We start from the raw sequence: 72,089 nt of genomic DNA, 5'->3' as shown, positions 1-72,089 counted from the left end.
TATAGGCAATTCCTGTAGAATACCAAACGGACGGAACCCACGGCCATCAAAGGCCTTAAGGATGGTCGGGGATTGGTTCAGCGAAGGAGAACCAAGCGATCTCCAACACTGAATCGACATAATACACGTGGAAGCTCCCTCTTCAATTACAGTCCGATGAATAGGCCTGTTTTTTACTATCACTGGAATCTGGAAAGCCATTTGATGAGGTAGACGCGGTGTACTATTTTCTAGATCGAAGATTATCAGATTCGGGTCCTGAACATCAATAGCTCCGATAGCCGACAAAAGTAATTTTCGCTGTGCTGGGCATGATTGCAGCACTTCTAAAGCCGACATTGCTGAGGGTGAAACAGCTAAGTCCTCAACAATGTTGTAATTCTGGGCCGCTCTCGCATGTGGATTGAAAGCAGACCTTCGAAGTACACCCTTGGCGGGCGGTTTGATTACTAAGTCCGGGTTAGGTTTTTCGATCTGTAGTGGATCGGAACCAGGAGCTGAGGTTGATGGATTAGAATGAGAAGATTCTGCTTCCTTACCATCAACAGGATTCTTACTACCATAATCTTGCGACCGAGTCGCAATCCTCACATGAGACATCATCAAAATGGGTTCTTCACTGGCAGTCGAGGAAGAACCTATCATCTTACTCTCCTGCTTTGGAAATGGATCTTTTAACACAGCAGGAGTGGGAGAACCTTTGACTATTTTCACAACCTTGGCCCGATGAGGGCAATCTCTTGTGAAATGATCCTCTTCACAAATAAGACAAGGATATCGAGGTTTGCGCTTTTCGTCATTGGTTTCCGACTTTTCTGTTTTCTCCTTCGGAGCCTTGTCTGCTTTAGCCTTCTTCTTTCCTTTCTTCTTTCCACCGTTTTTGGATTTGGCCGTAGATGACTCTACAGCGTGAATATCGGCGGAAAGTTCAGGAGAAGACTCTCCTGTTGGGGAATCAGGCAAGGTGATTATAGGAGTAGTAGAATTCTTGGAAGATTTCTTCTTGCTCTTTGTGTTCACCGTACCAATCATACCATCAGCGGCATGAGATCCCGAAAGAGCAGCAGCGATTTGATTCGATTTTGGAAGATCTGGGATCTTCTCGTGTAACGTACCTGACTGAGTATAAACTAAGTCAAGGTATTGCGCCTGAGCAATGACTTGCTCCTCAGTAACTACTCCGGCCTTAGCTACATCTTCAGTAATCTTCGGTAATAATGATTTAACAAACCATTTAGCTAAGATTTGGTCTGGAATAAAAACTTTCACTAACATTCTTCGACGTCTCCACTCATGAATGTGATCAGAAATATACGTGGACGTCGATTGCTTTAGTGAAGTTAATAACCCCGTGTCGTTATCGTATCTGACCGGCAACTGAAAGTGAGTTAAGAACGAGGTAGCTAACTGGCTAAAATTGTAAAAAGAGGCCCGTGGTAACTCAATGTACCACTTGGCCGCGAGACCAATGAGTGTACGTTGGAAAAGACTTAAGCGGATCGAATCATCCGAGATAGAATTTGAAGCACACCAGAGGTGGTAAGTCATCACATGATTGGACGGATCCTCTCCAGACTTACCTTCGAACTTGGGTATATCACTGGGAAACTTATTTGGCATTGGCGGCCAGAACGGAAGATATTGAATTGGATCGTTCGTTAGGCGCGTCAAGTCTGGTAAATCCAAAGCTGCGATAAACGGTAATTGCCGGTTAGGATCTCTAAAACTCTGGGTCACAAGACCAGTCCCAGGAGGAGGATATCCAGGATAACTAGGAAAAGGAATCGCATTAGGGATATTATATCCTCCTGGAAAACCAGGATTAACCGGACCGTACTGGGGTTGTTGAGGTTGTTGATAAGTGTACCCAGGATACGGTTGATACTGGTAAACCGGCTGCTGGACAACTTGCCCATATTGGTACTGTCCCTGGTACGGTTGATGAACAAATTGAGGCTGAGTAGTGACAACCGTACGTATACCAGGCTGACCTATAGGCATCTGGACCGTGGTTTGAATTGTAGATCCAGACAACGGTAAAGATGTCTGAGGAGTGGTTGCAGAGACAGTAGAAACCGGAGCTGTCGATACTCCAGAAGTAAGTGCGACAGATGTGGCGGTAGTTGCAGCAGCCGTTTGAGATGGAGTACTAGGTGCAATTGGCGGCTGAGTAACTACCGAAGTTACAGAAGTTTGAACATTTGACTGGACAGGTTGCGGTTGCTGGGGTGGACCAGAAACTACAGGTTGTCCAGCTTGAGGTACCAACTGGATACTTGGCTGCAACACCTGTTGACCTTGTGATGAATCCCACACTATCATTCCAGGGTATTGACCCGTAACAGGTTGAGGATACTGAGATCCATAACCGGATTGAGGATAGGATTGATAACTGAAAGGTACAGTTCCCATACCTTGAACATATGACTGACCTTGAGGTGGTTGATAACCTTGACTCGAGTATTGACCTTGAGGTTGATAACCTTGGGGTAAATACTGATACTGGGGTTGACCTTGACCTTGAGGTTGATACCCTTGAGGTTGATACCCTTGGGGTTGATACCCTTGAGGTAAATATTGATACTAAGGTTGACCCTGGGGTACATATTGAGGCTGGGGTTGACCTTGAGGCATGTATTGCACCATAGGTACATACTGACCTTGAGGCTGCCCCCCAGACACAATTTGTGTACCTTGAGGTTGCCCCCCAGACACAATTTGTGTACCTTGAGGTTGCCCCCCAGGCGTTAATTGAGGCTACCCCCAGGCGGTAATTGGCCACCTTGAGGTTGAGAAACGGGAACTGAACCTGACATCATGTAAATGTCTCCTACACCCAACGGTTTATTACCATTGTTTCCAGCTAATAACCCATGATCAATGGGTTGAGGAGATGCCCCTGCAAAGGTACCAGAAAGTGACTGATACCCGGTGGGAACAGAAGGACCGCCGTGTAAGAAAGATTCAGGAGATTGAGTGAACACGGACGACTGACCAGACATATTTACAGAAGTATAAATACCTCCAGGTGGAAAAGGAGTACGAGGTGTAGAAAAACCTATCCCTGAGTTGTCTAAATAATTTGTTAACGAAAGGTACCAAGTAGTACTTCTAGGAGGACTGTAAAAGATAGATTCACGCTCCCTGAGCTCAATAGTAGGTTGATCTTCAAGGTTAGAGACGCCTATTTCTTCCTCTGGAGCAAGTTCTTCAATAGCAATCAAACCAGTAGGAAGATTTTCGGTGATAACTCGTTCGACTCTTGGTGAATCTGGAACACTAGAAGTTGGAGTAACAGGTTCAGATATTTCAGGTTCTTCGCCTATATCACTAGTAGATGAAAAGCTACCAGCAAGCTCGAAAACTGTAACAGCGTCGGGATTATAACCTGTCTCTAGACTTTGGTAAACTGGATGGACTACCAAGGAAGACTCTCCTTCTTCAGATGAACCTACTCTACTGCCACTAGGAGGAGTTACAAGGACCTTCAATCCTTCGTACTGACCCGGGACATCTTCAGGAGGTCCACCCCGTGATCTATGGAGTTTCCTCAACAAATCAGTTCCGGTAACAATCTCAGGTGACTTGCCCCGAAGTCTACGGGACTGTCTCGGTAATTCCGCCACAGCTAAAAACTTTTAACTACTACACACGAAAACAAAGTAAAATCTCAAATCAAACCACCTAAAGTCTCTAAAGAACCAAACAAATTTGAATCACACGCCTAAAGAATCTAGGGCGTCAAACCAAGCACAAACAGTAGCCTTCCAGACCGAAAACGCTAGTTGGAGATGAAACCCAACATCGCTGGATTTAGTACAGAAGTGGCGGGTGGAACAGTTACCCCGGCAACCTGCTTAATGAATAGACCGGCACAAGTTCCTCCACTTTAACCGTCTCGAGTGAAGTGAACCCCCCAGAAAATCCAAGTGAGTCTATCCGACGTCTGCTCCAGGTACAGTGGGATCTTCCCTCCACGTCACCTCGGTAGAATCCTAAAGATAATGGTCACTAAGGTTACCAACCGCAACAAATGCACCTGGGGGAACAGTCTACACTCCGACAGCACGCAAGGGCAGAGTATCAAGCTCAATCCCCTTGCCGGTTCCTTGAAAATAATCTAAGGTTTACCGACAAGTGACCCCTAGCTCCTCGACAATGGTTAATCCGAGGTTTACCGTTTGTAATACGTGCGTGTCTGGCGTTGTTCCCAACGAGGGAGGATTGATCCCCTCACTGGTTCGGACACGAGCTCGTGCTTCTCGTTTAAGAGGAGCTTTCCTAGAGTACAAATGAGACAATTGGATTTATTCTATCACAAGATAAGCTACTTGTTTGGTTTTGTTGTCTTGGAGAGTTAATTACTCTCCTACTCCAAGACACTAGCTTGACCTAAATTGGTGTTTCAGAGCCCTAGTAAATAAAAGTTACTAAGTTGATTTTACTTTAAGCGTTAATTTTATGGTTTTTCTTAAAGACAAAAGGTAGCGGAAATGAAACCAATGGTGTGTAGACTCGACTCAAACCACTACAAAGATGCACCTAAGATGATTTACGCTACTTTTCTCTTTCAATGAAACTCCTAACTAAGAGAGTTGGAAAATGCGAATTTTATAGAAAACAACTTTCTTAGTAAAGACAATCAAAGAAACAATTCTCTTTATCTTTCCAAGCATACAAACATGACCACTCCTTACGTGCACGAAAAATTCTTTTTCTTTCAAAATACCTCAAAGCTACTTGAAACAAAACTTTTCAAAGGAGATGTTTTTGTATTTTTTCTTATTTAATAAAGCATATAAATCTATTTTGACGAAAATCAATCTCAAAATCTATAAAATCTATGAAAAATTGACTCACAAGCAAATCAAAAAGAAATTTACTCTAAAGCAAACCTAACGAGGCAAAAGCCTACAAAGATGATTCTAGGTTGTTTTACTTGACTACAATCAAGCCAAGGACCAGCTAATGCAGAATCAAAAGACCAGTCAAAACAAACTCAAATCTTTTTGTTCTTTTTGTAAAATGGAATTCAATACTTAATCAACAAGCACTTCGAAATTCGCCAAAGAGACAACTCAAAGGTAAGTTGCTCTCACAGGTAGACTTTATGACAGGTCCGACTCCTAAGAAGGCTGACAAAACCAGAGAGATCTAAGGCTTGACAACTTCTACCGCCAAAGTCACTACAGGACCTACTCAAAAATCAAACGCTAGGGCTTAAACTTCTATGAAATCCACTAAAACACTCAATGCTATCGAAACAAGTTTAGGTGAAGATCTTTGACAGGAGACTAATGGATCTGGGCAGTAAAAACTAAGAAAAAGCAAAATCTAAGAGGAAAAATGTAAAAAATGGAAATTTCTTAATTTTTAGCAGGGTACGCAGGCAACCTGTTAAGACAGGTGCAGGCCCGCTCTGTGCACACAGCAACAGTGTGTACAGGTACGCACTGTGCAATACTCAGAGGGTGCGTACTATTGGAAAAACCAAGAAAAACTAAATTCAATCTAACCCTAAGCTAGGCCACCCAAATACAAAGTCACAGAGCCAAAAACCAGAAAATAAATGACTTTTCTCATATCAAAGTTGCATACAAAGGAAAAAAATTTCACATCAATGGAGTCCCCAGTGGAGTCGCCATTTTGTCAGGCGGAAAGAGTCGATAGTGCGGACACAACCAACCTCCCTAGGAGCCTAAGACTCTCTAGTGACAAACAAGACAAACAAGAGCAATCCTTCTCTAAACATGCATTTACTATACAAGAAATCAAGTGTTTAGATCCTACCTATAGTCCAACGTTGTTGTAGCAGTCCAGCCTCGCTGATCCGGATGAGCTCCTCCTTCACTTCGAAACCTGCATTCACTAACAATCAAACGATTAAATAGCACTTGATAATCTCATAAAATAAAACATATTTAACACATAGACCAAGGAGTACATGAAACAACTCATAAATAACAAGTTATTGAGAAGAATGGACTCATTTGCATTAATAGGAAACAAAAGGAACAATTACAACCTGAGCCTTGGTGTTGTGCAAGTCCCTCCCAGGGGCCATCAAGAGTTCTTCTTTACTTTGACAAAGCTCACCCACTTCCAAATAGAACAAGCAAAGATGGTAATCTCTCCTCACAAGCTTCTAAATGGGAGTCCTAATTCTAGCAGCATCTACCCTTAGAAATGTTTAGCTTTCAACCTCTCCTCCTTCTGGCCCAATGCCTGTATTTATAGTGCTCAAGAGGAAGTTAATCAGGTCCACCATCAATGGGATAATCCCCTCTTTGGATGGGATAGCTCCTCTCTTGATGGGATAAGTTCCTCTTTCATAGGGGTACATGAACCATCTGGAGGCGCTCAATACACGTCGAACAACCTTCTAGAATGCTCTAGAAGTGACCACAAGTAACTTTTTAAAGATGAAACTCGCACCTTTTGACCTTTACAGGGGTACGCACCTGCCCCTTTACATACAGAGCGTACAAGTACGCAGTTTTTGTGAACATTAGGTGCGTATACGCAGGTAAGGCCGAGAGAATCTGCGTACCCAGAGATAAACACATTTACAAAGACTTTCTCTCTTTTTGGAGTTTGACATGGAGAGTAGAGGCATAAGACTTGCCCAGGAGGATAGCATGACTGTTGATAGAGCCATACTAACTGTAAATAGCCATGGTGACATTTTTTAGTGTAACAGTTACAATTCCCATAATATAGCATTACTAGGTGAAGATCCCAAGGTAATGCACCATAGTGGTGATCAATGAGAGGACACAACAGCTACAAAAAGTTCTGGAGAGAACTAGCCAGTTGTGGAGCAAATCAGGGAGTAAATCATGCAGAAGAACTAGCCAGTTGTGGAGTTAAAGAAGGAGAAAATCAAGGAGTAAATCATGCAGAAGAACTAGCCAGTTGCAGAGTTAAAGCAAATCAGGTAGTAAATCATGCAAAAGGAATCTTGCATGTAGTCCCATGCTCTAACTAAGTGTCCGCATGTAGGTGTGTAATTGTACTCCAACAGATTGAACTGGCGACGCATTGGGAGCTGCTGCAATAGGTGATGGTACTAGTGCCCGTGCAGGAGAGGCTGAGATCACCAAATCCAGCATGAAAACGAAGCCAAGAAGTGTATTGAATCCATCCATATTATGTAAAAATAACAGTTTCGAAAGGATACTAGTGCAAATTTGTGTCACCAAAAGTGTATAGAGTCGATATTTTCACTTCGTCAGAAATGAATTATGTCAAAGAAGATAACTGAGTGAGAATGGTCTTGAAGGATGGGGGAGAGCACGATATATAGGTATTGTCGTGAGGTTGGCTTCCAGGAATGAGGGATTCATTTTTGACATGGTATTTCATGTAATGAGAGGAAGGCCACTTCAAACCTCTTCATTTTGGTGAAGTAATGCCGACCATTTCCCTACTGAACAACCTTCAGTAATTAGCACCAACACTTTCACCTGAGCGTTCAACTCTAAATTGGGAGCGTCATTTGGTCCTGATGTTTTGCCAAAAATCGTAAATCACGAAGTGATCCATGCCACTACGTATTTATTGAAAGTGATGTCCGCTATATTGTCCACTATGATTCACAAGTTACTATGTTGTGTTTGATTGAGGATGTAAATACATGAATAATTTTGTTTTTAATTAGACATGAAAAAATGGAAAAATGTCTGACCCCTATAATACCATAAATGACTTAAATGTGTAAATATCATAATTTCACAATACATTTTTATATATGGGGAGAAAACTACATTGAGAGAGATACGAAAAATAATATATTAATACTATAACATTGTGAAAGAAAACATGTTTTTTTAACCATTTTAATATGTTAAAGGTGATGCTAAGTTAATTTAGAATAAAAAAAATGATATAATATACAAGTAAAATATAATATTTTGAAACATAATAATATAAATTCAAAATATCATAAAAGATTTCAATTTAAGTGTTAACTAATCATTATTATCACAATCATAAATATTGGATGTCAAGTTTGGGGTTGCAATATTTGTAGAGTCTTGGAGGAATCTACAACAAATCCAAACCCAATTTATAACATGCAAATTTAAAATTACAGGAAATAATCTCTATATCTTTCTTGAAGTAAGGCATTCCCCCATTGAAAGTATGCCTATGACTAGGTATCTTGTGTACATGAGGAGGTTAAACAACATAGAATCTAGGAGGTTTTCTAAAAGTGCTTTTAACTCTAGTAAAAAATTCCTTCTTGAATTCAAATTGGAATGCTTAGTATTAGGTGGTGTGTTGGGGATAAATGATGATATTATTCTATAGAATAAGGATAATATAAAAATTATTATTACTTCAAAATTCTAGGAGAAATTCTTAGGTGATAAAGAGTAAGAGGGAAAAAGGAAACTAAGATATTCTTAAGAGACAATCAATCACAATTTTGAAAATCAAAGAAATAAAAATTATCTATCTGTCTTGTTCAATGTTAAGAAGAAAATTAAAGTTGTTAAAATATGAACAAAATTTTATACATCTCAAAATTGAAATTGAACATTGGTCAATTCTCAAAGCAACAAGAGATGTCACATTTGTGAGAAAGAGAGTTGATGATGAAAAGTGCATTATGTTAGATTGTTAAGCCTATACTCAAACTCATCTAAATTTGGAAATACTACAAACCTTCTCAATCTTTTCACTAATCAAACCATATTGATATTGGAACAAGTTTTATAATGTTTTTCCACCATATAAATAATTTTATAAAGAATTCCACATAATGACATACATTCTTAAACTCTAATAAACTATATTTAGTCTCAAAAGGTTTTGATTATCATTATTATCATTATAATTATAATTCTATATATAAATAAAGAATATTTCTAATTAATCTAATTTGAATGATTATGATTCTTTTATATAAATTTTATTTTTCTAAAACAAAAATTAGAAAGATAATTCCTTTAAATATAGTTTTCAACAAAAATATGATATAAGAATGCCAAGAGATATACTTAAATGCATTACTAAATAAGATAAACACTTCAAGATATATTTTTATTTATTTTAATAAAACTAAATTTAAAAAAACTAAAACTAAAAATAAGAATATATTAATTATAGGATAATGTAAAAGGAAACACTTGTTTTTAATGAGCCTGTGTCATGATAAATTGTTTTAAATATATAATAAAATGTAAATAAAAATATTAAGAGTATCATATATGTATAAAATATATATAATAATATAATTTAGAATATACAAAATATAGTTTTTTATAAATATAATAATATAAATAATAAATAATATGAGATATTTTGATTTTGGTGGACATTAATCATATTATCATCCATATAAATATTAGATTTATGATTTAAAGTTTTAATAAGAGAGATCAAAATTAATTTATAACTTGTATTTTTAAGATTAAGGGAAATAATCCATATTTTACTTTTCTGATTGAGGCAGACCATTCCCAGAGTTGTAATAAGAGAGCATCACTATGACTAGGTATCTTATTCAGGTGAGACTGCACTCTACATCCAAGTAATTAAAAGAATTCTAAAATATTGATATTTCCACTCACACTAACTCAGTTGATTGTTGAAAATGAGAATCAATACAAAAAGGATGTGGTAAAATATTTTGACCTTGGCAAAATATTTTCATTTCCATGTTAAGTGACATAATTTTATATCAAAAATTTAAGAAAAATAAATTAATTACAAAATCTTAAAAAATATATTATATTTTCACTTTTGAACGTGAGGAAGATGTATAATTCTTATTCTTTTTAAAAATATTTCAATATAATACTTCAATAAACTATCTAAATATCTATGCTAATTAATTTATTTTAATATGAAACTTCATAGAGAGAAATTGTTATAAAAAATTACTCTAATTTTTCCTATAATAAAAATAATTAGTTACTCTTTAATACAAAAGAAATGTGTAATTCATTCAATTGTGAATCTAAAAAACTCAATATGTGTGATAAATAAAATATTTTAATATATATGGCTAAATAACATTGACATATATTTCAAAATATATCTTAATAAAAAAATAAATCTTTTAATGGAATAATGTACTTAATAAAAAAAAAAAATCAATGTTTGCCATAAAATAGAATATTTTAAATTCTTATTCTTTTGCATTTTCCATTCTTTTGGAAATGTTTTCGTATTTTTTTTTTCAAAACAATCAAATATTTGATGTAATTTATAAAATTTAAGTGTTAATGAATATTTTGAGGGCAATGAATCCCTTTATATACTTAAAAATTCAAATTAAAATTTTAAGTCATTTGCACAATCGTTTATGCAATTTTTCTCTCTCACACACACACATATATATACACCAAGAGGTATCAAATCTCTGTAAGTGTAAATCATTTTTCAAATTTTACACTCTAAAATAAGTTCTAATCTTAAAATAATTGATCTTTTTGGGTACTTGGTAGATTTTTGGTCAAGATGGATCTATATTGGTGTATATGAAGAATTCAAACAACATAGGAGGCAAGAGATTTCCAAAATTTGATTCCAACTTATCCAAAAACTAGCCTTCGATTTAAGCAAAAATGCCCAATATTATGTGGTTCATTAGAGGATAAAAGAGGAGATTTTTCTACATAATAAGGATGATATGAAAAAATGTAATTGCTTCAAAATTCTAGGGGAAATTGTTAAGTGACAAGGACTTAGAAAGAAAAATGAAACTAAGATATTATTAGGAGGTTATCAATTCCAATAGTGAAAAAAAAAAAAAAAAAGTTATCTATCTTGTTCAATGTCAAGAAGAAAGTGAACATTGTTAAAATAAAAACAAATTCTATGGTGATGCAGGGTTACCCCTGTTTACACCCACAGTGTGCATGTACAATGCATAATCATATTTGCCCCAGGAATGTTAACTCACTATTGAGTCAAAATCTTCAACCAACAATGGTTTAGGCCCCCTTTATTAAACACTACGAAGTCATTCATTACAATAGCCCAGTCTTTACTAAACCACCTTTCTATCAGACTTAATCACCCCTAATAAACCTTGTTTAATTCTTATTCCCGCATATATAACCAAACCCCACACTTTCCTTTGGTTAATTCATACTTAACCCATAAAACCTTCATATCGCGCTTTATTCTATTATAAACCCTTTAAAATAGAATTCCATTGCAAACATACCTTTTTCACACTTTTTAAAGCCCTTGCACAGTTTTCGAAGTTTCCCTTTATCGTTTATCGCAATCGCCATAGTCTGCGGTTCACATTGACACAGGACTCTTTTCATCTTCGATATGCAATTAACCTTTCTTTCGGATTTCCAATCATATAAACACACTTAATAACTTTTCGGGTCCGCTCCTATCGCATGCCTTAATACTCCTCCATCGATAAAGCACCATTAAATGTTGTGATGTGATCACTCTGATGATCGCATCGGCGATCGCAATCGCTTAAAGCTTGAAGTCGGGGTTTATTACTTCTGCGAAGTGTGATTAACTCTCCGTCATCGATCAGAGTATATGATCCAACGGTTCACGCTTCGATCGCATATCGCAATCGCTCAAGGCTTGAGGCCAAATTCATTTCTCTTGTTACTTCCTCTAATGCAATATTAGAACTTTTCCCATTCTTTGCAATTTAACCCTGGCTGTTGATCATAAAGATTCAACAGTTCCTGTGCACTGATACTTCATCTCTTCATTCCTCTCTTCACTTGGTTTTTATGTCATTTCTTGAGTTCTTCTGTGGTTTTGAGTTTTCTTCACGGTTTCGGCCTTTTGCTCTTCCACTGCTCAACTCCCTCTCTCAAGCTTGACTTCGTGAATTCTCACTTCGCTGCCTCTCTTAGTGCTTCACTCTGATCTTTCAGTTGGATTCGATGATCCATTATGATTCCTCTGAAACATTCTTCTCCTCTGCGTATTCTACGTAACTCTGCCTGCACACAACTATTACAGAATTCCAATTCACTATAATTCAACACTCAAAACACACTTATACTGGTTTCAAACTAACCTCTGTATTTATGAATATAAACAATGAATGATTACATACTAAGGCTCTATATTTCTAGCCCGATTCTTCTAATTAGTGACCTCTGCTTCACACTCTGCCCGTAGGCTTTAAATCCCACACTCTCGCTAACCAGCTAACCTCTAACTTTCTACTTCCTAACTTTCTAGCCCCTGTCTTTGCATTTTAGTCTTACATTTATATAAAAGGACTCTAAAACCAATTCCTGGTTTAGATCCATAAATTCCTCAACAAAATCCTCAAATCTCTTCCTCATCCCTAAGGATCCTCTCTAATCCATAAAATCATGAACTAAATCCTAATATGAGTTTTACAATTAATTCTAAAAACATCTAATCTCTCAATTACCCTAAATCCCTCATGTTCTCCTACATTCGAGAACATTTACAAATATGCCTCACTATATTCAATTAAATCCTATTCTCACTAAAACCACTCAAAATCCTAAATAATTACATTAATTCACACTTAGGAGATCAACTCCCTTGAAAACACAATACCCCTATGTCTACTAAAATATAATGACATTATTGGGTTGAATGCTCCTCCCAAAGTAGAAAATTTTCATGATCTCCTGATCATGTGTCTTCATAAGTTGATAGAAAACCTCCAGGGTCCTAAAATTTAGTTTGTAACTGTCTGAAAGCATTGCACCTTTGTTGTTGCTATATGTCTGCTCTTTTCTATTTCATATTCCTCTCCTTGTCAATCAAGTTCAAATTCTGACTGATCATGCTTCCTGTTTTTATCATTTTCCTCCATATGGACTGATTCATCATTAACTGCCACATTTCTTCAATCTCTGTGTCCAATATATTGTTGGTTTGGTCCATACTTTTCCACTTACTGCTATTTCCTTCTCTCTGCTTCAGGTTGTTGTTGTTGTCCACTAACTCATCAAACTGTTGTTGGTTACTTTCAATTTGTAGTTTCTCATTTGCTTTTTCTTCTACTTTTGCTCTTGCTCTTGCTCCAACTTTTTCTTTAACTTCTATGCTTATTGCCTCCCTTTCATCCTTACCCTCGTTCATGATCATTTATGTTTGCACTAAATCATTACTTTCCAACATTCTCTCGAGCAGCTTAACATCTATGTTCCATGGATTAAATTCTTTCGTAGAATATTCTTCTTCCATTTTTATTTGGCTGCTCATATGTGCCAAAATTCCTCCAGCATCTGCAACTAAACCTGCACTCACAAAACAATTGTTAAAATAAAAAACATAAGGCTTCTATGCCTTTTCCTCCTTTGGCAACAATTAAGTTTGCTACTGTGTTTTCTCCTCCTCTCTCAACACATCAGTATGCTGATTTGAATTCTCAAAAGAATTCATGAGATTGTCAACTAATCTCTCCTCCACACCATCTGTTCTAATGATGTTTTTCTATCCCTATCCATTGTAGTGAACTTCTTCATTCTCGTTCAATTCTAATTTTACAACCCGAACACTTACTTCTTGGTTTTCTAGCCTTTTCTCCAGAAGACTTAACTCCTGCCACAAATTTTCCATCTCTCTTGGAATTTATTCCAAAAGTTTTGTACAATCCTCTGCGACAGCAAGTCCTCCCTGTTGCCACATACCTCACCAAGCTTTCCTTTGCACTTAGTCTTTTGGCAATCAATTGGTTCTCTATCTCTCGAACCTCCTTTGAGCACTTTTCTCTGCTCCTTCTAGGCTTTAACTCATCTGCACTTATCAAGAACACAAATGTCCTCTTGTATTTCAATCACCATGAAATACTTGGTTCTGACCACTTCTTCTTTCACTTAGAAAGTCTTACCAGCTTCCTTCATTACTTAGCAATTCTACCCACATCCTTTGTGGAATTAAATTTGTGATATGCAACAATACCTCTACAGTAACACGTCTCCTCCTTGCTACATATGCCTCACTAAGCTTCTCTCTTTTGATCTTAGTCTTTTAGCATCTCTCTGGTTCTTTCCTTTTAAACCAATTAAGCACTCCTTGCTCTAGGCTTGCTAAAATCTTCTCACCTCCTTATGCTATCACCTGTTCAACCATATAAAAACCACATATTCTCCAGTATTCAAATCAAAACAAAACATGTCATCTCACCTTCAATATCTCTGCATGATCTTGTTCCACCATTCCACCTGTACTTTAAAAGGATTGTCATATGTTCCTTGCATCTGCAAGTTCTTCTACACATCACCTCTGTGTGTTTACTGTTTGTCAGATTAGAATCTGATCCCCTCTACCTGCATAAACATCTTTACACATAGCTCTGTTCTAAATTCTTTTACATAGAATTTCTTTGTTATGTTTAACAGCAAATGTTTTAATTACAATTCTGCTTTGATACCAAATGATGCAGGGTTACCCCTACTTACACCCACAGTATGCATGTACAATGCATAATCATATTTTCCCTAGGAATTTTAACTCACTATCGAGTCAAAATCTTCAGCCGACAATGGTTTAGGCCCCCTTTATTAAACTCTACGGAATCATTCATTACAATAGCCCAGTCTTTACTAAACCGCCTTTCTATCGGACCTAATCACCGCACATAAACCTTGTTTAATTCTTATTCCTGCATATTTAACCAAACCCCACACTTTCCTTTGGTTAATTCGGACTTAAACCGTAAAACCTTCATATCGCACTTTATTCTATTATAAACCCTTTAAAATAAAATTCCATTGCAAACATACCTTTTCCGCACTTTTTAAAGCCCTTGCATAGTTTCCGAGGTTTCCCTTTATCGTTGATCGCAATCTCCATAGTCCACTATTCACATTAACACAAGACTCTTTTCACCTCCGATATGTGATTAACCTTTCTTTCGGATTTCAAATCATATAAACCGCACTTAATAACTTTTTGGGTCCACTCCTATCGCATGCCTCAATACTCCTCTACCGATAAAGCACCATTAAAAGTTGCGATAAAATCACTCCGATTATCACATCAGCGATCGCAATCGCTTAAATCTTGAAGCCAAGGTTTATGACTTTTGCGAAGTGCGATTAACTCTCCGCCATTGATCAGAGTATACGATCCAATGATTCACGCTTTGATCGCATATCGCAATCGCTCAAGGCTTGAGGCCGGATTCATTGCTCTTCTTACTTCCTCCGATGCAATATTAGAACTCCGCCCATTCTTTACGATTTAACCCTCGCAATTGATCATAAAGATCCAATGGTTCCTGTGCACCGATAATTCTTCCCTTCATTCCTCTCTTCACTTGCTTTTTATGTCATTTCTTGAGTTCTTCTTTGGTTTTGAGTTTTCTTCAAGGTTTCGGCCTTTCACTCTTCCACTGCTCAACTCTCTCTCGAGCTTGACTTTGCGAATTCTCACTTCGTTGCCTCTCTCAGAGCTTCACTCTGATCTTTTGATTAGATTCGATGATCCATTATGATTCCTCTGAATCATTCTTCTCCTCTGCATATTCTGTAGAACTCTGACTGCACACAACTATTATAGAATTCTAATTCACTATAATTCAACACTCGAAACACACTTATACATGTTTTAAATTAACCTCTATAATTATAAATATAGATAATGAATGATTACATATTAAGGCTCTGCCTTTCTGGCCTGATTCTTCTAATTAGTGGCCTCTGCTTCACACTCTGCCCGTAGGCTTTAAATCCCACACTCTAGCTAACCAACTAACCTCTAACTTTCTACTTCTTAACTTTCTAACCCCTGTCTTTTCCTTTTAGCTTACATTTATAGAAAAGGACTCTAAAAACAATTCCTCATTTAGATCCATAAATTCTTCAACAAAATCCTAGAATATCTTCCTCATCCCTAAGGATCCTCTCTAATCGATAAAATCATGAGCTAACTCCTAATAAGGATGATATGAAAAAATGTAATTACTTCAAAATTCTAGGAGAAATTTTTAGGTGACAAAGACTTAGAAAAAAAAATGAAACTAAGATATTATAAGGAGGTTATCAATTCCAACAACGAAAAAAATAAAAAAGATTATCTATCTTGTTCAATGTCAAGAAGAAAGTGAACATTGTTAAAATAAAAACAAATTCTATAGTGATGTAGGGTTACCCCTGCTTTCACCCACAGTATGCATGTACAATGCATAATCATATTTGCCCCAGGAATCTTAACTCACTATCGAGTCAAAATCTTCAACCAACAATGGTTTAGGCCCCCTTTATTAAACTCTACGGAATCATTCATTACAATAGCGCAGTCTTTACTAAACCACCTTTCTATCGGACTTAATCACCCCTCATAAACCTTGTTTAATTCTTATTCCCTCATATATAACCAAACCCCACACTTTCCTTTGTTTAATTCAGACTTAACCCATAAAACCTTCATATCGCGCTTTATTTTATTATAAACCCTTTAAAATATAATTCCATTGCAAACATACCTTTTCCGCACTTTTTAAAGCCCTTGCATAGTTTCCGAGGTTTCCCTTTATCGTTGATCGCAATCGCCATAGTCCACTATTCACATTAACACAAGACTCTTTTCACCTCCGATATGTGATTAACCTTTCTTTCGGATTTCAAATCATATAAACCGCACTTAATAACTTTTTGGGTCCACTCCTATCGCATGCCTCAATACTCCTCCATCGATAAAGCACCATTAAATGTTGCGATGCGATCACTCTGATGATTGCATCAACGATCGCAATCGCTTAAAGCTTGAAGTCGGGGTATATTACTTCTGCGAAGTGCGATTAACTCTCCGCCGTTGATCAAAGTATGCGATCCAATAATTCATGCTTCGATCGCATATCACAATCGCTCAAGGCTTGAGGCCAGATTCATTGCTCTTGTTACTTCCTCCGATGCGATATTAGAACTCTGCCCATTATTTATGATTTAACCTTGGTTGTTTATCATAAAGATCCAACAGTTCCTATGCGCCGATACTTCATCTCTTCATCCCTCTCTACACTTGGTTTTTACGTCATTTCTTGAGTTCTTCTGTGGTTTTGAGTTTTCTTGAAGATTTCAGCCTTTCGCTCTTCCACTGCTCAACTCTCTCTCGAACTTGACTTCGTGAATTCTCACTTCGCTACCTCTCTTAGAGTTTCACTCTGTTCTTTCAATTAGATCTGAAGATCCATTATGATTCCTCCGAATCATTCTTCTCCTCTTTGTATTCTACAGAACTCTGACTGCAAACAACTATTACAGAATTCCGATTCACTATAATTCAACACTCGAAACACACTTATACAGGTTTTAAATTAACCTCTATATTTATAAATATAAACAACGAATGATTACATATTAAGACTCTGTCTTTCTGTCTTGATTCTTCTAATTAGTGGTGTCTGCTTCACACGCTACCGATAGGATTTAAATCCCACACTCTAGCTAACCATCTAACCTCTAACTTTCTAACCCCTGTCTTTGCCTTTTAGGCTTACATTTATACAAAAGGACTCTAAAACCAATTCCTCGTTTAGATCCATAAATTCTCCAACAAAATCCTAAAATATCTTCCTCATCCCTAAGGATCCTCTCTAATCCACAAAATCATGAACTAACTCCCAATCTGAGTTTTAGAATTAATTCTCAAATCCTCTCATCTCTCAATTATCCTAAATCCCTCATGTTCTCCTACATTCGAGAACATTAACAAATATGCCTCACTCTATTCAATTAAATCCTATTCTCATTAAAATCACTCAAAAGCCTAAATAATTACATTAATTCACACTTAGGAGACCAACTCCCTTGAAAACACAATACCCCTATGTCTACTAAAATATAATGACACTACTGGCTAGCCCAAAGGTGTAAAGGCATGGTATATATTACAATGTTGGAGTTCAGTGTGTCGAAACCTCCGACTGACACTCCGACATTTTGATATGGATTGATATACATATATAGTAACATATATCCACATTAAACTTTGGGTGACATGTCTCTCTGTGCCTTGTTGGCTTATACATTGGATATATGGTAATATATACCATAAATGGTTGTCTGTTGTAATTAATGTGGGATAATTTTGTAACCAAATAAGGGGTTCAACGACCGTGGGGTTGACCCCGGCCGTCAGCCGTTTTTTCCGACACCTTCAATCCCGCAACAACAAATATAAAATCAAAAAATCCATTAACAAGCACCTAGGTAGCTCGTCCATGGAGGTTAGGGGTTTGACTCCCCTTGACCCTAAATTTTTTGGATTTCATTCCAACATTGGGCAAATCTAGGCTGACACGTGTCAGCACCGTATTGACCCATTTTGTCCAATCACGTGCCGCTACGTCACTGCTCTTGCTGACATCATCCAAGATGCATGGTGTGTTCCTGGGATGCCACGTCTTGCTAACATCACCCTGCGTTGATAGTTGACTTTGAATTTGACCTATTGACTTTGACTTTTTGACTTTTTTGCCATTTGCCCTAATTTTTCCCAAAAACTTCGACTGGCCATAACTTCTTCGTCTGAACTCGGATTTATGTGTAGTTCACACCGTTGGAATTGTATCGACGAGCACTTCGATTTGATTCAACTTTCAACTACATTTGAAGACTATGATCTGGAGGAAAAATTGAATCCATTTTGGATGAGTGCTACCTGTAGTGGAGTGTGATGCTGCCTAAAGTGCAGTGTGGTATTGCCTGAAGTACAATGTGGAATGTGGTGTTGTTGACTGTGATCAACTAGTAAACTGAAGATTGACTCATAATTAAATCATGCAAGTCAGATCAGAGAAAGTCTCAATTGAGATTAGAGTTCATGGATAGTGTATTATTAGTTGTATAATCATGTAAATTGTACAAATGGTGAATACAAACAGAGGAAGGCCCATGAGGATTGTGAAATTCATAATTGAGGGATTTCCCAATTAAATAGGGGTTAATTCCTTGAGGATACGTGAAAATAAATAAGGACTTGGAAAAGCAAAAAATTGGTTAAGTATTGACCAAGGCTTGCCTAGGAAGCAGAGACACAAATAGAGATAGTGCAGAGATTACTCGGGCTTGAGAAATCCATTGTAATCTTCTCATATTTTCTGACTAATTCAATGTACATATACTTGGGGTCCTTTGTTGTGGATTTCCCGAGGAAATCATTGTGTTATGTGTTGATTTCATTCTTTCTCTTGTATGCTTCATTATTTCACAATCATTTATTTGTTTTCGCCGATGAGTATAGTAAATTAAAGTCTATTGTTTTAGAATATTACAATTAGCAATTTCAATCTACAAGGAATTTCAATATGGTATCAGAGCTAAAATCACTATAGAAGAGGAGAATACGAGTTTTTCTTTTGTAGGTGAAATTGAATTTGCAGTATCATACTTCAGAGCTAGCAAGATGTTATTCCATAGATTAAGACTCGAATATGCCCTTGAGGGTAGTTCAAACTATATTTCTTGGAAGGACAGGATGGAGGCAGTGTTGGAAGACAACGAGCTTAAGGAGTTCATAGATAAATATATTCCTAAGCCTCCAGCATTTGATGCTCAAGATCCAGTAGAGTGGAGAAAATGTGTGGCAAAGGCGAGAAGGATTATCCTAGAAAGAGTTTGATATTATATTGTTTGACATCTCCACAATAAGGAGACTCCATATGTGATGTGGAATGCCTTGATAGGCCTACCTCAAACCAAAAGTGACCATAAGAAGTTGGCACTAAAGGACAAGCTCAAAAAAATCAAGATGGAGAAGGGTGACACAATATCGAAGTCCTTGACCAAGTTCACCCAATGTCGCGATGAGCTTGGAAGTGTCGGTGTTAAAGTTGTTGAAGACGATCTGGTGAGCCTAGCACTTCTAGGACTTCCCAAGAGCTGGAACAACTACCAGGACTCAGTTAATGTGAGGGAGAAGCTATCAGAGTGGGAGCATTTGTGGTCTGACTTGGTGCAAGAAGAGATTCAACGAAACACCAAAGGTAGATCCTCATCTAACATGATTATGAGGAGAATTGTGCCTTAGATGGAAATGAAAATAAAGGGAATGGGAATTCATCCCATACCAAATCAGATTCCATTGAGGGTAGAAAGAAGAAGGACATGTCGAATATTAAATGTTTTCACTATCACGAATTGGGAAACTATGCCACGAAGTGTCCGCACAAGAAGGCTGACTAGAAGCCCTCAAGAGGAGTGGTAGGTGAAGCTCTTGCTTCCCAATTCGAGATGGATTTCAGCCTCATCGCTTAAATGGTGACATCGATGATGGGTAGTGTGTGGTATGTGGATAATGGAGCCTCATTCCATATGACCAACAACAAATAGTTCTTTAGTGACTTGGACGAGAAGGACCTCCAGATGCACATCAAAATGGGAGATGATGGGAGCTATATCACGATTAAATTCGATACTATTACCTTTCATAGGTAGTCTGGTTCTCCTCTCACATTAAAATATGTCATGTATGTTCTAGGTTTGAAGAATAATTTGGTTTCAGTTGCCATGTTGGAGGACCTTCGCTACGATGTGATATTTAGCAAGGGAAAGAAGAAGAGATGGATAATGGAGCCTCATTCCATATGAGTGTCCATTTGTGGTCTAACTTTCTGTAAGAAGATATTCGAGGGAACACCATAGATGGGTCCTCATCCAAAAATGATTATGAGGAGTATTGTGGCTTAGCTGGAAAGGTGAAGAAAAGGAAAGGAAATTCATCCCATTCCAAATCAGATTCCAGTCAAGGTGGAAGGAAGAAGGATAGGTCGAATATTAAATGTTTTCACTGTCATGAGCTGGGACTCTATTCCACAAAGTGTCTACACATGAAGGTCGAGAATACTGCCATTGCTTACATGGTGACATCGGTGATGCGTAGTGTGTGGTACCTGGATAATGGAGTCTCATTCCATATGACGGACAACAAACAGTTCATTAGTGACTTGGAGGAGAAGGACCTCGAAATGCATATAAAAATTGGAGTTGATGAGAGGTATAGCACAATCAACATCGGTATTGTTACCTTTCATAGGGAGCCCTATTCTCCTCTCACATTAAAAGATGTCATGTATGTTATGGGTTTGAAGAAGAATTTGGTTTCAGTTACCATGTTGGAGGACCATGGCTACGATGTGATATTTAGCAAGGGAAAGGCTTTCCTTACTCACATAACCTTAGGAAAAGTGAAGCGGGTCAAGGTTCGGGTGAAGGAACTCTACCAATTGGATGTAAAAGAATGTCCTACTTTGAGCATAAAGGAAGAGAAGGTGCAGAGTCGAGACACTGGTGAGCTGTGGCTTAGAAGATTGGTCACTTTCACCACAGATTTTTGAAGATCATGAAGAAAATTTTTGCAAGACTTCCCAAGGGTACATTAGAGGAGAGAGACACTTGAAAATGGTGTACGTTGGGGAATTATACCAAAGCTACCTTTCATGATAAAGACAGTAGAGCATAAGTGATCCTTGAAACGGTTCACTCAGATGTGTGTGGACCGTTCTCGAAAAAATCCACGGAAAAGCATAGGTATTATGTATTAGTTGTAGATTATTTTTATCGTAATTGTTGTATTTTATTCATGTAGAAGAAAGATCATATGTTCCCTAAATTTTGTGAATGTAAAGCACCTGTGGAGAAAGATACTACCAGGAAAGTTAAGGCTATCAAGTGCAATAACGGTGGAGAATGTGTCGAATAAATTCAACAAATTATGTGCATCAGAAGGAATTAAATGGGATTTAATAGCAACTCATAATCCACAACATAATGGGGTGACTGAAAGGAAGAATAATGCCATCACTTACATGGTGACATCGGTGATGTGTAATGTGCAATACCTGGATAATGGAGTCTCATTCCATATGACTGACAACAAAGAGTTCGTCAGTGACTTGGAGGAGAAGGACCTCCAAATGCATATCAAAATGGGAGTTGATGAGAGGTATAACATGATCAACATCGGTATTGTTACATTTCATAGGGAGCCTAGTTCTCCTCTGACATTAAAATATGTCATGTATGTTATGGGTTTGAAGAAGAATTTGGTTTCAGTTGCCATGTTGGAGGACCATGGCTACGATGTGATATTTAGCAAGGGAAAGGCTTTCCTTACTCACATAGCCTTAAGAAAATTGAAGCGGGTCGGGGTTCAGGTGAAGGACGTCTACTAATTGGATGTAGAAGAATGTGCTACTCTGAGCATAAAGTAAGAGAATGTGCAAAGTCGAGACATTAGTGAGTTGTGGCTTAGAAGATTAGGTCACTTTCACCATAGATTTTTAAATATCATGAAGCAAATTTCTACAGGACTTCCCAAGGGTACATTAGAGGAGAGAGATACATGAAAATGGTGTACATTGGGGAATTATACCAAAGCTACCTTTAATGATAAAGATAGTAGAGCATACGTGATCCTTGAAAGGGTTCACTCAGATGTGCATGGACCGTGCTAGAAAAAATCCACAGAAAAGCATAGGTATTACGTATTATTTGTAGATTATTTTTATCGTAATTGTTTGATTTTATTCATGCAAAAGAAAGATCATACATTCCCTAAATTTTGTGAATTTAAAGCACTTGTGGAGAAAGATACTGGCAGGAAAGTTAAAGCTATCAGGTGCAATAACAATGGAGAAAGTGTCGAATAAATTCAACAAATTATGTGCATTAGAAGGAATTAAATGGGATTTAATAGCAACTCATAACCCACAACATAATGGTGTGACTGAAAGGAAGAAAATAAGTATTATGGGAGTTGCACATGTGATGTTACATGATCAGGGCCTATCGTTCCACTTGTGGGTTGAGGCATGCAACACAACTATTTATGTTCAGAACATAAGTCCTCATCGAATTATCAAGATGAGTACACCAGAAGAATCTTTTTCAGGTAAGAAACAAGATGTGGCACGCTTTAGGATATTTGGTTCATTAGTCGACTTTCCTGTTACCAAGGATGCACGAAAAAAGCTAGAGCCAATAGTTGAGTTGAGCATATTTGTGGGGTACACTGATACTCCTCACAACTATCGAATATACCTACCATCTCACTGGATGACAGTGGTTCGTAGAGATATGAAGTTCGATGAAGAGAAGGCCATGAGATGTTCCCTTGAGAGGGAGCTTCAATTGCATGGAGAAGAGGAATTTTATCTCCAAAAAAAGAACCTTAGAATGATGTGGGGAAGCCACATGCAGAGGAGCAGAGAGTGGAAGCACCTGCTCACGGGGAGACTTCCACGGATAGTGGGAAGTGCACCATAGAGGATGACAGATTGATGCATGATGATAGAGACAACGTGGGAGCACCCACATCACAACATAATCACGGGAGGGCACCAGACTAGTACATTGGCTACTTGGATCTAATGAGAGAGTGTGTAGAGGTTAAGCCATCCTCATTCGAGGAAGCACTGCAACAACCAGTATGGGTTGATGCCATGGTTGACGAGTATCACTCCATTATCAGAAACAATGTTTGGGAAGTGGTCGCAAGACCATCAAATAATTCAGTGGTGAGTTCCAAATGAGTTTACAAGGTAAAGCAAGAAACAAATGGGAGTGTGGAGAAACACAAGGTAAGATCTGTGGCCAGAGTGTTCTCTCAGGTGGAGGGAATTTATTACGAGGAGACATTTGCTCCAATATAAATATACTCTTCAATCAAATATATTCTAACACTTTCAGTGTAGATCGGATGGAAGATACATCATATGGAAGATTGAGAAAGAGGTGTATATTGAGCAGCTAGAATGATTTGAGACCTTCAACAGAGAGTCACATGTGCAGACTCAAGGGAATGTTGTATGGAATAAAAGAAGAACCCTGTGTTGGTACATGAGGTTTGACAACTATTTCATCATGTTGGGCTTCACCAAAAGTGAAGCAAATGAAAACACTTACAATCTTGTGGTTGAAGGTAAATTGTTGATTATAGTATTATATGTCAATGATTTAATTCTAACAGGTGATGAGAAGCTGATAAAATCTTGCAAGAGAATTTGAGATGAAGGACCTAGCGCTCATGCATTATTTCATTGCTATGGAATTATTACAAGGATAAGGGGATTTTTTTGTCTCTCAGGGCAAGTATGCCAACGAGGTATCAAAGAAGTTCCACATGGAGAAGATCAAACCCATGGAGACTCCTCTAGTAGGTAATTGGAAGAAGGAAGATGCTACTTTAGGTTAAGTAGTGAAGCCTACTATTTATAGGAAACTTGTGGGTTTACTTATGTATTTGGTAAACGCACAACTGGACATATGTTTTGCAGTTAACCAAATTATTCAAACAATGGTTAAGCCAAACAAACTCTATTAGAAGGCAGCTAAACATGCTTTGAGATACCTCAGAGTCACCACTCAGTTTGGTCTTTGGTACAAATAGACAGAGGGAGTGAAGCTTCAAGGCTTCACAAATTCAAATTGGGCAAGAATTCCATATGACAAGAAGAGCACATTAGGGGTAATCTTCAGTATTGGGTCAACAATGGTTTCTTGGTACAGCAGAAAGCAGAGATCAGTTTCACTCAGCTGAACAGAAGCACAATACATGGCTGCTAGTCAAGCAACTTGTGAGGCTATCTAGATGAGGAAGATCCTTGTTGGGTTATTTGGTCAGCAGATGGATCCTATAGTGATTTAATGTGACAATCAGATTTGTATCAAACTCTTTCAGAATTTTGTTTTTCATGATCGGTCCAAGCATATCAACATCTGGTATCATCATCTGCGAGATTGTGTGTAGAGGAGAATCATGTTGTTGGATTAAATTCCTATAAAGGAACAAGATGCATATATTTTGACAAAAGCCATTGTCAAGATGCAAATTTGAGTCTCACAGAGGTAGGATTGGGGTAGCAAATTATCCCTTTTTTATTGAGAGGGAGTGTTGAAAATGCAACAAGAAAATCCTAATTAAAATTTTTCCTTGAATTAAATTGGCAATAAATTGTAATTTCACGTCTCACTATAACTTGTACTAGTTAACTAAGTTAATTTGACTTAGTTGGCTCAGTTAATTTGAGTTGAGGGTCTAACTAGAATCATGTAGAGTGTCTCATACATTTAGGAGCACTAGTTCAGTTTATTTTGAGTTGTAATTAATTAATTCAGTCTAACTGAGTTAAAGTAAGTTAAAGTAGTTCTATTGGAGGAACTAATGTTGAAAATAGCAACAAGAAATGTTGAAAATAGAAGTGCTAAAAATATCATTCCTATAAATAGCATTTTGGGATACATTCAAATTTTAGTTAGTCCCTAAACTAAAATTGAGAATTAAAATTTGAATTTGATCTTAGAAGTTGTTTAGAAAATAATTAATTAATTCATCTTGAGTTAATTGGTTGGTGAAAATAAAACATGAATTCTTTGTGAAGACATGCAACAGTTATCCATTTGATTGAGGAAGTTATCCCTTAATTAAGGAGATAAGGATGAGTTGTATTTGATTTGAAATTAGTTAGCTCAGTTAACTGAGTTAAGTCGAGTTAGATTAGTCCCAACAGTTTGTGGAACTGATTGTGAGTTCAATTAGTTAATGCATGCATGCATGTAACTAGTGTACTTCAGATAATTGAATATTGTCTCATAAAAACTCATGCATGTCAGTTCAGTCAAAGACCCAGTTGAGATTAGAGGATGGGACAATGTACTATAAGTTGTAGGAATATTCTGTTGAGGATATCTCCTGCATCAAGAATGAATTCATTCCTTGAGGATTGTGCATTTATTTCTGAGTTTGGTGAGTTGTGTGAGAGGTGAATTCACACATGTGGTAGCCAGAGGACCCAGGAGAAACTGCGCAATGAAATAGGAGGCTTGGAGGACTGAAGGAAGGCATATGTTGTGTCTATTCAGTCTATGAGCAGCATTGAGGGATTGTACTGAGAGCTGGATAGCTTGTGAGCTAAAGCTTTGTGTAATCCGGAGAGATTTCCACTTGTATGATAATATAGATAGCGAGGTTTTTAGCTGAGGCTTTCCACAAAGTATTCTTCTGTGTTCATGTGTGATTGATTTCTGATTCTCTGTTATATGTATTCTATTTGATCTTGCTCAAAATTTATTAAGCTTTCGCAAGTTTGTTTGTAGAAGTAGATCAAGTATTTTGCTTTAGTATATTGCATTATCAAGTGATCTATAGTGAGAATTTCTACATGGTATCGGAGCGAAGGTGATCAAAGTGGAGAACAATATACAAAGAAGGGAGAAGTTCAAAGTTTGAAGTTCCTGATTATAGAAATTGAATTCTTATCACATCTCAAATTTCACCAATGGCGTTCAATGGTTTGAGACTCGAGTATGCCCTAGATGACAACTCGAATTATATAGTCTAGAAGGATCGCATGGAAGCAGTATTAGAGGACAACGGTTTGAAGGACTTCATTGATCAAGAAGTCCCCAAGCGAGTAGCTTCTAATGCCCAAGAATTGGTGGAATGGAAGAAATGTGTGGCTAAAGCAAGGAGGATTCTTCTGGAGGGAGTTCGAGACTGCATTGTCTCAAGTCTCCATGGGAAGGAAAATCAAGTGTGAAAATGGTGACAAGCTCACCGCCTGCAGGGATGAGCTTGGAAGTGTAGGAATCACGACAGCCGATGATGACATGGTGAGCCTTACTCTCCTTGGTCTTCCTGAGATCTGGCATAGCTACCAGGACTTAGTAAATGGAAGAGAGAAACTGCCAGATTGGGAACGACTGTGATCGGATCTGATGCAGGAGGAGATAAGGAGAAGCACCAGAGATGGTTCTTAATCAAAGCATGACAATGAAGAAAGTCCAGCCTTAGCGAGTAAGGTGAGGAAAGGGAAAGGGAAGGCCTCCCATTCCAAATCAAGTTCTTCTCATGGTGGGAAGAAGATTGACAAATCGAAAGTGCGATGCTTTCATTGTCATGTGGTGGGCCATTGTGCTACAAATTGTCCACAGAAGGAATCCAAGAAGGGATCCTTGAAAGGATTAGATGGTGAGGCACTAGCCTCACAGTTCAAATTGGATTTCACCCTCATCCATGCATGGTTTCATCGATGGTGTATTGTGTTTGGTACCTGGAGAGTGGAGCATCGTTCCACATGACCAGTGACAAGAGTCTATTCAGTACCTTGGAGGAGAAGGACCTCCAGATGCGCATAGATATGGGCGATGATGAAAAGTATTGTGTTTCAGGTGAAGGCACGATTGTGTTTCAGAGGGAGCATACAGCTCCTCTCACTCTGACTGATGTAAAGTATGTGCCTAGTCTAAAGAAGAACCTGGTATCCGTCACTATGTTGGAAGACAAAGGCTATGATTTAGTCTTTAGTAAAGGAAAGGCATTCCTGAGACACATCGACACTAGACAGACCAAGAGGATTGGGATTCGAGTAAAGAATCTCTACAAGCTGGAGGTAGATGATTGTGCTGCATTGAGCTCCAAAGCAGAGTTGGTGCAAAGCTAAGATATTGGCGAGCTATGGCATAGAAGATTGGGCCACTTGCACCATGGGACCTTGAAGATCATGCAACAGATTTCTACTGGACTTCCCAATAGTAAACTGGAGCAAGTGAATACATGCAAAGGTTGTACCTTGGCTAAGTATGCAAAATCTTCCTTTCAGGATCGAGATAGTTGAGCTAGAGAAATCCTGGAGCGAGTTCATACAGATGCGTGTGGACCATTCTCGACAGCCTCCATCGCTAAACAAAGGTACTATGTTATTTTCATTAATGATTTTTCTCGTAGATGTTGGATCTACTTCATGCAGAAGAAGGATCAAACCTTCTGAAGGTTTTGTGAGTTCAAAGCCTTGGTTGAGAAAGAATCTAGAAAGAAAATAAGGGCCTTGCGAAGCGATAATGGTGGAGAGTATGTCTCTCAACAGTTTAAGGACTTCTATGTAACAGAAGGAATTAAACGGGAGTTGATGGCACCCCATAACCCACAGCAGAATGGGGTGGCCAAAAGGAAGAATGAAACGATTGTGGGAGCAGCTTAGGCAATGGTGCATGATCAAGGCCTACCACTTCATTTGTGGGCTGAGGCATGCAATACAACAGTATACTTGCAAAATAGAAGCCCGCATCGTATACTAGGGATGAAGACACCAGAGGAGGATTTCTCTAGGAAGAGACCAGATGTGAGTCACTTCAGGTTCTTTGGCTCCTTGGTATATTTCCATGTGACCAAAGATGCCCGGAAGAAGCTAGAGCCAAAAAATGAGTTGGCGATACTTGTGGGGTACACTGATACACCCGAGAACTATTGGGTGTTCTTGCCTACCACTCAGAGGATAGTGGTACACAGAGATCTGAAGTTTGACGAGCAGAAGGCCATGCGAGTTTCCCTTGAGAGGGAGCTCAAGTTGCATGCAGAGGAGGAAATTTTGATTCCTAAGGAGGAGGAGCATCAGACTTATGCGGAGCAGCCGCATGTAGAGGATCCAGGAGTGGAGACATCCACTCATGCAGAGTCTTCTAGAGACGGGCAGAAACACTCAAGGGAAGCTGAAAGATTGATGATGGATGTGAGAGAGAATGTGGAACAACCATCTTCTCAGCACAGACAGAGGAGGTCACCTGAGTGGTACACTGCCTACATGGCCCTGGTTGGGGAATGTATAGAGACCAAACCATCTTCCTTCAAGGAAGCAGTGCAGTAGCCAGTTTGGGTTGATGCTATGGTGGAGGAGTATGACTCCATAGTTCGGAATAGTGTTTGGGATGTTGTTACAAGACCAAAGAACAAGTCAGTAGTGAGTTCCTGATGGCTTTACAAGGTAAAGCAAGTAGCTGATGTGAGTGTGGAGAAACATAAGGCAAGGTTTTTTGCCCGTGGTTTCTCACAAGTTGAGAGGATTGACTATGATGAGACTTTTGCTCATGTAGCAAGGTACTCATCTATCAGATCGATGTTGGCACTATTAGCATAGATGGGTTGGAAGATCCATCAGATGGATGTGAAGACTGCATTCCTCAATGGCAAGATTGAGGAAGAGGTGTACATTGAGCAGCCAGAAGGATTTTAGACCTCCGATGGTGAGTCGCATGTGTGCCGACTCAAGAGAGATTTGTGCAGGCTAAAGAAAGCACCTTGTTGGTACACTAGGATCGACAACTATTTCCCCGGGTTGGGCTTCACAAAGAGTGAAGCAGATGCAAACCTATACCACATCATGGTGGAAGGTAAGCCATTGATCATTGTTATTTATGTTGATGATTTGATATTGACATGTGATGATGAGTTGATCAAGTCTTGCAAGGAGGACCTTGCAAGAGAGTTTGAGATGAAAGACATGCGTCTCATGCACAACTTTCTAGACATGGAAGTGTGGCAGAAAGATGGGGAAGTGTTTGTGTCTCAAGGCAAGTATGCCAATGAGATACTCAGGAGATTCCACATGGAGAAGTGTAAGCCCATGCAGACTCCTCTAGCAAATAATTAGAGGAAGGAGGATGCTAATTCAGGTGAGGTAGTAGTTGCTACTGTTTATCAACAACTTGTGGGTTCATTGATGTATTTAGTGAACACACGACCATATTTGTGCTTTCCGATGAACCAGCTAAGTCAAGCTATGGTTCAGCCTACCAAGCTGTTTTGAAAGGCGACGAAGCATGTGCTGAGATACCTCAGAGACACATCTCAGTATGGATTATGGTACAAACGGATAGAGGGAGTGAAGCTTCAGGGCTTCACAGATGCAAATTGGGTAGGGAGTCCATCAGATTGAAAGAGCACTTCAGGAGGAATTTTCAACCTTGGTTCAGCTGCAATTTCTTGGTACAACGAGAAATAGAGGTTAGTTGCACTTAGCTCAGTAGAGGCTGAATACATGGCTTCCAATCAGGCAACATGTGAGGCCATTTGGATGCGGAAAATTCTAGTTGGATTGTTTGATTAGAGGCTGGATCCAACTGTGATCTATTGTGATAATCAAAGTTGTATCAAACTCTCTAAGAATCCATTATTTCATGACAAGTCCAAGCACATCGATATCCGGTATCATCATCTTCGAGACTGTGTGTTGAAGAGGATCATGTTGTTGTAGTATGTTTTGACCGAGGAGTAAGATGCAGATATTTTTACTAAGGCATTGTCAAAATGCAAATTTGAGTTCCACAGAGACAAGATTGGGGTGACAGATAATCCCTTTCTTGTTGAGAGGGAGTGTTGAAAATAGCAACAAGAAATGCTAAAAATAGAACTGTTAAAAATAACATTCCTATAAATAGCATTTTGGGATACATTCCAATTTTAGCTAGTCCCTGAACTAAAATTGAGAATTAAAATTAAAATTTGATCTTAGCAGTTGTTTGACAAATAATTAATTAATTCATCCTGAGTTAATTAGTTGGTGAAAATCAAACATGAAGTCTTTGTGAAGACATGGAACAATTATCCCTTTGATTGAGGAAGTTATCCCTTAATTAAGGAGATAATGATGAGTTGTATCTGAGTTGAAATTAGTTAGCTCAGTTAACTGAGTTAAGTCCAGTTAGATTAGTTCCAATAGTTTGTGGAACTAATTGTGAATTCAGTTAGTTAATGCATGCATGCATGTAACTAGTGTACTTCAGATAACTGAATATTTTCGCATAAATAACTCATGCATGTCAATTCAGTCAGAAACCCAGTTGAGATCAGAGGATGGGACAGTGTACTATCAGTTGCAAGAATATTCCCTTGAAGATATCTCTTGCATGTAGAAGGAATTTATTCCTTGAGGATTGTGTAGTTATTTCTGAGTTTGGTGAGTGGTGCGAGAGGTGAATTCACACAGGTGGCAGTCAGAGGACCCAAGAGAAACTGCGCAAGGAAATAGGAGGCTTTGAGGACTGAAGGAAGGCATATGTTATGTCTATTCAATCTATGAGCGACATTGAGGGATTGTACTGAGAGTTGGATAGCTTGTGAGCTAAATCTTTTGGTATTCCAAAGATATTTCCACTTGTATGATAATACAGATAACGGAGTTTTTAGCTGAGGCTTTCCCTAGAGTATTCTTCTGTGTTCATGTGTGATTGATTTCTCATTCTCTATTATATGTGCTCTATTTGATCTTGCCCAAAATCGATTAAGCTTTTGCAAATTTGTTTGTAGAAGTAGATCAAGTATTTTGCTTTAGTATATTGCATTATCAGGTGATCTACAATGAGAATTTCTACAACTAGTGGGAGGTTTAGTAGTGTGGTGCTGCCTGCAATTGAGTGGGGTGCTACCTATAGTCGAGTGTGGTGCTACCTGAAGTGCAATGTGGTATTGACTGAAGCATAAGGTGGTGCTGCCTAAAGTGCAGTGTTGTGCTACTCAAAGTGGTCAAACAATAAACTGAAGATTCACTCATAATTAACTCATGCATGTCAGATCAAAGAAAGGGCTAGTTAATATTGGAGTTCAGGGATAGTGTACTATCAGTTATATAATCATCTACATTATACAAATGGTGCATGTAGATAGACGAAGGCCTATGAGAATTGTGCAATTCATAATTGAGGAATTTCAGAATTAAATAGGGGCTATTCCTTGAGGAACATTGCAAAGGAATAATGACTCAGTAAAGAATAAAATTGGTTAAGTATTAGCCAAGGCTTGTCTAGGAGCAGGGAGATAGATAGAGATATTGCAGAGGTTGCTCAGGCTTAACCAAAGCATTCTATTCTTCTCATATTTTCTCACTAATGCAATATACATATAGCAGGGGTTTTGTAGCCGCGACTTTCCCTGGGAAATCATTGTGTTATTTGTTGATTGAACTATTTCTCTTGTATACTTTGAGATTTTGCGATCGTTTAATTGTTTCCACTCATGAGTAAAGTAGGTTCAAGTCTATTGTTTTAGCATATTACATTTAGTAGTTTGAATCTAAAAGGAATTTCTACAATAGTTTTTACTGATGAAAACATGGCTTTTTAGTATTCCATGTTTAAGAATGTAACTAGTGTTGGCCTTCATAATTTTACTTGAGTCATGATATAATATATTTGTCAAAATAATTTTTTATCATTATTAAGTTGACTTATTAAAGCATGGATTTCATGTTTGGGTCAATAGTCAATAGGTCAAAACACCCACAGAGTTCTCTAGAACTTTTGTTGAGTCAAATTCAAAAGTTATTTTTGCAAGAGACCCTTCTTTAGCTCCCAAAGGTCAAGAAAGAAAAATATTAGTCTTACATCTCCTCCATCAAGTCAGCCTTGGTCTCCTTGCAAGTCAACTTCTTCACTACATCACTTACTACATCTTAGCTTCTTCACTGCATCACTTACTACATCTTAGCGAAAGAGAGGTGATCATCCCTTCCCCCTTCAAGGGTGGTCTATCTATCCACTTATTGCAATGCTTTAAGCACTTGAGAATGATATTGGCAATGTCATTGTGCATGAGACATTCATCACACTCTATCACTAAAATTCAAGGTGAACAAAATCGCTGAGAAATGTCAAACACAAATTTTATTCCCCTAATTACTATTCTAATTAGACTTAGCAATTTCTTAAATCTTAAATTAATAATTAATGGCCTTATTTCTCCATGTGGAATGCAAGATGCCGAGGAGAGCTATCGTACACAAGTTCTTTTATTCCGCACGAGATATTAATTAATAAATAAATAACAATAATTATCGTGGGCCATAGAAGCTAAAGCTTTCTCTGCCGAATGAAAACACCTTCCTCCACACTGCAGCACAATTAAATTTTTAATCATCTTCACTTATTCCGGTTGTTGTTTAAACCTATTGCAGCGTTTTCAATTTCATTTGGTAGGTTATCACTATTGTTATCCTTCAAATATTTATCATCGATCAATTCCCCCTTTCCAACAAGTTAACGTGGCCTTTGCGTGTTTCCTTTTTAGTAAATTGTTATCATCCATCAAATCCCCCTTCCCAACATGTTAACGTGGCTTTTGGGGGTTTCCTTTTAGTAAATTCCAAAGAATTTAAAATTTGAAGATCGCACAAGATGCGTTAAATTAAGATAGAAAAATTGAGCAAATTAATTTACGCCGAGAGCTTCCTTGACACGACTTTTGTTCACAAACCCAAAATTATAAAAGGAAAATTGAACATTGCAATGATATTAGCAATGCCATTGTGCACCAGACATTCATCACTGTCAATGAAATTCAAGCTCAACGAAATAGTTGAGAAATGTTGAACAATGATTTTATTCAGCCAAATACGCGCAACTAAATCTTAAATTGACAAGCAATTTCTTAAATCTTAAATTGACAAGCAATTTTAATTAATCTGATTAATAGCGTTATTTCGTAGCGTGGAATGTGGGATGCAGAGGAAAGCGGTAATTGTACGGAGAGTTTTTATTGTGTCGAGATTTCATTGGGCAAAAAATTTTGTGCAGAGAGTTTTCATTATGCTGATTTAAATTGTTGTGCAGAGAGTTTTCATTATATTAATTTTTATTTTTATTTAAAAAAACTGATTTTTCTCCTTATTTAAAAAAAAATTGAAATAAAAAACCTTGAAATAAACATAAATTACGAGGTAAACTATTGTCCATATAACATGTCTATAAACAATATTTGTTACTAAATCCTAACCATTTATTTAATTAAAAAGCCCTACATAAATAAGGAACTACATTTGCAATTTTAATGGTAGCGATATGCCCATCTGTTATTTGTTATGGTTCCAATGGATGCACCTATCTTTGGAATTCAATGTTTGCATTTTTTTCTCATTCAGATGGACACGACCTTTTAATTAACACATAGCCCATCTTTGTTCATTTATACCTTATTGAATTTCACATTAACCATTAATTTACAGAGAAAATCTTCACACCGTAAAGATTTTACACAACACATTGACACAACAAAATCATTGACACAAGAAGGTAAAGAAAGTTTCGACGGCTGCGATGCACTAGTTTATGTGACTGTTCCTCATTCAAACTGAGAACAAAACCCTAAATCATAATCATGCAGAACCAAGCTTGAAGCTGAAGGAAATAAAGAATAATTAGTATATATTAAAAAAGTGTATCATATCCAGAAATTATACAATAACAAATGCCCAACGAATATGGGGTTTTTTACACTCTCAGGTGCCTATAAAAAAATATGAAACAGAAAAAAGAATATCCCACTCAAAAAATAAACAGCAGAAGCCGTAGCTCGAAATGACATGAATGAATCCCATCACCATAAATCTGTAACTAATCCACCACGCTTCATTTCCTCCTTGAACAATATTGAATGGCTGTTTCACATCGTTATAACAATGGGGATGGAGATGATAACGCATGAAGGAAGGCTTAAAGAAGGAATGCAGCTCCTCCAACCAAGGCGGTCCCAAAGACTGCCATCTTCCCTAAACTGGTGGTAGAGACAGCCCCGCTGCTAGGGTTCGGTGGGGAAGCGGTGTCTGGGCCTTGAGCCGAAGGGCCAGAAGCTAGAGTTTGAACTGTGGGAGAGGAGGATGAGCTTGGTGGGGTGGCCACTTTGGAAGGAGCGAAAGCGGGAGAAGAAACAGTTGGGGAAGTCGCGGGAGGAGGCGAAGCCGGTGATGGCGCTGCTGGAGATTGAACCGGCGACGCGTTGGGAGCTGTTGCAATGGGCGACGGTGCCGGTGCCCGTGCGGGAGAGGCTGAGCTCACCAATCCCAGCACGAAAACGAAGCAGAGAAGTGTATTGAATCCAGCCATATTATGTAGAAATAGCAGTTCTGAAAAGGATACTAGTACAAATTTGTGTCACCGAAAGTGTATAGAGTCGATCTTTTCGCTTCCACGGAAATGAAGTATGTCAAAGTAGATAACTGAGTGAGAATGGTTGTGAAGGACGGGGGAGAGGATGATATATAGGTGTTGTGGCGAGGTCGGCTTCCGGGAATTAGGGATTCGTTTTTGACACGCTATTTCATGTAATGAGAGGAGGGCCACTTCAAACCTGTTCATTTCGGTGAAGCAACGCCGACCATTTCCTCCGTTAGTCTTTGGATGCCGTTTTCTCCGCGTCCCTGCTGAACAGCCCCTTTAGTTGTTGGAACTTGGCACCTACCATTTCATCTGAGCGTACAGCTGTACACTAGGAGGGTACATTACCAAGGGATCCGTTCCACTACGTCTTCATTGAAAGTGACGTGAGACTTTTTCCAAAAGCAACCGTGTTATAATAGACGATCGATTAACGGCTATGGCGAGAATGTTTCTTGGTCGGCAGAATACTGATGCACATGCGGAAGGGCATAGTCGTAGTGATGAGGTGTCAACATCCAGGTAGCTTTCCTTTAAAGTCATCGCCATAAGTATCCACACGTTTAAAGCTAAAGTCATCGCCATAAGTATCCACACGTTTAAAGCTCCACCGGCATGAATGATCATGGAATACGTTTAAACTCCTCCGGTATTAATGGTGTTAGATTTTTTCTGCTCGAATGGGGAATTTTATTTATATAATAATTATTTAATAAAAATTTTATAACAAAGTTGTTTTTCTTTAAATAGTGGGAAAAGTTATTATAATTGAATGGGATAGCTATGAAGGGAATAGCCATTATTAGCGGCTATTTGTAAAGGTAGGAAGAACCATGCCACGTGCCACCTTTAATTATGGTTGGTAGTCCATAAAGGGGCATGCCCTTACTCCTCGCAGATGCGGCCCTCCGCCCTCCGGTTGAACCTCTTTCTTTAAGTTCCATCTCAAAATAAAAGTTATATTTACCCATTAACAGATAGGATTATTGACTTAAAATTTTATTTTTTAATTTAAACCTGATCCTAAAAGCTAAAGCTATTTATTTATTAACATTGTTCAGTAATTTAGTGGATCAAAAAAGCCATTAGTGATAAAAAAATTTTTAAATAACGTGGTTATTTCATTTATGGTTTATAAACTATTAAAATAATGGAAAAATGTGAAACATAAATTTATGATGTACATTGTTTTTGGAGTATGATGTAAAACTTTTTTTGTCTCCATAAGTACTCTTCTTTCTAGTGTTTAAGGAAACCCAAGACTCAAAAGCATTTTGCAAGAGTGAAAGCTTGCTCCTTTATGACCACTAATTGGTAATTTCATCATACATGATTTTCCTTGAATAGAGATGTGATGAATGACTTTGTATTCATGAATCATAGTAATTTGACACTAATTCATGATAAATTTTCCCGTCATTTAAAAAAAAAATCTTATTTCTGGTGTTTAAGTAAACGCAAGATGCAAAAGCATTTTGCAAGAGTGAAAGCTTGCTCCCTTATGACCACTAATTGGTAATTCCATCATACATGATTTTCCTTGAATAGAGAAATTTTGAGGTAAAAATTGGGCCTCAAACCAAAAATGTACAACAAAATAAACTTTATAAGAGCCAATAGGATTCAATATTTTTGGAGTAAAAAGGTTAAATGATTCAAGGTATTTCCACTGGACAGACACAGATTGTGAGGACTCAACTTGTCATCTGGCCCTCCTTCTAGCACCAAAATGTTGACGGTGTTGGACCTGCCAACATTAGGGGATCTCCTTGGTATGAAGTCCCAGCGCAACCTCACACCGTTTGGTGTACGAGTCCCATTCATTACGATGGCCCAGTTTCCTTTATCTTAAATATATGCTTTAGCTCTTTCTTGTCAGCACAGGAAAGTGGTATGCTTTGTCTTTGAACAGTGAGGTTCACGTGCCTCGTGAGTGCTAGTGTTACTTGTGTCAAGGTTCTTTCAACATAGACAAAAAGGGTGGGAGTGAGTCTCAAGTCATATGGGAGGAGGCCCCAACTCTATTAGAAACACACAACACAACAAGACGTGCATAGCTTCCAGAGGAGAAATCCACATGGATGTGGCAGTCACAACACACAAGGGAGGATAACACGTACAACACTCAGTAGGTCAATCCACACAAGTGTGATAGTCATTATAGCAAGTTTATGTGAAAGGTTCTATTTGATGTCTGGGGAGGTAACCAACATGGGCAGGACAACATTAACAACTTAAACAACACATTTCAATAATATATGTATTAGAATAGTTGAATGAATTCAGGTGTTAAACATGGGTTAAAGAAACATGTATTACAAGTGTTGAAGATTAATCTTATAAACAGTTACATCACATGTGTGAAAACGTGTTGGCCTGTTAACAGGATTCTAAATTAAGCAAAAGTTCCAAGACACGTTGATACACCATACATCACTAACCCTGTACGCGTGGCGTTGGAGCCATTACTCACTCCTCAAAGAAAATATTACAAACTCTCAAGGCTATGTGGGAGGAGCCAAGGTGAGAAATTCCTTTGCATGTACAAATGAGGGGGTATTTATAGCCAAGGGTGAAACTGGCCCTTGTGACAATTCGACTTCCCTCATGACTGTTTGACTTTCATGACTTTTCTCTTGGACTTCCACATTACAAGTGGGTCTCTTGGACCAAGTGCCTAGCCAACCAAGTGTGCGTGCCTGTCTCTCAATATCCAAGTGCCCAGCCCTGGCAGCCAAGTGGCTAGCCAAGCATGCCTTTAGCGTGCCGTCGCTAGTGAAGTCGCTTTACGGAGCGTAATTACATATATAATCGCCAGAAGGATATTATATATATATCTAATTTCTTCTGGCGATTTTGTCTGATCCCTTCATCCATCATATTTCACCCTCCAGCTTCCAAATCCAAACATTAAATATTGCAACTAAAACAACTCTAAAGCAATTTACGGAATCTCTATTTGTGATCCATCGGCCCAGTTCCGATAAAAAAGACTTTATGGACTCAAATTATACAAAATGTTTCATACTTGATAATTTTAATAATTTTAATAATTTTGATAATTTTAATAATTTTGATAATTTTAATAAATTTAATAAATTTAATAATTTTAATAGTGAATGGGGCTTATCGTTCTCTGATCGAAGTTATCTGTAAAAGACTCAAAAAAATATAAATGGGTTGGTTGGACAAAAGATCGATCTGTATGTTACAATCGGATCGTGGCGGGTATAGTTAAGCTCACTCATAGGCTCTATGTTACTTTACGCATGTTCTGTGGTTTCCAATCCACCTTAAGACCTAGACCTGTAAACCCTATTAATCTTACTTCATTAAGCACTTAGGAAGGTACGGGACAGCCAGCAGCTAGAGAATCGGGCAGAATAGCATGGGCATGGCATGAAACAACCCCTTATTTCCCTTATACCTTACTTCTGTGTTTACTAACCACTTGCCCTATACTACTTGGATGAATGAAGAAGCGCTTAGGCAAGTACGGGCTATAGACCCGAGCAGAGTTAATAACATGGCATGGCAGAGCATGATCACATTAGATTAAATTGATTGAAATTAGTATGGCCCACAGTAGTGATGTGTCCGACATGACTCATGACACAACTCGACATGACTATGCTGGTATGTTCATGCTGCTGCTGGTGTGCATGTCGAGGTGTAGTGTTGCTGAGTGATGGATGTCATCTTGGTGTATCACAACTTCACCTCTACATGACAAGGTGTGCAGAGTCCTTGATGGTCATTGGGTTCACTTGATGTTGCATATGCGCGTTGCTCCTTGCTTGTACTTTGGCATGCTTGACATGTCCGTCCTTTCACAATAATATCTCCTCACATGTTTGCTCGTCCCTCCATCTGCGAAAACATCATTGCGTGTTCGTCGATTCAGTCATCCACGAACACATCTTCGCATGGTCGTCTGTTCATGAACACATCTCCTCGCATGCATCGTTCATTCGTTTGTTCGCGAACACATCCTTTTGCATGTACTCTCCTTCCGTCGTTGCGTCATGTATGTTCATGTACCTTTATCTATAATCACTCATGACGAGACGACATCAAATCCATAAACCTCATAGTCTACCATGATGCATGATCAAATGCTTTCAGATGCAGGTGATCCATAGAGAGGACAAGGTTACGGAACTGCACAAGGCAAGTTTGAAGATGGGATGTGAGCTCCAGGCACTGCTGGTGACAATTGCATAGAGGTCACTGGGAGACTAATATGGACAATTCGAATCGGCTAGAGGGAATATTTGCGCAATTTCTAGAGGGAAGCAGTTCGGGCAGTAGAGGGCCTTGGTAGAAAAAACTGCACAATTCCTAGAGGGAGTTGGATGTGGACTTCAGGAGACATGGCAGCAAAAACTACGCAATTCCTGGAGGGAGTTGATAGTGGGTTGTGGGGTTGCTACAGACAAAAACTGTGTAATTTCTCGTAGGTTGACCTGTTGAAAACCTCTGCACAGTTTCTGAGCTGAGCTGCTGATAGGTTTGCTTAAAAGTCTGCACAATTTTATGGGTGAGCAGTTCGTCAGCTGACTGGGTGACTGGCTAGAAAAACTGCGTAATTCTGGAGGGGAGACAGGGATGGACACTTAGTGTCTATCTAGCCTATCTGCGTAGTTTTCTCAGTCGGCGGAGTGGGAAAGGTTTGCAGCTTCTGCGAAATATTTGAGGGGAGTGACTCCCGGGGTCACTACCTAGTCAAACTCTTTGGTTGATGAGCAGGAGGGTTGGTTGATTTACTTTCCGGTAGTGTAGATCGAGATGGATTGCTGAGGAACTTCTGCGTTATTCTGGATGACAGTCGATTTGGTCGATTTTAGGATTGCCTTGTGCAGGCTGCCTGCGTGATAGCCTCAAGATCTGCTCAATTGTGGGCAACCGTACATGTTCACTGAGGGATGAAACTGTGTAATGCAACTCACCGTAGGTCTGGTGGTTGTGTTGGCATTATGATACAGGTGTTGTCCTCGATGGAAACTCACTCAGATGAAAAATCGCAGTGGAGCAGGTTAACAACAAATAATTACATATCAGACTCCAAATAATGAAAAAAGAGGTATATGTAGGTTCACCTTGTCCAAGCTGCATATACACATAGGTTTACTGGAAAAAAGGAGCATATACATACACACGCATTTTCACAAAAGGAAAAGCGCGTATATCTTGGAAAACGAAATTTTTTTGGTCCAAGGTATTGATCCTAAGTAGTTTTGGTCCATGGTATTGAGAAAGGCCTAAAACTATATAAGGAGGAGAAGATCATTAGGCCAAGGGTGTGCAAGGATTTGAATATCTTATGAAGTGTTGGATCATATATGCAGGTTAATGAGCTTCTGATGGTTTGCTTGATCTGATCTAAGGATGCACCTATATGGCTGATGAAGGTTGATGGACCGAGATCATAAAGGCTTAAAAGTATTATCATTATGTGGTTTGATCTTGAATAGTCTAGATTTGAATACTGACACATGTTTTATTTTGTAAATGTGATGATCTGGGTATGACTGAAGTCTGGAATAGTTGTGATGTTTTAAGTTAGCATTTATAGATCTGTACACAGGTTCGCTTTAGTAAAAGAGCATATACACGTTGGTTCAGCATATCAAAGTAGCGTATACATCATAAATTTGAATTTGCAGATCTGTACGCTGGTTCCCTTTGGTAAAAGTGCATATACACGCTGGTTCGACACATGGAAGTAGCGTATACCTTATGAAGTATGATGTTTAAAGTTTCAGTTGTTTCTATTTGCTATTGCAGTGTTCTGGTAACTGTATTCTAGTGACAGTGTTCTGAATGATCAGGTTGATTGATTATGATTTGCTTCAGTGATGATGGGTTGTCAAGTGATTGATTAATTTATTTTTGGATTGAGTTTCAGTGATTGGTTGATGCAGATGTATTTGATGGTTGTATTGCAGTTATGATTTTCTGAGTTTCAATTTTGTTGATGGGTTAAGTGTGAAAATTGGATGAAACGTGGCATTCAGACTATGGTGTTGTGTTCGAGGAGTATCCAGTCTGAAAATTCATGAAATGTGGTCCCTAGTGGAAGAGTGGAGTTTTCTGTAGGCTGGCATCTACATACTAGTAAACATATTGGCTAGTACAAGAGCTAAGGGGTTGTAGCTCCCTTCTAGTAGTAGATGGAGAACGAGAGAAGGTTGTAGCCTTCTGCAGGTGGGTGCCTGTGTACTGGTATGAGTCTACACCAGTACAAGATTGTAAAGATATTTTCTTATTATTGAAAGAAAGACAGAGATGATAGTAGCAGGTGGTTTTTACCCACAATGGGTTTCCACCTCATATCTTGGTGTTCGTGTGTGTTGCTTATGTTTGATGCTTTATTCTGCATTGTCTAGTAAATCTCTGATATAGTGGTTTAAGCTCAATACATGGTAAATTGTCTAAATCAAAAGTTCTCTACATATACGCTAGTTGCTTTAAGTACAGTCGTGTGTACACACTAGTTCACTTCACTGAAGTAGCATATATAAATATGTTTGGGAAATAAAATTATAGATCTGATAATACCCCCCTCTCAGTATTATTTTCAACAATTGGTATCAGAGCAGGTCCTTTAGAAGAAGCTTGATCACTTGAAGGGAGATCCATCATCATGAGCAATCGAAAAAGCATGGGATCCATCAAACCGCCAATCTTTGATGGGAGAAATTTTGTTTATTGGAAAATAAGAACCACAACCTATCTACAATCACTTGGAATGGATGTCTGGGAAATTGTGGAAGGAGGATATACATTTCCAACAGTAATTCCTACAGATACGGCAGGTAGAAGCAATATGAAACCAATGCCAGAGCTGTCAATACTTTATTAGGAAGTTTGTCACAATCAGAATTTGTCAAAGTCATGCATCTCAAATCAGCCAAAGAAATATGGGACAAAATCGTTTTGAGCTACAAAGGAGACTCTCAAGTAAAACATGGTAAGCTTCAAACTCTTAGAATTAAGTATGAAACTCTTACGATGCACAGTTATGAAAGTATAGCTAGTTACTTCTTACGTATAGATGAGGTTGTTAATTGTATGAAGAATCTAGGTGAAGAAATAAAGGAAGTTACCTTAGTAGAGAAAGTTTTGAGATCCTTGCCTGCTAAATTTGAATCAAAAGTGTCCGCCAAAGAAGAAAAACAGGATCTGCAGACTATCACTATGACATAGTTTCACGAAATCTTAACTGTCTTTGAGATGAGAAAAGGAGGACCATCAAATATGAGAGAAGCCACATTTAAAGCTTCAGCAAAAGGAAAGGAAGAACACAATGAATCAGGACATATTTCAGAAGAAGAAGATGACGTAAAGTTTGTCAAGAAGCTTCAACGGGGTTCCGGAAGTTTTAGAGGTAAGCTACCCTTCAAATGCTTTGCCTGTGGCAGAGTCGGTCATTATTATACCAAATGTCCTCATAAATATAAATATGAAAAGGGGAAGGAATATGCAAAATGGAAGAGAAGAAAAGTTGTAAATAAAAGGAGTCACTATACTCATGAAGATAGTGATGGTTTATCAAATAGTGATGAAGATGAAAATAGTAATGATTATAGACTTGTAATGGCTTATGACGATGATAACTTTTGGGATTCTTTAGAAGAGGATGACCGTCATGAAGAAATCTCTAAACTCAAAATTTGTTTAGAAGAAAAGAATATGATTATAGATACCTTGACATACCAACTTGCTGAAAAAGAAAAACACAATGCAAAACTAGAATGTGAAATTGTGGGTCTATGAAAGGATCTTGAGAAAACGAAATCTCTCAATCTTAGATTTGCTAAAGGATCAAAAAATTTAAATTAAATTATCAAAGTACAACATTCTCCTATGATAAAGACGAGTCTTGGATATGCTGAAGAAGCATCTCCATCACAGAAGCCATTAACCTCCACTAAAAGCTATCTTGATGCAACAAAGACCAGTGAACAATATGACAATCGTTAGCAAAGGCATAAAGTTGATCATCAGTTAAATCATACTCACTTTAATCAAAGGATGAACAGAATCCACAACCAACTGGAGGAAAATCATACTCAATTTGCTCCAAAGATGAATATCAATAGAAACTACAATCACGAGGTCAATAGATTCAATAGTCGCAGGAACTTCTTTAATCGGCAATGTTTTTCATGTCATAATTTTGGGCACAAAGATGCTCAATGCGTTGCTTACAAAACCATCATGAATAGAGAAGCACGAAATGACAGGAATGTAACAGGGATCAAGGGAAGTTGCTATAATAAATTTTCTCCTCTTGAAAATGTAATAGAATGCTCAATCTGTAACAACTTTGGTCATGAAGAATCTGAATGCAGGAGAAAAATACGGCAAACATCTCAAAAGAAGAAAACGCCATTAAATCCCAAGATATGGAGAAGGAAAGAATCTCAAACAGAAAGATGTGGTATAGCCTTGTATGCAGAAGGACAAGAAAATTAGTGGTACATCGATAGTGGATGCTCCAAACACATGACAGGCGACAAAGAAAAACTTCACTCATATAATGCCTTAGAAAAAGAAAAGAATGTCTCATTTGGAAATGGCTCTCTTGTTGTCATAAAAGGTAAAATGTGTCAATGAAATGTGTGATCACCGAAATGAAGTGGTGTTTCGATCAAACAAATGTGTTGTTCGTGAACTTGATACAAGAGAGACCATGATCAAAGGTACAAGAACTCCAAACAATTTATACATACTCAAGGGAGGACAACAATAGTGCTATCTAGGCAAAAATGATCAAAGCAAGTTGTGGCATAGAAGATTGGGACATCTAAGCTTTTCTCAAATAAGAAAAGCATGCAGACTCAAGGTTGTTCATGATCTTCCAGATATCAACATCCCTGAAAATACAATACACAAATCATGTCAAAGCGGTAAGAAAACCAGAGCTCACTTCATTGAAAAAGAAGGATCAGCTAGTAAGCCTCTTGAACTTGTCCATACTGATTTATGTGGACCATCAAGGAAAAAGTGACCTCGTGGAGAAGAATAATTTATTTTGTTCATTGATGATTTTTCCAGAATGTGTTGGATAGGTCTTCTAAAGCATAAATATGAAGAATTTGAAAATTTCCAAGCCTTTAAAGCTTTGGTTGAAAATGGATCAGATCGAAAAATCAAATGCCTCAGATCTGATCGAGGAGGGGAATTTACCTCGAATGAATTCTTTGACTTTTGTGAACAACATGGAATAAAAAGACAATTCTCCACCACAAGGACTCCTCAGCAAAATGGATTGGTAGAAAGAATGAACAGAACTGTTCAAAAAATGGCTCGAGCTATGCTAGATGAATCTAGAACTCCTGCAACCTTCTGGGGTGAAGCTACATTTGCTGTCGTAACTATTCTCAACCACGCAAATGTTCAGGTAAACAGCACTCAAACTCCACATGAACTTTGGTATGGTAAGACTCCTACTGTAAAATACTTTAAATTTTTTGGAAGCAAATGTTATATCAAAAGGATTGATGAAAAACTTGGTAAGTTTGAGCCCAAAGCAGATGAAGGTATTCTTCTTGGTTACTCTTCTCGAAGTAAAGGATATAAATGTTATAATAAAAGATATGGGAAAATTGTTGAAAGTATTGATGTTGTAGTTGAGGAAGCATGCAGAAATCACAAGATATTGAAGAAGAAACCAATGAAGCACTAGAAGAAGAGATAACAGTAGAAGAAAAGACTCCGTCCAAGAATGTTTAGAAAAATCATCTAGAAACTCAAATTTTAGGGGAAAAAGAGGCAGGTGTACAGACAAGAAGAACTATTACAGAAACCTCAAGCTCTCTAGCATTACCATTCTACACTGAACCTCAAAATGTAAATGAAGCATGCAAAGATGAATGTTGGTTGAAGGCCATGAATGAAGAACTTGAGCAAATTGAAAAGAATAATACTTGGGAATTAGTTCCTAGACCTCATGATAAAAATATTATAGGAACTAAATGGATATTCAAAAACAAGCTGAATGAAAATGGAGAAGTCATTAGAAACAAGGCCAGACTTGTTTTTAAAGGGTATTCTCAACAAGAAGGTATAGATTTTGAAGAAACTTTTGCATCTGTTGCTAGACTTGAAGCGATAAGGATGTTTTTTGCCCTTTCTAGCTTTCAGAAACTCAAAGTATACCAAATGGATGTAAAATTTGCTTTCCTTAACGGAGATTTAGAAGAAGAAGTTTATATTGAACAACCAGAAGGATTCATTCTTGGAAATGATGCAAAACTTGTATGCAGACTCAAAAATGATCTCTATGGTCTGAAACAGGTTCCAAGGGCCTGGTATTACCGCCTTGACAAATATCTACACCAACAAGGTTTTACAAAAGGTTCAGCAGATAGCAATCTATATACAAAGATTGAAATTGATAAATTCCTAATTATTGTTGTTTATGTTGATGATATCATTTTTGGTAGCAATGAAGAATCCATGAGTTAGATTTTTTCTTCAGTAATGTAGCAAGAATTTGAAATGTCCTTGCTTGGTGAACTTACCTATTTTCTTGGTCTACAAGTTCAACAAAATAAAGATGGTATTTTTCTTTCACAAACCAAATATCTCAAACAGATCTTGAAAAGGTACGGCATGGAAGATTCTAAACCTGTATGTACCCCAATGGTAGCAGGATCTAATCTGCGCTCAAATGATGAATCAGTAGCAATACATCAACCAACTTATAGATCCATGATTGGCGGTCTACTTTATCTAATAGGTACCTGACCTGACATCACACATGCAGTAGGAATAGTTGGAAGATTCCAAGCAAATCCAAAGGAATCACACCTTCAGGCAGTCAAAATAATTTTCAAATATCTTCAACGAACTTAGAACTTTGGTTTATGGTATCCTATAGATACAGATCTTACTCTTCATGCATATACAGATGCAGATTGGGCAGGAAGTGTTGATGATAGAAAAGCACTAGTGGTGGTGCATTCTATATGGGTTCCAGGTTAGTGTCTTGGTTCATCAAGAAACAAAGTTAAATTTCTTTAGTTATAGATGAAGCAGAATATGTGGCTGCTGCATCTTGCTACACACAACTACTTTGGATGATGGAAACCTTGCAAGACATTCAGATCACATGTACTCCACCCATCTCCATTCTATGTGATAACACAAGTGCCATCAGTATTTCAAAGAATCCAGTCATGCACTCCAAGACCAAACACATACCCATCAAATACCATTTTCTACGTGAACAAGTGCTTGAACAAAAGGTCAAACTGGAGTATGTTCCCTCCAAAGAACAGGTTGCTGATATATTCACTAAACCACTGCCCAGAGAGACATTTGAATATCTCAGACAAAAGCTAGGAGTAGTTGCTGCATCATCCTGCTGTTAAATCCAATTTTTCAAAGAAAGGTTATTATACGCGTGTTTCATGGAGTATAGTCGCATACACACATAGGTTTCTGTGGGTCAAGGAGCGTATATGTTTTTCAGACAAGAAAAACAGTGGGGTAGGCTCTGATATGGGTGCTCTGACTGATATTGATGATTAATGTCTATCGATATGCTTTGTTCATTAATTTTTTATCTGATTGACAAAGATGCCTTGATCATTGACCTGTTAACAATGCACAGGTAGCACAGGTTCAGGGGGAGCATTAGCCTTCACGTACTTTCAACATTGTTGGCATTATGGTTACTGAGTCTAGCTATGGCTTCAGATATTTATACCATTTGTTGCTTAAGTCATATAAAAGTCTAGGGTGTGATATGTCTTCTCATACATTTGAATGAGTCCTCTTGGACAAATGATGTAATTTGTATCCCCACTTTACATGGGATGGATGATGTAATATTTATTGTTTCTGTCATGTATAAACAATTGGTATATCCCCACTTGGTTGGGAGATGGATGTATGTATGAGTCATTGGTGATAGGAAGGTCATCCTCACATAGTTGAGTTATAGAGTCATGTTATTCTTTTAGAAAATATTTTTTTGCAGAATTTGCTTGTGCTCATGGGGAGCATGGACGGTTTCAGTGCATCTCAGCATGTACAAAAGGGGAGATCAATCAGAGAATTCAGCATGTACTCAGGGGGAGTATGAACAACATAATGTATGCCAAAGGGAGAAAATATCTTGGTCCACCCTTTGCCCTTGATGTCAAAGGGGGAGAGTGACTTGGTGTTATTGTTGCCATCAAGTCTAGAGGGGGAGATTGTTGGCATTATGATATAGGTGTTGTCCTTGATGGCAACTCACTTAGATGAAAGATGATAATGCAGCAGGTTAACAACAAAGAATTACAGATCAGACCCCAAATAATGAGAAAAGAGAGTTATACGCAGGTTCACCTTGTCCAAGCTGCGTATACATGCAGGTTTACTGAACAAAAGGAGCGTATACATACACACCACTTTCACAGAAGGAAAAGCACGTATAACTTGGAAAAGTAAAAGATTTTGGTCCAAGGTATTTGATTGGTTGAGGTATTTGGTCAAGGGTATTGATCCTAAGTAGTTTTGGTCCATGGTATTGAGAAAGGCCTAAAACTATATAAGGTGGAGAAGATCATTAGTTCAAGGGTGTGCAAGGATTTGAATATCTTCTGAGCTTCTGAGTGTTGGATCATATATGCATGTTAATGAGCTTCTGATGGTTTGCTTGATCTGATCTAAGGGTGCACCTATATGGCTGATGAAGGTTGATGGACCGGGATCATAAAGGCTTAAGAGTATTATCATTATGTGGTTTGATCTTGAATAGTCTAGATTTGAATACTGATTGTTGGAAACCTAATCATCAATGGGTTAGTGTGGAAGCTGAATAGACTAAGTAGTCCAAGAGACCTTGGGATGTGAAACCCAAGAGTCACATAATGTACTATAAATGTATATCTCTTGTTAATAAAAATTGTACTCACATGATTTATCTTTCCTATTTTATGTTTCCCATGTGTGTCTAACATGGTATCAGAGCGGGCGCTTGCTGGTCCTGCTCCAATTTCAGCCATTTGTTTTATGGCTTTTCTGTGCAAGTCAATTCTACATTTCATGAATGTTTTATCAACAGTATTTTAGCTGCATTCTCTGCGCACAATTCCCCAAACAGAAAATTCTAAATTATTCTCCTGCTCTGACGCTTCCACTGGCCTAAACGCTGCTCCTGTAGCTGCTCCACCTGCATACAAAACGCTGCTCTCTGCATACAAAACGCTCCTCTTTGTCTATTATTCACCTGTGATTCTCTATTATTCTCTGCTATTATTCTACGCATAACTGACCTCTCTACGCTCTCTGGTCTCTCTGCCTGATATTGGTGTAGGTTTGTCACTAAGATTCATAATATGCATGACGGTTATGTAATCCTGCACTCAGGATTCACCTTAAGACAAGAAAATCTGGAGATTCATATTTGCTGATCTAAATCATAAGGGAGGGCCGACCTATCTTAAGGCTGACCTATCTTTTGTTAGTGGAAGAATGCAGACATAAACCTGGAAGAACGGATATTCAGGATCTATCAAGAATGGATTAGTGCGCCTACGCTGAGGGAGAATAAAAGGGCTTTCGGATCATATGTTGTTATGAACCAGCGTCAGACAGACGATCCTTTGTAGTTCCAGCGCATGTTTGAAAAGGGAATTTTGAGTAACACATCGATATTTGAGCAAGTTTTGATCTGGGAGGTGATATGACTACTCAAAAACAGATTTGTGATCATGTTTCCAAACATCTTTAGTCCCTCAATGAAAATCTGTAACAGCGCTTGCATTCACTTGGTATATGCGTTGTTCAAATTTTATATGTCATGTGCTTGACATGGTATCTATGTTGAATCTGCTGAGCCACGCAGAGATACCTGTATTGTTTTAACGCCGTGGTATAACGCTGTGGCTTGAACGCTGTGGTATAAAGCGTGGTTTTAACGTTGTTGAGTTTTATTAAATGTTGAATGGTAATGCTGCCCATGCGTTTGAGTTTGTATTGCTTTAAAATTTGAATGGTATATGTGTATTAACCCTGTCCATAACGTTTGAATGCATTTGGTGATACCTGTATTGCTTTAAACTTTGAATGGTATATGCGTATTAACGCTGTCCATCACGTTTGAATGCGTTTGGTAACACTGTCTAATGGTATGCGCCCGTCCAAGTTATGGTATTAAACTGAGTTGAATGGTATTGAACTGCATTGACATAGTTTTAACGATGTCTAGTGGTATTTGAAACTAACATGGTATATGCCTATGCCTATGCGTTTGAGTTTTAACGTTGTCCAGTGGTATTGAAGCATCATAGAGAATAAGGCATCCTTCCAGTTGTTAAAGATGGTATTATTGCATGGGAACCATTTTGTGAGATCTCCGCCAATTGTGGCATGCAATGCTCTTTGAACATCCGGATTGTTATAATAAACGATTGCATAGTTATCAAGACAGGGATCATATGATCCTGCCATTAATTTTCTTCTCGACTTTTGCCCAGCTGTGACATTTGCCAAGCGCTTGGGTGTGTATAGACTATACATATCAATCTCTTTTAATTGCTTCAGCGTTTTGTCTACCACTGTTTTACATTTAAGGTTGCTCCATGGTTTGCCACTGAAGAAATCGCAGTTGGATGCGATGAAATGGTGAGTCTCGTCTGATATGATTCCATGACTCCACGCGTAATCCATGTTACGTTGCCAAGCATAGCCATCATGTGTGTTTAACACATTTTAACAAGCTGTGGGATTCAAATTCCAGATCTGAAAGATATGAGGGTTCTGTGTTTTTTGCATGTCTGAAGGGTGCTTCAACTGTACATTTTCAAGATTTCAATGCTGAAGTTTTACGTTGTCTCACTATACCAAATGTATATGTGAAGAGATAATAAAGATCACATGAGATGCTTACATTACAGCGGATATTCTGTTGAAAGAGCTTGTCCTGTGCATTCCAGTCCTCAAACTATCTGACTTTAAGCGGCATTGGTTTTCCAAGCGACGGGGTCGTCATTGTGATGGTCCTGTAACTCCTACACGGACTACTAGTTTATCACCTGATGTTCACTTCTATGCTGGTGACTGGGGAAATCTACATACTTTACTGTCTGTTGTTGGAGAGAATCAGATTGGTGCTATTTAAAATGCATAGGTGAATAAGAGTTATTGGAACTATTTGGTTATGAGACATTGGAATGTATAAGATCTAATATGTGCTGCCAAAGTTCGATCTTTAAGGGCGCATTGAGTAAGGACAAGTCCAAGCCTTTCATTGATTAAAATAATGTTAAATTGAATATTAAAACATGGGCACATTGTTTGAATTTTGGTCATATATGAATGATGTTTATTGGGTTGATGAGCATTTGAATGATTTGAGTCATTGGGTTTAAGAAGTTATGAATTTGCTTGCTGATGAGTAGATATTGGAATTGAGATAATTCCATATATGATGGTTTTTAATGAAAGTATGAAATCAATGGTGAATGATTTTAAACCACATGAAAGATAAGCTTCCGCATGCAAATGGTACAGTTGTGAAATTGCCATCTATTGACTTTTTTTTGATTTGGGTAAAAAAAGCTGAGATGCATGTTTATATGCATGTGATAAAGATTCTGGGTAATAGCAAGGTTGGCCCTGCATCAATTTTGGTAACTACTAGTCCGTTTTAAAGCACCTGGATTCTGGGAACTTGTTGCTGATGCTGATTTGAAAGTGAAGGAGTACTTGAAGGATCCAAGCCAGTTTGCAGTTGCTGCTACCTCAATTGTGGAACTGTATTTAAAACTCATTATAGTTTCTGTCTACATATATATGCATTGATTCCTTGATTCATTTGCTGCACATCTACAAAGGATTTTTCTATGTCTTTGTACTGTGAGTGAGTGTTACTTTTACTCATTGGGTCATAGTTGTAATCAGTTTTTTAAAGGGGTGTAATTTTGACAATGGAGAATATGCCTCGGATTACTGAAATATTAGAGTTCTTAAAAACTCCGATACATTCCTTTGATCATGGTACAGTAAGAATAAGCAAAGCTTCTCTGGTTGACATTAGAACCTGTTTATATAATGTACAAGAAAATATTGAGTTTTTGCAGCTTGAGACAAAGCTACAACAAGAAGAATTAAAACAAAGGAGTCATCATTCTGAACCTGTTTCTGTTCAGAACAATGAAACAGACTCCCATAAACAACAAGACAATATTGCTGAAGTTCATTCAGATCCAGTGCCCAATAAAGCAGCAAGGTTACATGCAGATGCAGAAATTCAGTCTGCACTTCCCAAGCCCATCATCAGACCTTGGGAACAACTTGTCCACAACAAGCACAGAACTTGTCTTGGATATGACAAGGACTTATCCTTCAATATTCCAGACTACGCCAAGCCCATTCAGTTTCAGAGCGCTGGATTCATTCATGACAGTTCACCTGCTCCTTATGACAGTTCAGCTTCAGCTGTACCAGACTCTGCCCCTCTGCCACAGCAACAACAACAACAACAAATACAACAGATCGTGAAATGCCAACACTGTGACCGAGTTGGCCATATGAAAGATCACTATTTTGATCTTCATCCATGTAAGCATTGTCATAAAACTAGCCATTCTTCACACAAATGCTTAAAAAAAAACGTCCTGCAAGAACAAAGATTCATCTTGGATGGATCGCTTCTTGGCAATGGGCATCAACAGCCAAGAAGATATTCCAAACACATGTCAGAACTTGTTCCAGAGTATTGAACAGTCTTGCAGTTGAATTTTCTCCATCATCTCACCTTGTATCTGACAGGGGGGGAAATGATGGTCATCTACAAGCTTCAAAGTCACATCAAGCGAGCCTCAGCCACAACCTGCCACACCAGTTTCAGAGTTGTAGCCAGAGACAAAGATGCCCGTGAACATGCCTTCAGTTGGCAATCTGGGACACTTCATCCAGCAGAAGACTTCAACTTCTTGCCAGTTTTGGAAGAATTCCAGGAACAAAATTGAGAACACTTCCTCTAGCAGAAAACTTCAGTTTCTTGCCAGTTTTGGAAGAGTTCCAGGAATTGCATTAAGCATTCCAGAGTTGTTGGTCATCCTTAAACCATCACAGGTTGAGACTTCCCTTTTCGGGTTAAAGTTCTCCCTTTTATGCGAGGTGAGACCTCCCTTTCATGGTTGAAGGTTTCCCTCTTCAAAACAATAGGAGCACTTCCTCTAGTAGAAGACTTCAGTTTGTTGCCAGTTTTGGAAGAGTTCCGGGAACTGCACTAAGCATTCCAATGTTGGTGGTCATCCTTAAACCACCGCCCTTTATACCAACATTTCAGAGAGCACATTCAGCTTAGTGCTGCCATGCATTTTTGCACATTTTGTATTAAAGCTCTCTTCTTGGACTCATACATAACCCTTCGGATTAAGGGGGGAATGTTGGACACCTAATCCTCAATGGGTTAGTGTGGAAGCTGAATAGACTAAGTAGTCCAAGAGACCTTGGGATGTGAAACCCAAGAGTCACATAATATATATCTCTTGTTAATAAAAATTGTACTCACATGATTTATCTTTCCTATTTTATGTTTCCCATGTGTGTCTAACACTGATGCATGTTTTATTCTGTAAATGTAATGATCTGGGTATGGCTGAAGTCCTGAATAGTTGTGATGGTTTAAGTTAGCATTTACAGATTTGTACGCAGGTTCGCTTTAGTAAAAGAGCGTATACACACTGGTTCAACATATCAAAGTAGCGTATACATCATAAATTTGAATTTGCAGATCTGTACACTAGTTCCCTTTGGTAAATGTGCGTATACACACTGGTTCAACACATGGGAATAACGTATACCTTATCAAGTATGATGTTTAAAGTTTCAGTTGTTTTCGTTTGCTGTTGCAGAGTTCCGTGTTCTGTTTTGTGTTTTATTGACTGTATTCTATTAACAGTGTTTTGAATGATCAGATTGATTGATTGTGATTTGCTTCAGTGATAATGGGTTGTCAAGTGATTGATTGATTCAGTTGTGGATTGAGTTTCAGTGATTGGTTGATGCAAATGTAGTTGATGGTTGTATTGAAGTTATGATTTTCCGAGTTTCAATGTTGTTGATGGGTTCAGTATGAAATTGGATGAAACATGGCATTTAGTAAAAGAGCGTATACACGCTGGTTCAGCATATCAAAGTAGCGTATACATCATAAATTTGAATTTGTAGATCTGTACACTGGTTCCCTTTCGTAAAAGTGTGTATACACGCTGGTTTAACACATGGGAGTAGCGTATACCTTATGAAGTATGATGTTTAAAGTTTTAGTTGTTTCTATTTGCCGTTGCAGAGTTCTGGGTTCTGCTTTGTGTTCTGGTGATTGTATTCTGGTGACAGTGTTCTGAATGATTAGATTGATTGATTTTTATTTGCTTCAGTGATTATGGGTTGTCAAGTGATTGATTGATTCCGTTGCGGATTGAGTTTCAGTGATTGGTTGATGCAGATGTATTTGATGGTTGTATTGCAGTTATGATTTTCTGAGTTTCAATGTTGTTGATGGGTTCAGTATGAAAATTGGATGAAACGTAGCCTTCAGATTGTGGTGTTGTGTTCCAGGAGTATCTAGTCTAAAAAGTCATGAAACGTGGTTGCTGGTGGAAGAGTGGAGTTTTCTGTAGGTTAGCACCTAGATACTAGTAAACATATTGGCTAGTACAAGAGCTAGGGTGTTGTAGCTCCCTTCCAGTAGTAGCTAGAGAATGAGAGAAGGTTGTAGCCTTCTGCAGATGGGTGCCTGCATATTGGTATGAGTCTGCACCAGTACAAGATTGTAAAGAGAATTTATTATTTCTAGAAAGAAGACAAAGACGAAAGAAGCACGTGGTTTTTACCCACATTGGGTTGCCACCTTATATATTGGTGTTCATGTGTGTTGCTTATGTGTGATGCTTTATTCTGCTTTTACTGCACTGTCTAATAAATCTTTGATATACTAGTTTAAGCTCAATACATGATAAATTGTCTAAATAAAAAGTTATATACATATACGCTGGTTGCTTTAAGTACATTCGCGTGTACACACTAGTTCACTTCACTAAAGTAGAGTATATAAATATGTTTGGGAAATAAAATTATAGATCTGCTAATACTGATTCACCCCCCTCTCAGTATTATTTCCAACATGTTGGAGGGTGATTCCGTTGTCATAATTTTAGCAAAATGACTAAGTGTGTGACTGATTGAACTTGTGCATACACGACCTTGCAAACACACACTCAACTGTACTTGACGACAAGAAGTCTCAAACCATCAAGACAACATATACTTAGTGTCACTGACTGATGATGAGTGCAATAGATATTTACTTATCGAACACAACTCAAACACAACCTTCAACATCACCAGAACGAGGTCATAAGAATGACATAGCAATCAACATGTGAAAGACAATAGTTGGTCGAACAAGTGCAAAAGAAGAAAGACATGTAAAAGAAACACATAAGATGATTTTTGCACACATGCATGTTACTAAGGATAGGGTGATATGAGAATGAGAAGAATTCCTACAAACTCAACTAAGAAGTGTACTTCGAAAGATGTTTTGTACTTACCATACTTACCCTAATCAAGTGGAATTTTCCCTAGTTGAGAGGCAGTGTTAAAGTTGGTAGCTAAGGATAAATTCCCTCATTTGGAAGCTCCTCTTTTGATGGCACTCTTCACCTTTGAAGCACACTTGATGGAATCATTCTTCATTTGAAATTTTGGAATTTTTGTCCTCCTACAAATGCCTCTTTTTCATGTCGGCTTAGATCTACCACTATTCATGTCATCCCTCTCGATGAAAAGACATGTCTCTTCACCCACACCAACCACTATAAATATAACCTCATGTTCACCTAATTTGGCACTGGTATGCCTAGTCATGTGATGCATTTGCATCTCATAGCTCAACAAGTCCCCGTATTCCATCGATATCAAGGGATCATGGATGTGGCATTCAAAATGAGGGACATGTAATCGTTTAAGCTTTGTGTTCAAGTAAAAAGCTCCAAAAAACATATAACTCCAACCATGGTGGATATCAATAAACCCATATAATGGAAATGACATAGCACTAATTATTAAAAGTTATCCCTAGATCATAAACTTATCCACTTATTGCACTGCTTTAAGCACTTAAATGATATTGGCAATATCAATGTGCACAAGACATTCATCACACTCTATCAATGAAATTCAAAATGAGAAACGCCGAACACAAATTTTATTCCGCTAATTACTATTCTAATTACACCTAACAATTTCTTAAATCTTAAATTGATAATTAATTAATATGATCAATGACCTTAATTCTCCATATAGAATGCACTGGATATTAATTATTAAATAAATAGCAATAATCATGATGAGCCATAAAATCTAAAGCTTTCTCTGCCTAATGAAACCACCTTCCTCCACACTTCAGTGCAATTAAATTTTTAATCAATTTCACGTATACCGGTTGTTGTTTTAACCTATTGCAATTTTTTCAATTTCATTTGGTAGGTTTTCACTATGGTTATCCTTCAAATATTTATCATCCATCAAATCTCCCTTTCCAACCAGTTAACGTGGCCTTTGGGTGTTTCCTTTTTAGTAAATTCTTATCGTCCATCAAATCCCCCTTCACAACAAGTTAACGTGGGTTGGCTTTTGGGGATTTCCTTTTTAGGAAATTCCAAAGAATTTAAAATTTGAAGGTCCCACGGGTGAAACACAAGATGTGTTCAATTAAGAAAGAAAATTTAAGCAACTTAATTTCCGCCGAGAGGTACCCTTTGACGACTTTTGTTCACAAACCCAAAATTCATCACTCTCTTTCACTGAAATTCAAGCTCAAGGAAATAGTTGAGAAATGTTGAACAAAGATTTAAGCCCATTACTATTCTAATTACACATCTGCACTCATGTACGCGCAATTTCTTAAATCTTAAATTGACAAGCAATTTCTTAAATTTTAAATTGACAATTAATTTTAATCTGATTAATAGCGTTATTCTTAGTGTGAATGTGGGATGCAGAGGAGATCTGTAATTGTGTGAGAGTTTAATCCTAACCATTTATTTAATTAAAAAACCCTAAATCCTTAAATCTCTAATTCTTAACGAGCTACATCTGCAATTTTTATGATATCGATCTGCCCATCTCTTATTTGTTAGGGTTCCAATGGATCTGCCCATCTTTGTTCATTTGTACAATATTGCCTTTCACATTAACCAATGATTTGGCGGTATTCTGTAAAAACCATCACAATTATTGCTCTATTAATTTACAGGAAAATCTTCACATCATAAAGAGTTTACACAAAAATCATTGACACACGAAGGTAAAGAAAGTTCCGACGGCTGCGATCCACCAGTTTATGTGTATGTTCCTCATTCAAACTGAGCACAACACCCTAAATCATAATCATGCAAACCAAGTTTGAAGGTTAAGGAAATAAAGAATAATTATTATACATAAAAAAATGTATCATATGCAGAAATTATACAATAACAAATGCTCAACGAATATGGACTTTTTCCCCTCTCTGGTGCACAGAAAAAGGAATATCGTACTCAAAAAATAACCAGCAGCAGCCCTAGCTCGAAATGACACGAATGAATCCCATCACCTTAAATCTGTAACTAATCCACCACGCTTCATTTCCTCGAACAATATTGAATGGCTGTTTCACATCGTTATAACAATGAGGATGGAGATGATAACGAATGGAGGTAGGCTTAAAGAAGGAATGCAGCTCCTCCAACCAAGGCGGTCCCAAAGATTGCCATCCTCCCTAAACTGGTGGTAGAGACAGCCCCGCTGCTAGGGTTCGGTGGGGAAGCGGTGTCTGGGCCTTGAGCCGAAGGGCCAGAAGCTAGAGTTTGAACTGTGGGAGAGGAGGCTGAGCTTGGTGGGGTGGCCACTTTGGAAGGAGCAAAAGCGGAAGAAGAAACAGTTGGGGAAGTCGCAGGAGGAGGCGAAGCCGGTGATGGCGCTGCTGGAGCTGTGGCAATGGGCGACGTTGCTGGTGCCCGTGCGGGAGAGGCTGAGCTCACCAATCCCAGCACGAAAACGAAGCAGAGAAGTGTATTGAATCCAGCCATATTATGTAGAAATAGCAGTTCTGAAAGGATACTAGTGCAAATTTGTGTCACCGAAAGTGTATAGAGTCGATCTTTTCGCTTCCACAGAAATGAAGTATGTCAAAGTAGATAACTGAGTGAGAATGGTTGTGAAGGACGGGGGAGAGGATGATATATAGGTGTTGTGGCGAGGTCGGTTTCCGGGAATTAGGCATTCGTTTTTGACACGCTATTTCATGTAACGAGAGGAGGCCCACTTCAAACCTCTTTATCTCGGTGAAGCAACGCCGACCATTTCCTCCGTTAGTCTTTGGCTGCGGTTTTATCCTTTAGTTGTTGGAACTTGGCACCGACCATTTCATCTGAGCGTACAGCTGTACACTAGGAGCGTACATTACGAAGTGATCCGTTCCACCCTGTCTTCATTGAAAGTGACGTGAGACTTTTTCCAAAAGCAACCGTGTTAAACGGCTATGGCGAGAATGTTTCTTGCTCGGCAGAATACCGATGCACATGCGGAAGGGCATGGTCGTAGTGATGAGGTGTGAACATCCGGGTAGCTTCTAAACTTGATCAAGTTTAAAATTCTAAAGCTTTCGTTTGAAGTCATTGCCATAAGTATCCACACGTTTAAAGTTCCACCGGCATGAATGATCATGGAAACTCCTCCGGTATTAATAGTGTTAGATTTTTTGTTTTTGCTCGAATGGGGAATTTTATTTATTTAATAATTTTTTAATACAAATTTTACAACAAAGTTATTTTTTTAAAATAGTGGGAAAAATTATTATAATTGAGTGGAATAGCTATGAATGGAATAGCCATCATTCGCTGATATTTGTAAATGTGAGAGAACCATGCCACATGCCACCTGTAATTATTGTTGGTAGTCAATAGAGGGGCATGCCCTCACTCCTCGCAGATGCGGCCCTGGGGTTGAACCTCTTTCCTGAGATATTTGTAAATGTGAGAGAACCATGCCACATGCCACCTGTAATTATTGTTGGTAGTCAATAGAGGGGTATGCCCTCACTCCTCGCAGATGCGGCCCTGGGGTTGAACCTCTCTCCTTAGGTTCCATATCAAAACAAAAGTTATGCTTACCCATTAACACATAGGAATATTGACTTAAATTTCTATTTTTTAATTTAAACTTCATCCTAAAAGTTAAAGCTATTCATTTATTCACATGGTTTAGTAATTTAGTGGATCTAAAGAGCCATTAGTGATAACTTTTTTTTTATAATAATATGGATATCTCATTTATGATTTATTAACCATTAAAATAATGGAAAAAAAGTAAAACATAAATTTATGATGTAAATTGTTTTTGGAGTATGATGTAAAACTTTTATTATCTCTATAAGTATTCTTTTTTCTAGTATTTAAGGAAACCCAAGACTCAAAAGCATTTTGCAAGAGTGAAAGCTTGCTCCCTTATGACCACTAATTGGTAATTTCATCATACATGATTTTCCTTGAATAGAGATGTGATGAATCACTTTGTATTCATGAGTCATAGTAATTTGACATTAATTCATGATAAACTTTCCCATTATTTAAAAGAAAATCTTATTTCTAGTGTTTAAGGAAACCCAAGACTCAAAAGCATTTTGCAAGAGTGAAAGCTTGACCACTAATTGGTAATTCCATCATACATGATTTTCCTTGAATAGAGATGTGATGAATCACTTTGTATTCATGAATCATAGTAATTTGACACTAATTCATGATAAAATTTCACATTATTTAAAAGAAAATCGACACATGTTCAAAAAATAAAGTTAAAATATATCTCTTTCTTTATATTATTAATATTATATTATTATTCAAAACTTTTTGTAGTTTGATTTTTACTTTATGTTATGGTAAATTATACAAAGCATTTGCATTCCTTTTAAAAGATTAAATTTACTAAAAGGAAACTAACGAAGAAACATACTATACATGATTAACTTGCGGAATTTACAAAGGATTGCTACAAGTTTGTTGGAAAAGGGTAACTTACTACAAAAAATCATATTGAAGTTTCTATAAACATAAGTCCCTTAAATACTAGAGAGTGAAATACTAATTTCACAAGGAATATCTAGGTAGTGAACAATATCATCCTTCCATTGCTAAGAGTAACTCATCCAACCTAGTTTGATTTTGGTATTGATCAACTAGAAGCTGAACTTAGATCATTAACCACAACACCAATTATATTACAAGAAACTATTGGAACTATGAACAGTGTTGGAAGTGCAAGAGACTTCTTGGAATATGAAACCAAGAGTAAATAAAAATGTATTAATATAGTACATTATGTGAATAGAATGGCATCACATGTTTATCTAATTTGTTGTATATTTATGTCAATGTTTAACATGGTATTAGAGTAGGCGTATGTATGCCTTGACTGAGTATTTGTGAACCACAATGTCTAGTTTTCTGCAACCTCTATTTTTGTGGCCATCAACCTATTATACTTGCAAGAAATCAAAGATTCCTTGAACGATTTTTTTTATCATACGAAAACACACATTTTTATTAAAGTCTAGCTGCTCAAAGCTTATCAACGCTGCCCATGTATGTTTGACCTGTTTGTTTGCTTGTCAACTATGTCATTCTTAGCCATCAATTATGTCATTCACGTTTACAATTATGAATATCCTTTGGGCTAAATTTGAGTTGGGTTCTCTGCCCATAGACTTGAAATAGTAAGAAAAAACATTCTTGTCAAACTCACTCATTTGAAAAATCAAGTGTTTTCTATTGTGCCATTTTCCTTTTGTTGTTCATTGTCTTTCTTATATTTTGTATCAAATACTCACATTCTATGATATCGACTTGTAGCATTGGAATGTCAATTCATGCTTGAATACTATTTCTAAACGAGTCTATAATGACATTGGTCTTGTGGGATTACCTTAATTCTGAGTTAGGTGATTATGCTAACCAGTTCAAGTCACATTTTTTAGCTCACCCATCGATAAATTTGTTGACGTCACTCTGAGTGAGTTTGTTCGTGTTTATCCAAAGAAACTAGTTTATGCTAAGTCTTTAGTAGGGTGGCAACGTGTTAGTTGGTGCAAAAAAAATTTCATTGTCGATAAAGGTTTGCCCATGGTGAAAGAACATTTTCATTGGCCATAAAGGTTTTCCCTTGCCATAATAATGTTGGGATTAATGAAAGGAAATAAGGCTCATAAATTCGCACATTATCATGCATTCTGGTGGAATAGCCTAGCATAAAAATTGTACAAGCCATTATCTTTTCTATTGACAACTCAATATCACTTCTAGTCTAGTTGACTTACAAGGTCATGCATCCTTATTTTATTGCAAATGAGATTGAAAGGATAAAGAATACCAAATTTGTCCCTTGACTCATACCAATGTAGAAGGTTAGGATAATTCGAGCATAGGCCACAAGCCCCATTTGTTTGTTCCCACACCATCTGATCCCGTAGGGGTGAAGTGAAATTCTAAGCCTAGTCACCACGATTTGAGAATTCAATTTTAAAAGTTGTTCACCACTCTGTTGGATCATACTTGTAGAATACCAAGACCAAATTCGACCCTATAGAAAGGGTGCCCAAATATATTCATTGGAAAGATTAGTTTACCTTTTGTTGAAAGTTTAGTGGTATTTTTTGAAAATGCAACAATACAATCCTAATTTAATTTTGTCCTTGAATTAAATTGGGAATAAAATTGTAATTCCACATCTCATGACAACTTGTATTATTTAACTAAGTTAATTTGACATAGTTGGCTCAATTAAATTGAGTTGATGTTCTATCTAGAGCCATGTAGAGTGTCTCCTACATTTAGGAGCATTGGTTGAGTTTATTTCAAGTTGTAATTAATTAATTCAGTCTAACCAAGTTAAAGTTAGCTAAACTAGTTCCAACTATTGGAGGAACCAGTGAGAGGTCTAATAGTGTGGTGGTGCCTGCACTCCAAGTGGGGTGATTCCTGTAGTCGAGTGTGGTGTTGATTGAAGTGCAGAGTGGTATTTCTTGAAGTTCAATGTGGTGTTGCCTACAGTGATTAATTAGTAAACTGAAGATTCACTCATAGTTAACTCATGCGAGTTAGATTAGAGAAAGACCCGATTGACATTAGAGTTCAGGGATAGTGTATTATCAGTTGTATAATCATCTAAATTGTAAAAATGGTGAATACAGGCAGAGAAAGGCCTACGAGGATTGTGCAATTCATAATTGAGGGATTTTCGAATTAAATAGGGGATAATTCCTTAAGGATCTGCGCAAGGAAATAAGGACTTGGGAAAGAATAAAATTGGTTAAGTATTGGCCAAGGCTTGCTTAGGAAGCAGAGAGACAAATAAGGATAGTGAAGAGGTTACTCGGGCTTGAGAAAATCATTGTAATCTTCTCTTATTTTCTTACTAATGTAATATACAGATACTTGGGGTTTTTCTTGTTTCTTTCCCTAGGAAATCATTGTGTTATGTGTTGATTGAATTATTTATCTTGTATGCTTCATGATTTCACGATCATTTATTTGTTTTCGCTTGAGTAGAGTAGATTCAAGTCTATTGTTTTAGCATATTACAATTAGCAATTTGAATCTACAAGGAATTTCAATATGGTATGAGAGCTAAAATCACTACAGAAGAGGAGAATACGAGTTTTTCTTTTGTAGGTGAAATTGAATTTGCACTATCATACTTCAAAGCCAACAAGATATTGTTCTACAGATTGAGACTCAAATATTCCCTTGAGGGTAGTTCAAACTATATTTCGTGGAAGGATAGGATGAAGGCAGTGTTGGAAGACAACGAGCTTAAGGAATTTATAGACAAAGATATTCTTAAGTGTCCAGGAGCTAATGCTCAATATCTAGCAGAGTGGAGAAAATGTTTGGCAAAGGCAATAAGGATTATCCTAGAAAGAGTTCGAGATTATATTGTCTCATACCTCCACTATAAGGAGACTCCATATGTGATGTGGAAGGCCTTGATAGACCTACCTCAAAACAACATTGATCACAAGAAATTGGCACTAAAGGAAAAGTTAAGAAAAATCAAGATGGAGAAGGGCGACACAATACCAAAGTACTTGACCAAGCTCACCCAATGTCGGGATGAGATTGGAAGTGTCGGTGTTACAGTTTTTGAAGACGATATGGTGAAACTAGCACTTCTAGGACTACCCAAGAGCTGGAAAAACTACCAGGACTTAGTTAATGTGAGGGAGAAGCTACCAGAGTGGGAGCGTTTGTGGTCCAGCTTGGTGCAAGAAGAGATTCGACGGAACACCAGAGGTAGATCCTCATCCAAGCATGATTATGAGGAGAATTATGCCTTAGATGGAAAGTCAAATAAAGGGAAGGGGAATTAATCCCATTCCAAATCAAATTATAGTCAGGGCGAAAAGAAGAAGGACATGTCAAATATTAAATGTTTTCATTATCACAAGCTTGGACACTATGCCACGAAGTGTCTGCAGAAGAATGCAGACAAGAAGCCCTCAAAAGGAGTGGTAGGTGAAGCTCTTGATTCACAATTCGAGATGGATTTCACCCTCATTGCTTACATGGCGACATCGATGATGGATGGCATGTGGTATGTGGAAAGATAGGAACAAGAAATTCAACCAGGCAAATTGGAGGTGATGTAGATGATTCTGATTCACCTGTTGATATGGATGTTTCTTATGATTGTGAATTGAATTTGTCTACAAATTTTGAACTAGCTTCCTTCAAAGAATTCTTTTCTCATGATGAATGGAAATAATCAATACAAAAGGAGTATGATGCCTTGATAAAGAATGACATTTAGAAGCCAGTTAAACCTCCATTGGAAACAAAACCAATTGGGTGTAAGTGGATCTACAAGAACAAGTATAAAGCTGATGGCTCACTTCACAAACACAAAGCCAGGCTTGTGGAAAAATGTTTTGCATAGAAGGAAGGGGTCTATTATTAGGAGGTTTTTCCCCCACAGTGAAATGGGCTACCATCTAGACACTCTTTTCCTTGGTAGCTCAAAACGGTTGGAAAGTCATCCAAATGGATATAAAAACTTCTTTCTTAAATGGAGATCTGAAAGAAAATGTTTTTTATGACCCAGTCAGAAGGATTTATTGTGAAGGGACATAAACATAAAATATGCATGTTGGCATTATGATTTCTGGTATGGCTATATGTTACAGATGTTGTACTTGATGGCAACTCCCATGACAAGGCTCTCAATTTATGATAAATTAAGAAAGACGCAGGATATCAGTTCAGAAGGTGCGTACCCGCAGGTACACCTTGCAGGGACCGCGTCCAGAGTCGCAGGCCAGCCATTCAGGAGGTGTGTCCACCTAGTGCACACATTTCTAGGCAGAGAAAAGCCCACGTGGGGGTTTCTTGTGTTTTACTCTTGGTATCCGCCGACGGTATTGTGTTATTATGGTGTCGGCTCGTGGTATTGTTCCATGATTTGAGGAGGAGCTTGCCTATATAAAGCAAAGGAGATCTTTTGGCTTATGTATGTCTTTGGTTGAATATCTTATTGGGTGAGATCTGGTCTAGATCTAAAAGGCGAATCTACTGAAGGACTGAGATCTCTTTGGCGCAAGATCAGATTTGTAGATCTGACTATTTGGGTTACACTTAAAGTCTTGAAATCATTCATACCCGAAGGGACGCAGGTACAGTGAAAGGAAAGCGCGCCGGGACGCAGTGCAGAATCTGGAGATCTGCGTGGGGACGCAGGGCAGACGAAGTTCAGGTGCGTCTGGGACGCCGCTCAGTGACTGGATATCTGCGTAGGGACGCAGAGCGATCAAGGTTCAGGTGCGTCTCTGAAGCAAAAGGACGCGGCGCGATAGTGTTTTTGGGTGCGTCACTATAACAAAAAGACACGGCACGATAGTGTTTCTGGATGCGTCCCTGAAGCAACAGAACGCAGAACAGTTAAAGGAACAGTGCGTGGGAACGCAGCGCAGCAGAAGGATATCTGCGTGTGGACGCAGGGAAGCAGAAGGTTAACTGCGTCTGGTCGCAGGCCACAGAAGGAAAAACTGCGTCTCTGTCTTAAGATGTTCTGTTGATTGAATTTCTCTGTTGATAAGATGTTCTGGGTTAGTTCTGTTATTGCTGATCTGATATCTGTAGTGGACTGTAACTGTTATGTACTTGTTGATCATCTGATGCTTTATGAAAAGAAGTAGGGGGTTGTAGCTCCCTTCCAGGAGTAGACTGGAAAACGAGAGAGAGAGAGAGTTGTAGCTCCTTGCAGGTTGCAGCCTGCGTATTGGTAAAGGACTGCACCAGTACAAAATCATTGTAAAAGAAGTTTCTAATTTGAAAGAAGATAGAGACATATTGCAGCAGGTGGTTTTCACCCACATTGGGTTTCCACCTTACATCTTGTGTTCTTTGGTGTGACTATCTGTTTTCTTTGTTCATGCTCATTATTTTATGGTACTGACATGCAAAAATAATTCAAAGATCAAATAAGGAAGATTTATTAAATTGCTAGATAATACTGATTCACCCCCCCTCTCAGTATTATTTCCAACAATTGGTATCAGAGCAGGTCCTTCAGAGAAGCTTGATCGCTTGAAGGTAGATCGTTCATCATGAGCAACTACGAGAGAGAAGCATCAATCAGGCCACCGGTTTTTGATGGGACAAACTTCAATTATTGGAAGGTAAGAGTTACTGCATATCTTCAATCTCTTGGTATAGAAGTTTGGGACATTGTAGAAACAGGCTATGCTTTTCCTTCAGCTACTCCTACAGATCCAGCTGAGAAAAAGAAGTATGAAACAAATGCAAAAGCAGTCAGTACTCTATTAGGAAGTATATCCCAAACGGAATTCATAAAGGTAATGCACTTCAAATCAGCAAAAGAGATATGGGACAAAATGGTCACGAGCTATGAAGGAGATGAACAGGTAAAGCGAGCTAAACTTCAAACTCTCAGGATTCAGTATGAGACTCTCAAGATGTATAATGATGAAAATGTGGCTAATTATTTTCTTCGGGTAGATGAGATTGTTAATTGTATGAAAAATTTGGGTGAAGAAATAAAAGAGGCTATAGTAGTTGAAAAAATTCTAAGATCATTATCCCCCAAGTTTGAATCTAAAGTATCTGCAATAGAAGAAAAGGAAAATCTCCGAATTCTCACTATGTCTCAGCTACATGGAATTCTAACTGCTTATGAAATGAGAAAGGGAGGTCCATCAGACAGAAGGGAAGCTGCTTTCAAGGCATCAGGCAAAGAAGATTACTATGAAGCAAGCCATGTTCCAGAAGAAGAGGAAGAAGAATCAAATTTTGTCAGAAATCTTCAAAGGGGTTCTGGAAGGTTCAGAGGTAAGCTACCTTTCAAATGCTTTGCTTGTGGAAGAGTAGGTCATTATGCTGCAAAATGTCCTTATAAGGATAAAGGAAAGGAACCTGCTAGATGGAACAAGAAACAAAGTGCAAATAAGAAAAGCTACTACACCCATGAAGATAGTGATGGTCTATCAAACAGTGATGAAGATGAACGAGGTAATGAATATAAGTTATTAATGGCATTTGAAGATGATGATTATATGGATGCTATAGATGTGGATAACCTTTATGATGAAATCACTAGACTCAAGAGATGTATAGAAGAAAAGAATGTGATCATTGATACTCTACAATTTCAAATTGATGAAAAGGAAAAACATCTTGAAAAACTAGAAGGAGAAATTGTTGGTCTTAGAAAAGAGATTGAGAAAACAAAAGCTATTAATCTAAAGTTTGTCAAAGGATATGAAACTTTGGATAAGATTATCAATGTGCAGCGGTCTCCTCTAAACAAGACAGGTCTGGGCTACAATGGAGAAACCTCTCAAGCATCCACCTCAAAGAGTTATCTTGATGCAGCAAGAAGAAATGAGCAAAAGAACAATGAAGATCATCAGGTAAAGCAGGGACGAATTACAAGCAGAAACTATCAAGGGCAATCCATCTTAAGGGTGAACCAGCCATAGGTAAAATCTTCTCAATTTGGTCCAAGAATAGATGAAAATAGAAATTACAATCAGTTGGCTGGTAGATTCGATAACCGCAGAAGTTTCTTCAATGGACAATGCTTTTCTTGTCATAACTTTGGTCACAAAGCAATTCAATGTGTTGCATATAAAACAATCATGACTAGGGAAGCTCAAAAACAAAGAAGTATGACAGGGATTACAAAAAGGACCTATAACAACTTTTCGGTTCTTGAAAATGAAGTCGAATGTTCTATTTGCAATAACTTTGGTCATGAAGAATCTGAATGTAGGAGCAGGTTTCAGCAGAAAAAGGAGCAAGCCTCAAGCACCAAAACATGGAGAATAAAGGAACCTCAAACAGAAAGATGTGGAATAGCATTTTATGTAGAGGGACAGGAAAATCTATGGTACATTGACAGTGGATGTTCGAAGCATATGACAGGTGATAAAGAAAAACTTGAATCTTATTCTGCTCTAGAAAAGGGAAAGAAAGTCTCTTTTGGAAATGATACTCCTGCAACTATAAAAGGAAAAGGCATTGCTCAGTTAAAAGAAAAGGTCAAAGCTGGAAATGTTTTGTATGTTGATGGATTGAAGCATAATCTTCTAAGTGTCAGCCAGATGTGTGATCAAAGAACCGAGGTTATTTTCAGATCGAATGGATGTCTTGTTCGTGATCTTGATACAGGTAAAACAGTACTCAAAGGCAAAAGAACTCCAAATAATCTGTACATATTTGAAGAAGGACAACAACAATGCTATCTGAGCAAGGATGAAGAGCACTGGTTATGGCATCGAAGGTTGGGACATCTAAGCTTCTCACAAATAAGGAAAGCATGCAAATATCAGGCAGTTCGCGATCTTCCAGATATCAAAATTCCTGACAACACCATATGCAGATCATGTCAGTTTGGAAAACAAACCAGAACTAACTTTCCAGAGAAAGAAGGATCAGCTAGCATGCCTCTTGAGCTAGTACATACAGATACATGTGGTCCATTCAGGAAAAGAACACCTAGAGGAGAGGAATACTTGATATTATTTATTGACGATTTCTCCAGGTTTGTCTGGTTGGGACTTATGAAGCACAAAGATGAAGCATTCGAAAAATTCAAATCCTTCAAAGCCTTGGTTGAAAATGAATCAGGTCACAAAATTAAGTGCCTCAGATCCGACAGAGGTGGGGAATTTACTTCAAATGAATTTTTCGATTTCTGTGATGAACATGGGATAAGGAGAGAATTCTCTACAGCTAGAACTCCTCAGCAAAATGGAGTTGTTGAAAGAATGAACAGAACAATCCAACAAATGGCTCGTGCTATGCTTGATGAATCAGGAACTCCCGCAACTTTCTGGGGTGAAGCTGCACATGCTGCGGTTGTTATTCTCAACAAAACAAATGTCCGGGTGAACAGCACTCAAACTCCTCATGAGCTTTGGAGTGGCAGGACTCCTTCGGTAAAGCACTTCAAAATCTTTGGGAGCAAATGCTATATCAAGAATACTGATGAGCAGCTTGGCAAACTTGAACCTAGGGCAGATGAAGGCATTCTTCTTGGTTACTCTCCATATAGCAAAGCATACAAGTGCTACAATAAAAGACTTGGCAGAATTGTTGACAGCATTGATGTAGTGGTTGATGAGAAGGGATACATTCCTAGGCAAGTCCATCATGAAGACATCGAAGAAGATGAAGGCTACCCTCAAAGACAGAATGATGAAGAAGAAGAACCTCAAGAAGAACCTCAAGAAGAGCCAGAGGAGCAAACAAGAATAGAAGAAAAGACTCCATCCAGATATGTTCAGAAGAATCATCCAGAATCTCAGATTGTGGGGCAGAAAGAAGCAGGTGTACAAACAAGAAGAACAGTTGCAGAAGCCTCAAGCTATTTGGCACTACTCTCCTCTACTGAACCACAAAATGTGAAAGAAGCATGCAAAGATGAATGTTGGGTGAAAGCAATGGATGAAGAACTTGAGCAAATCGAAAAGAACAACACTTGGGAGCTGGTTCCTAGACCAAAGGATAAAAATGTTATCGGAACAAAATGGGTCTTCAAAAATAAATTGAATGAAAATGGAGAAGTAATTAGAAACAAAGCCAGACTTGTTTGTAAAGGGTATGCGCAGCAAGAAGGAATAGACTTTGAAGAAACCTTTGCTCCTGTTGCAAGACTTGAGGCCATCCGAATGTTCCTTGCTCTCTCAAGTTTTCAAAACTTCAAAGTATTTCAAATGGACATGAAATCAGCCTTTCTGAATGGAGACTTGGAAGAAGAAGTGTACATTGAACAGCCAGATGGGTTCATTCTTGGAAATGATCCAAATCTTGTATGCAGATTAAAAAGGCTCTCTATGGTCTCAAACAAGCTCCAAGGGCTTGGTACTACCGCTTGGACAAATATCTTCATCAACAAGGCTTTTCAAAAGGTTCAGCAGATAGCAATCTGTATATAAAAGTTGAAAATGACAAATTGCTAATACTTGTTGTGTATGTAGATGACATTATTTTTGGCAGCAATGAAGAAGCTATGAGTCAAAGCTTTGCCTCGGTCATGCAGAAAGAATTTGAAATGTCCTTGCTAGGAGAACTGACATATTTCCTTGGTTTGCAAATCCAACAAAAAGAAGGAGGAATATTTTTATCTCAAACCAAGTATCTCAAACAGATTTTGAAGAAATATGGCATGGAAGATGCAAAACCAGTATGTACACCCATGGTCACAGGATGTAGTCTCAGTGCAAATGATGAATCTGCAGAAGTACATCAATCAACCTACAGATCTATGATTGGAAGTTTACTATATTTGATAGGTACCCGACCGGACATCATGCATGCAGTTGGAATAGTTGGAAGATTTCAGGCAAATCCGAAGGAGACTCATCTTCAGGCAGTGAAGAGAATTTTCAAATATCTTCAAGGGACTCAAAATTATGGCTTATGGTATCCTAGAGATACAGATCTTACTCTTCATGCTTATACAGATGCAGATTGGGCCGGAAGCGTGGATGAAAGGAAAAGCACAAGTGGTGGTGCGTTCTTTATGGGTTCCAGACTGGTATCTTGGTTCAGCAAGAAACAGAGTTCGATTGCCTTGTCTACAGCTGAAGCGGAATATGTTGCTGCTGCATCTTGTTGCACCCAACTTCTTTGGATGATGCAGACTTTGCAGGATTTTCAAATCACTTGTACACCACCTATCCCCATCTTATGTGATAACACAAGTGCAATCAGCATCTCAAAGAATCCGGTTATGCATTCAAAAACCAAGCACATACCAATCAAGTATCATTTTCTCCGGGAACAAGTGCTTGAACAGAAGGTCAAGTTGGAGTATGTTCCTTCTAAGGAACAAGTTGCTGATATTCTCACCAAACCATTGCCCAGGGACACTTTTGAGTACCTCAGGCAAAAGCTGGGGGTTGTTGATGCATCATCTTATTGTTGAACCTTTTCTGATTGATGGTACAGGTTCAGGGGGAGCATATAATGCATTGTTGGCATTATGGAGGATGGTCAGAAGGAGATCTTGGAAATAGCTGCAATATGTCTCTATCTCTTTCATGGAGGATTATGGTTCTTTGTTACAGATCTGGTTCAGGGGGAGCATGATCTTAGGGGGAGCATACCCCTTTGCTCTTGATGTCAAAGGGGGAGAATGAAGCTGAAGTTTGTAAGGTTGCCATCAAGTCTAAAGGGGGAGATTGTTGGCATTATGATTTCTGGTATGGCTATATGTTACAGATGTTGTACTTGATGGCAACTCCCATGACAAGGCTCTCAATTTATGATAAATTAAGAAAGACGCAGGATATCAGTTCAGAAGGTGCGTACCCGCAGGTACACCTTGCAGGGACCGCGTCCAGAGTCGCAGGCCAGCCATTCAGGAGGTGTGTCCACCTAGTGCACACATTTCTAGGCAGAGAAAAGCCCACGTGGGGGTTTCTTGTGTTTTACTCTTGGTATCCGCCGACGGTATTGTGTTATTATGGTGTCGGCTCGTGGTATTGTTCCATGATTTGAGGAGGAGCTTGCCTATATAAAGCAAAGGAGATCTTTTGGCTTATGTATGTCTTTGGTTGAATATCTTATTGGGTGAGATCTGGTCTAGATCTAAAAGGCGAATCTACTGAAGGACTGAGATCTCTTTGGCGCAAGATCAGATTTGTAGATCTGACTATTTGGGTTACACTTAAAGTCTTGAAATCATTCATACCCGAAGGGACGCAGGTACAGTGAAAGGAAAGCGCGCCGGGACACAGTGCAGAATCTGGAGATCTGCGTGGGGACGCAGGGCAGACGAAGTTCAGGTGCGTCTGGGACGCCGCTCAGTGACTGGATATCTGCGTAGGGACGCAGAGCGATCAAGGTTCAGGTGTGTCTCTGAAGCAAAAGGACGCGGCGCGATAGTGTTTTTGGGTGCGTCACTATAGCAAAAAGACGCGGCACGATAGTGTTTCTGGATGCGTCCCTGAAGCAACAGAACGCAGAACAGTTAAAGGAACAGTGCGTGGGCACGCAGTGCAGCAGAAGGATATCTGCGTGTGGACGCAGGGAAGCAGAAGGTTAACTGCGTCTGGTCGCAGGCCACAGAAGGAAAAACTGCGTCTCTGTCTTAAGATGTTCTGTTGATTGAATTTCTCTGTTGATAAGATGTTCTGGGTTAGTTCTGTTATTGCTGATCTGATATCTGTAGTGGACTGTAACTGTTATGTACTTGTTGATCATCTGATGCTTTATGAAAAGAAGTAGGGGGTTGTAGCTCCCTTCCAGGAGTAGACTGGAAAACGAGAGAGAGAGAGAGTTGTAGCTCTCTGCAGGTTGCAGCCTGCGTACTGGTAAAGGACTGCACCAGTACAAAATCATTGTAAAAGAAGTTTCTAATTTGAAAGAAGATAGAGACATATTGCAGCAGGTGGTTTTCACCCACATTGGGTTTCCACCTTACATCTTGTGTTCTTTGGTGTGACTATCTGTTTTCTTTGTTCATGCTCATTATTTTATGGTACTGACATGCAAAAATAATTCAAAGATCAAATAAGGAAGATTTATTAAATTGCTAGATAATACTGATTCACCCCCCCTCTCAGTATTATTTCCAACAATGCAAACTTGTGAAATCCGTGTATGGCCTCAAGCAAGCACCCCGAGCCTATTATGAAAAGTTAACTGAGCATCTTCTGAAACTCAACTTCAAACGTTATGATCTTCATGATGCAATTTGTTTGTCAAGAATGTTGGCAAAACAATTGTATATCTTGTGGTATATGTAGATGATATTTTGATGATAGGGAAAACTGAGAGCTATATCGCATCCATAAAGGAGGAATTGAGGAATTTTTTTGAAATGAATGACTTGGGCTATGTTCACTACTATCTTGGTATTGAAGTAACTCAATGTCCGAAGTATATATTCCTCTCTCAAAAGAAGTACATTGGAGACCTGTTAAATAGGTTTTTCATGGCTGAGTGGAATCCTTTGACTACTCCAATGGAACACAACTTAAAGCTCACATCCATTGAAGGAAAATAATTTGAAGATGCAACAAGGTATATACATGTTGTAGGAAGTCTCAACTACCTGACTACTACTAGACTAGATATTACATTTGTTGTTGGAATCCTCTCCATGTTTATGCAAAATACTTGTGAGGGACATTGGTCTAATACAAAAAGAATTCTAATGTACTTGAAGGGAACCCAAGACTTTGGACTGAAGTATACATAGGTGGGTGACTTCATCTTGATTGGATACTCTGATTCAGGCTTCGATGGAGACAAAGAAACTGGGGTATCCACTTCAGGTTATGTTATGAGTCTTGGATCAAGAGTTGTCTCCAAGAGATCATGCAAACAATCCGTTCCAACAGATTCCACAACAGAGGCAGAATATGTTGCAGAAGTTCAAGCAACAAAAGAGATTGTGTGTCTCAGGAAAATTATGGAATATTTGTAGGTAAAACAAGTACATTCTACTCCACTCATGGTTGACAACAGCTTTGCAATAAATTTGGCCAAGAACCTAAGTTTCCATGATCGAACGAAGCACATCAATACAAAATACCATCTGATTCAACATCACGTTGAGGCCAATATAATCCATCTACACCATCATTCAACTAACGAATAGATTACAAACATCTTCACCAAAGTGCTTGGAAGAGAAAAGTTCGAAAGATTCATAACGATGCTTGGACTCACCAATATCCCTTAAGATTATGGGGGGGAATGTTGACACCTAATCATTGGGATTGGGTGGTCATTTGTAAATAATCTAAATAGTAAATAAAGGAAAATAATAAAATGAAGAGACATTGGGAGGTGAAGCCCAAGATTCTCTCCCTGTTTGTATATAGCTATGAGCATCCTTAATGAATAAACACAATTCGATTTGAGGAGTTACATCATGGCC

General features: G+C 38.2%; 1 protein-coding gene across 1 annotated transcript; it reads right to left on the bottom strand.

Moving 5' to 3' along the window:
• Nucleotides 1-33,994: 33,994 nt before the first annotated feature.
• On the bottom strand, nt 33,995-34,611 carry LOC149266781 (uncharacterized). Its single transcript, XM_089397459.1, has one exon. The coding sequence runs from the start codon at nt 34,575-34,577 to the stop codon at nt 34,188-34,190; it is 390 nt and encodes a 129-aa protein (XP_089253585.1). The 5' UTR covers nt 34,578-34,611; the 3' UTR covers nt 33,995-34,187.
• Between the last annotated feature and the right edge of the window lie 37,478 nt (nt 34,612-72,089).

This window comes from Pinus tabuliformis, chromosome 6, assembly GCF_031772625.1.
Source record: "Pinus tabuliformis cultivar Carrire ecotype Pingquan chromosome 6, CPIR1, whole genome shotgun sequence".
Classification (NCBI taxonomy): domain Eukaryota; kingdom Viridiplantae; phylum Streptophyta; class Pinopsida; order Pinales; family Pinaceae; genus Pinus; species Pinus tabuliformis.
This window is presented reverse-complemented; position numbering and strand designations above follow the sequence as displayed.

What these genes read in the sequence shown, in the direction of transcription:
- LOC149266781 (XM_089397459.1), bottom strand. Translation starts at nt 34,577, where the DNA reads ATGGCTGGATTCAATACACTTCTCTGCTTCGTTTTCGTGCTGGGATTG.